The sequence below is a fragment of the Nannobrachium achirus genome (genome assembly GCF_963921795.1).
Source record: "Nannobrachium achirus genome assembly, chromosome: 16".
Lineage (NCBI taxonomy): Eukaryota > Metazoa > Chordata > Actinopteri > Myctophiformes > Myctophidae > Nannobrachium > Nannobrachium achirus.
Genome location: NC_137823.1, coordinates 3,558,330 through 3,630,418, shown reverse-complemented (window position 1 = coordinate 3,630,418; position 72,089 = coordinate 3,558,330). Strand labels below are relative to the sequence as shown.

The 72,089-nt window shown below is 42.7% G+C and overlaps 1 protein-coding gene across 1 annotated transcript; it reads left to right on the top strand.

Moving 5' to 3' along the window:
* The first annotated feature begins 34,488 nt into the window (after positions 1–34,488).
* Positions 34,489–71,376, top strand: slc22a16 (solute carrier family 22 member 16). The gene is made up of 9 exons (XM_080744573.1): positions 34,489–34,614; positions 36,668–37,147; positions 43,633–43,750; positions 49,089–49,396; positions 51,914–52,173; positions 53,145–53,272; positions 64,884–64,993; positions 66,691–66,790; positions 68,541–71,376. Exons 1-9 carry the CDS (start codon positions 34,571–34,573, stop codon positions 68,733–68,735), a joined length of 1,743 nt encoding a protein of 580 aa, XP_080600699.1. The 5' UTR covers positions 34,489–34,570; the 3' UTR covers positions 68,736–71,376.
* Positions 71,377–72,089: the final 713 nt, after the last annotated feature.

The window sequence follows — 72,089 nt, the reverse complement described above, 5'->3', positions numbered from 1 at the left end:
GCGATAGTTTTGTTTATATAAAAAGTGTTTAATCTTATGTTTACAACCACAAATATGTACATTTATGTTTCGTGATACAGTTGTTGCTATGTCTGTGACATTAAGATTGTATTTTGTTTCTGTTTTGTCCTGTACAGTCGATTACCTACTACATCTGTTACTGCTACAACTGACTGGGTGGCTAACGGTTACTGTACAAAAGTATAGGTTTAGGTAGCATACTGTGTGTGAGTGTGAATAAACCCTATTTAAGATACAGTAACGTTGCTTTGTCAGTGAGTATCAAAGGCAAAGTTGAGTAAAGACACTGTTATCACCAGCAATGATACCCCGTGCGGTGGGAGTTTATTAAATTATATGTAGATAGTTTAGTAAAAACCGTACACCCACTGACTGAGCAAAGGACCGAACATGGGGAAAACAGCCCCATATAGAACCTCACCCTCCGCTGCATACCGATGTGCTCCTCGAGATGAGGTCCTATGTGGATATCCCTGGGCTGCAGTAGAATGCCTCCACGCCGAGGTAGAGGTTTTATCCAAAAAGTAAAGGTAGTTCCATGCTCCCAGAGTATGATTTTCCATCCCGCGGTGCATAACAGTATGCAGCAGAGGTTCTATATGGGCGAGGGGAAAACATGTTTAATGTGCCATTATAGCTAATTTAATCTTCTCTGTCTCCAATCTTAAGGTACAGTACCGAAGCTGGATGGAAGGCAGTATCGGTGGAAACATCAAGACTGGTTGGACAACGCTGAGGTGATTCACCGCAAGGGGAAGAGCAGGCTGTTCTTCCTGAGAAGACTGGGATCGTTTAGCCACCAAACTGTTATGGCAGTTTTTTTTTTTTATTAATGTGGAATAACGTGCTGGGGAGGAACTGAGCGAGTGACACCTTCAACTCAACAGACTGGTGAGGAAGGCGAGCTCCGTTGTTGGGTTCTCCTTGTAGGGGTGGAGGATTGACCAGGGTGCAAATGGCTAGAAAGCTGGATACAAACTTGAAGAAATCCTCCCACCCCCTCCACCTTCCTTGGATAGACAGAGGATCCGATAGATTCATCTACCCAGGACTGAGATGTGAGAGACTGGGAAAGTCCTTTGTGAATGTTATACAATGAGAGACACTGCGGTCGTTTGGACAACTGTAACTTAACTGGAATAATTGTTACTGACTGTTCCGCGGCTTTGCTGAGAGTCCAGCCCATGTCACTTCTGCTTTTTTGCACTGACCAATGGACATTTTGCATTCTCTGTAAGTATGTGCCTGTATGTTAATTACTGCCCACACAAAATGCCACACACACACACACACACACACACACACACACACACACACACACACACACACACACACACACACACACACACACGCCACATGTGTGGCCATTAATGTGCCAGGCTACAGCAGTCGATATGTCGTCATTTCAGTTTTCAAATGGAACATACAGTATCAGTGTCAGTTGAGTTCTGCTTGTATGTGAATAAATGCTAATAATGACTTCAAGATTGTGTGTTTTATTTTGTATTCCTGTAGGTATATATAGAGAGTATGGTATGTGTATCATTTAACACATATATGTACATGTATGCCACACATATATGTGCATGTAGCGTCACATATATGTGTGGCATACACGCATGTATATGAGCGGCATATATGCCCATATATGGGCTGCTTACATGTACATATATGTGTGGCATATATGTGATATATATGGCCATATATGTGCTGGACATATATGAACATATATGTATATATATGCACATGTATGTACATATAGGCGCCAATTTTGGGTTATGTGCATATATGTTTATACATATATGTGGCATACATAAAAAAAAATATATGTACATATATTTTCTTTCCGTGTGGGACATTTGACATCTACAAGTTTGACACCAGTACAATGGTCTGGTCTTTAATTGACACCACAGGCACTACATCACCTGTTTCTTTATGTCACTCTGCCACCATCATCGGGACAAAGATGTTTTTATTTGGGGGCTGGGGGGTCCAGGCCTACTTCTACAACGACATGAGAGTGTTTGACACAGAGACCAATTGCTTACTGAGTGCGCCTTCTGCACAGCCTCTCCCAGAACAACACTGGGGTCATTCAACCTTTGCCTACAATCGAGAGCTGTACATATAGGGTTTGGCGAGAGAGACAAGTGGAACAACTTAAATGATGTGTGGATATAGGGTTAGAAATAGGGATTGAACCCAAGGGAAACGGCCCTTCTCAGAGGTATAGGAGGTGCTGTTGCATGGTGGGAGGTCGTATTATCCTCTTTGGAGGATACAAAGGAGACAACAGACTCGCTGATGACCTGTACATCTTAGATTGAATTCCAACACTGAAGACGCTATTCACGTTAATCCTGGCCCCGCCCCGGCTTCCTGTTCATATCCTGAAAGAGGCGGAGGCTGAAAAGGCTGGCCTGAAAAACATCATTGGTTTCCTGTTGTCCTTGCATTAAAGTGTCAGTAGTTGGCGTTCTGGGCTCTTTGTATGTACCTGGGTTGCCATGTCTGCTTATAATAAGCAATTAGAGTCTTTTAAAAAAAAATAGTATAGTTGCTTATTGGGCTTACTTCCTAATATTTTTTTTAAACCAGTGGTTCCCAAATCTTTTCATATCAAGGACCCCAGATTAACATATTTGTCCACAGTCGCAGACCCCCATCTGAAAATAAGTGGTGCCAGGGACCTCCACACAGCAAACACTAGCAAATATACAAGCTCACAATGTGAGCTTGCTGATCTGCTATTTTCAAATGTAAATGTAAAGTAGTATAGCCTAGTTGCTTCTGTTGGGCTTATTTCTTTGGCAAAATCTGGCAACAGGGGTGAAAATGCAGGGCAAAGGTTTATCTTTGGCTGTGGTCTGATAATATCAAATATCTAAATATTGAATCCAGCAAAAAAAAAAAAAAAAAAAAGACATCTATATTTGTACAATTTATTTCTCAATGTGAAAACCAATAAAGACATGTTTAAAAAAAAAAAAAAATTTGAATCCAGCAACTTAAAAACTGTCTGGGATGTTCTCAAAATCCTGAGTAGACTTCCTACTCAGGATTAAGACCTAACGTCTTAAGTGAAATATCCCTTCAAATACATTGTTATAACTAAGCTGTCATGCATGATTAAAAACACACTGTATATGTGTATTATAACTTCCTTAATATGTTTTAATGCATTATAGACATGATCATCATCATCATCATCATCATCATAATACATTGTATTTCACATTTCATATAAAACATGCAGCTCTGTGTTTTACATTAAATAGATAAGAAATAAAAGCAGATTAAAAGGAATCAAACAATAATAATAAAGATAATGAAGAGAATAAATTGTCATTTAAAGTCTAGTGTATATTGGCCAGAATTGCGAGGCAGACAAACCAAAGCAATCACACAAACTACCATATGTTACATTATAGTCAGGGACCCACAAGCCCAAAAGCTCAAGGAATACGTTTGAACCTGTGATGTTCTGCTGTACTTTTTATTTCTGTTTTATCTATTAGTTTAGTCATTAAGGTCCACAGAGGTCTGCTCTGCCGGGAATATCGCAAAAAAAGGTTATGGCCTATATTCACTGTCCCATTGACTCCACTACACAGGAAAAGAAAAATATAAAAAAAGGAAAGAATCTGCTTTAAGTAGCATGTGAGGGGTCAAACTGGGGGGTTTTCATGATTCTGAATCCATTGCAAGTATTTTTTTTGCATGAAAAACATTCCTTGGGCTAGAAAACGGACCAAGAAAACTGTGAAAAGTGAGTCATTTTAGTGATGACTCATCACTTTTCACAGTTTTCTTGGTCCGAATGTTTTTCATGCAAAACAAATGCTTGCAATGGATTCAGAATCATGAAAACCCCCCAGTATGACCCCTCACATGCTACTTAAAGCAGATTTTTTCATATAATTTTCTGTTCCTGTATAGTGGAGTCAATGGGACAGTGAATATACAAATGGTCATAACTTTTTTTCGCGATATTTCCGGCAGAGCAGACCTCTCATTCTGTGGACCTTAATGACCAAACTAATAGATAAAACAGAAATAAAAAGTACGGCAGAACATCACAGGTCCTCTCCCATTTTGAGGGACTGGGTCCCCGACTATTATGGTAGTTTGATATTTAAAAACAGCCACCAGCTATAACTGATACATTGTGAACATGATGATTTCAGCACAGAACTCTTTCACAGATCCAGTAGGAGACTTTGCCGCAAAATTGGTCGTCCCATCCTCTGACAGAAGTCCAGGAATCCTCAGACCCATCATAATACTGTACACAGTTTTGTTCCTCGCCGGTACTGTAGCGCGCGTTATTAGGCTCACCAGGCATCCAGTACCTGAACAAGTATTATCATTTGGTTCATTGTTATTGGGCTGACCAGTCATTAACATAAAGTGAAGTCAATTTAAAGTAAAAGTATTGAAATGAACTAAATGTTAATTGCGACCGTCAGGTCGCAAGTTACTATGAAAAGCTCCACCGGCTGTCTGTCAGTATGTTAGTCTGTCAGTCTGTCCGTCACACGTCACGTCACACTTTTTCTTATCTCCGGCACCGTTGCTCCTATCCATGCCAAACTTTGCACACACACTCCTTGGATGGCACCATCAGGCCTATTTTTGCAAAACATTTTTGGACCCTGCTCCTACAGAGTTTGGCCTAGTCATGTCATCAACATGGATCTGTCCCATTTCCCATATTCCCTTCTGATTGGCTACCATTGCCTTCTAAAGTTTGTGTATGCAACCTGACGGTCACTAATCTCCCGATTAGGGAGTCTTACTGGTTAACATTGAGTTAATTTCAATACTTTTACAAGGATGGTGTTTCGCTCGAATTCGTTTCTTTTAATCATGACTTCATTTTATGGAGTCAAGGAACACCGGGGCTGTTCTACATATTAGATGTACAGTAGATTAACTACTACACTGTTAAATATGCAACAGACATAATTAGTGACAGTGTAGTAGGTTTGTATTCTATAATAACATGAAATACCATTTATTAGAATGATGGAAAATTAAGATGATAAGTCTTACGTTGGTGTGGTCAGTGTCAGTGGTGTTCCATCCCAGAGCCACACTCTCTTGTTTAAACCTTCAACAAAGTCCTGGACACAAAAGCTGATGGTTAAACAAAGGGTCAAACTCATTCTTCTGCTATAAAACCAAAATGTGGAAAGCCCTACCGAAGGCCTTAAAGGAGTGTGGTTCCCTAGCATCCTTTAAAATAGCCCTGAAAAACTACAGGCGGCAGCCATTCGCAACTGGCAATAACAAACCTAGCCCAGCCTCCCCTGACCCTTCTCTGTATTTACCTACTGTATATTGTTTTTTCACTGTTTATTTTATTTTTATTTACTTTTTTTTTACTATTATCTACTGCATAGTACTGTGTTCTATCCGTCTGTCATTCAATGTTATATGAGATACTTCAATGGTTTCCTATGGAAATAAGCTCAGTCTTTTCTAGGACCTCCATTTAGTTGACCTTGTACCAGTGAACTGTACCGTCATGAAACTGTACCTTTTTCTATGCAAACTTCTAATAAAGTCTTCAATCAATCAATCAAAAAACTGATGTACAAAGTGTAAGGGAGTTGTTTCTCCAAAGTGGAATAGGATACACACGCATGCACGTATGCATGCATGCACAAACACATACTACACACGCACGCACGCACGCACGCACGCATGCGCACGCATGCGCACACGCGCACACACAAACGAACGCACACATACCTCCCTCCCCCCTTTCCCTTGTCTCTCCCTCTCTCCCCTTCTAACTCCCCCTCTCCTCTCTCTCACGGCTCTTTAGCCTTTGTAAAGTGTCTTGAGATAACTTGTTATGATTTGACACTTTAATAAAATTGAAAATTGAATTGAATTGAATACCTGTTTTTCTTTGCTCTTTATGACAATCAGGTCTGATTCCCTGTCTCTACACCGCTGTCTGCTCACGTCCCAGCTTTTCTTCTCAGTAGAGATGTAATAACAACCTCTATCAAATCTCTGCCATCCTGTTTCTACGATAAAAACGATAAAGTTAGCAATTTTGGTTTTGGTTTTTCTTTGCTCAAATGAATGAACAAAATGATATAACAATGAATAAAAAACAGTGATGTCTCACTGACCACAGCTCTTCATGTCATCTCGTTCTTTAGTCAGGTTGTTGATCCTGGTTTGTAATTGCTCTCGCTCTTCAGTCAGAAGGTCATACCTGGTGGTCTCTAACTTATCATACCTGGCCTCTAACTTGCCATACTTGGCCTCTAACTTGTCCAAACTGCTCAGTAACCTGTCTTTCTGTTCAATCAGGTTGTTATGTCTGTTCTGTAACTCATCAAAACTGCTCAGTAGCCGTTGTCTCTCCATCATGTTGGACTGATCTGTAAAATTATAGATCCACTATTTAAAAACTCTTAATCTCAACTTATGTTGCTTCAACTAAAAATATTTCTACAACCACTAATACATTTTATGAGGTATCATAGTGCATCAAAAATATATATATCACAGAATATCACAGATATACTGTATAAAACATATATACACACCAGTAAGACTCCCTAATCGGGAGATAAGCGACCGTCAGCATGATTTTAGGGCAAAATGTGTAGGAGCAGTGTCCAAAAAATGTGTTTGAAATAATCGTCCTGAAGGTTGCGCTAAATGGGACAGATCCATGTTGATGACATAAGTGTAGGCAAGTGTGTACCGATTTGTGTGATTTTAGGTCAAAATTTGTAGGAGCAGTGTCCAAAAATGTGTTTTGCAAAAATCGGCCTCATGGTGGCGCTAGAAGAGGGCCATGTGAGAATTGAGTGTGTGTGCAAAATTTGGCATGGATCGGGGCAACGGTTGCGGAGATATGAGCAGGGCAAAAGTGTAACGTGTGCTGGTCGAGGTTTTGATAGTAACTGCGACCTGATGGTCGCAATAATAAACCAGTAAGACTCCCTAATTGGGAGATAAGCGACCGCTTATCTATTTGAATACACAAATAGGCCAAAAGTGTGTTTTTCAAAAATCGTCCAGATGGTGGTGCTAGATGGGACAGATGCGTTTTGATTACATGACTGTAGAGATACTGTGTACCGGTTTGTGTGATATTAGGGCAAAATCTGTAGGTCGCAATAAGTAACTGCGACCTAACGGTCGCAAAAAGATAACTTACAGAGTTGGAGTGGGACAGCAACGTTGAGGAGAGCTAGAACAGCACAAAACAAACCCAAACTGGCTCCAACCCGCTTGTACCGTCTTGTGTCTGGGGAGCACACACACACACACACACACACACACACACACACACACACACACACACACACACACACACACACACACACACACACACACACACACACACACACAGAGTGAGAGAAAGGTTTAGCCTGCTTCCAGACCATAGACCCCGCCCACTCTCAGAGTGGCTGTTTCTCTGGTCTGGAGCTGAGTACATGAATCAGCATTTATTTTCGGCTGCTCCAATGAGCGCGGGGGGTGGGGGTGGGTCTAACGAATAACCAATCCGTGCAGCAGTTGAAACAATTCAAACGAAGTTCACACACACGGGCAGGCTGAGGAAGGCACACACACACACACACACACACACACACACACACACACACACACACACACACACACACACACGTGCGTGCTGATTTCACCAAGCTGTTAATGTTGATTACATGTTTCTGGTCGCATTTCTGTGTGGAAGCAGTTACTGGCACAGACAGAGACACACACACAATCACACACACTCCGCGACCGTGCGTCGCGTCCACCGTGCGTCTCGATCACTCGCGCGCGGACGTGCATCGTCCAGATGGTGGCGCTAGATGGGACAGATGCGTTTTGATTACATGACTGTAGAGATACTGTGTACCGGTTTGCGTGATTTTAGGGCGAAATCTGTAGGAGCAGTGTCCAAAAATGTGTCTTGCAAGAATTGGCCTCATGGTGGCGCTAGAAAAGGGCCATGTGAAAAAATGAGGGGTGGGTGTTGTGCTTTGGTAGCCGAGGAGTGTGTGTGCTAAGTTTGGCATGGATCGGGGCAACGGTGGCGGAGATATTAGTCAGGTCCACTATGTATTTTTGTTGGATTTTTGTGGAGATTAGTAAAACTATACATTTCTGGAATCTTCAGAGCATGGGGAATCCAAAAATCTTTGTTTGCATTTGCACAGACACATTTAAAGCCGCCGTTTTGGACGTTCAAAATGGCTGACATAAACCTAATTAAACATGCCAATCCTATGTTTTCTGGGTCAAGGAATCGACTGAGTAAATGATGGGTGTAAAATGTTCCGGACCCCCACCCCCTTTCTGGGGGTTATCTATTTTGGGACCTCCCAGAACAGTACGCCAGCCAGTTAATGCCTGATTTTCATAATATTAGAGTTTTGTAGGTTTTAAAACATCCTGAGTTCATTTATTAGACTTTTAAAGCAGCCAGAATAACCGTTCTGACTTTTGGTTGGGGTCTTTCCTCACCTGGGACCCCCTAGACAGACTATCTCAGTAATCTCTCTGCTCCTGCTCCAGAACAATGTTAAATTAGATCATAATTGAAGCATAAAAGTTGTTGTAGCTGGGCTCTGAAAACAAAAATGAGTAAGCAAAATACCAGGGGTCTTCCTCAGGGGGTCCGGGACACTTGGGGGGTCCTCAGAGTTACTACAGGGGGCCCACCAAATCTTGATGGGAAAGGATTTCTTTTTTACATTTGAAACTTTATGTTTTATGTATCCTGGGTTTATGTATTGTACTTCGATGATTTATTAGTATTCTCAGTATTATTTATACCATTTTTGTGTTAGAAAGTTCTGGTTGACAGGTGTTACTGCAGGGATTAAGGTATTGCAACTTCTCACTTTGGGTGTGCAGACGAACGTGTCCATTTATTGCACTGCACTCATACTGACCACACACACACACACACACACACACACACACACACACACACACACACACACACACACACACACACACACACACACACACACACACCTCTTTGTTAATCGTCACCCCAAAACCCTCACCCTATCCTCTTCAAGAGCTCATGGTCAATTATGCCCAAAGAGATTCACTACAATACTGTACATGTCCTCCCTAATTGTGCTGACAGTCTCCACCATAGCATTTGCAGGGAGGAGTGCAATGGGCTCAAGTACTGCCTTTGGAGCAGGGAGGGCAAGACACCTGACTGGAACATTCCCTCCACTCTCTAAATGCCATCTATTTTCTTCGATTGATCGAAGCTTGGGGCAATTTGTCAGGTATGACAAAGTAGTAATAATACGATACCTTCATCAAGGGACATGATTTTGTGGAAGTGCACACACATGAAGAGGCTGATACCCTGATTCCTCATCAAGTCATTGCCTCTGCTGCTTATGGTGCTTTGCAAGTCATATGTGTTTGGTCACCCGACACCAATGTCCTCCACCGATGGAAATAGATATATTCAAGCAAGTTCAAGTTATTGGATGTCACAAATGTCAAGGGTTCCTTAGCCTACACGATTTTTCTGGTGCTGGCTGGGGAAGAGCATTTGTTGGAATCTCCAAAAACTACTGAAGCCTGATGATGATGATGATGACCAAGTCATTAACCACTTCAAGGACCTTGGCAAGGGTTCCATTCCTCCTGAGCTTATTATTGGTGAGCTTCCATCAACATTGCAGTCATAGGAGCATTTTGCATGCCATGTTTACAGTTCAAAAGGTCCAACAACCCTGCGATTACTCAGATGGGAACTATTTCTGTCAAAGAACTGAGGGAGAGATGCTACCTCCAACTTCTGCTGCACTGCTACCACATATCCTCCGTGCCAACTACGTCACAAAGAAGGATAAATCATACCTGACAAATTGCCCTGAGCTTCCACCAATCAAAGAAAATAGATGGAATTCAGAGAGTGGAGGGTATGTTCCAGTCAGGTGACTTGCCCTCCCTGCTCCAAAGGCAGTACTTGAGCTCATCAAATATGACTGCAAAGCAGGTTGCAAGGGACGGTGCAGCTGCTCAAGTAACCTGCCTTTCACTCCATGGTGGAGACTGTGTCAACACTATTAGGTTGGACATTGAAGATGACAATGATGAAGACAATAGATCCTGCATGTCTGAAATGACTGCATTGTAGTGAATCTATTTGGGCATAACTGACCATGGGCTCTTTAAGAGGATAGGGTGAGGGTTTTGGGGTGACAATAACAAAGAGGTGTGTGTGTGTGTGTGTGTGTGTGTGTGTGTGTGTGTGTGTGTGTGTGTGTGTGTGTGTGTGTGTGTGTGTGTGTGTGTGTGTGTGTGTGTGTGTTGTCAGTGTGAGTGCAGTGCAATAAATGGACACGTTGTTCTGCACAAGTGAGAAGTTGAAATACCTTCATTATGTCAAATTCTGGGTCTGGCCCTTGCCCTTCCCCTGTTCTACAACACTTTGCTCGCGCCCTCCCCTCCTGTGAACCTGATTATCAATCTGAACTCCTCCTGGCTTCACAGCTGTGAGCTGTTGCCAGATGACTACCTAGTTGTCCATAAAAGGGACTTGGTTCCCCTGGCATCACAGGGATCTCCATATATGGGCATAAAGGGGATCACAGTGATGTCAGAGTGGGATGTCAGAGTGTGAGAGTCAATCAACAAAAATGTGTTACCCGTCCAGACAGACAGATAGATACGGTCAAGATGTGACAGTTCTGATAGTAAACTGTGACCTATGGTCGCAAACTGCGACCTATGGTCACAATAAACCCAGGATGCATAAAAACATTCAAAGTTTCAAATGTGAAAAAAAGATCCCATCAAGATTTGGCAGGCCCCCTGTAGTAACTCTGAGGACCCAGCAGGGGTCCCGGACCCCCTGTGGAAGACCCCTGGTATTTGCTACTACTCATTTTTGCCCAGCTACAACAACTTTTATGCTTCAATTATGATCTAATTTAACATTGTTCTGGAGCAGTAGCAGAGCGATTACTGAGATAGGCTCAGGGGTCTGTCTAGGCCGGGGGTCCCAGGTGAGGAAAGACTCCAACCAAAAGTCAGAATGGTTATTCTGGCTGCTTTAATCTGCTAAGTCTAATAAATGAACTCAGGATATTTTAAAACCTACAAAACAACTCTAATATTATGAAAATCGGACATTAACTGGCTGGCGTACAGTTCTGGGAGGTCCCAAAATAGATAACCCCCAGAAAGGGGGTGGGGGTCCAGAACATTTTACATCCTTCATTCATTCATTCGATTCCTTGACCCAGAAAACATAGGATTAGCATGTTTAATTAAGTTTCTAGGTTGTCTAGGAGCCAAGATAGCACAAATTATGTATTTTATGTCGGCCATTTTGAACATCCAAAATGGCGGCAATGCAAACAAAGATTTTTGGATTCCCCATGCTCTAAAGATTCCAGAAATGTATAGTTTTACAAATCTCCAAAAAAATCCAACGAATAAACCTTTATTAACATAGTGAACCTGACTATATGAGTAGGGGAAAAGTGTGACGTGTGACGAGTGACGTGACAGAGGGAGGGAAGGACGGAGGGACTGACAGCCGGTGGAGGTTTGGATAGTATAAGAGTATAAGTAACTGCGACCTAACGGTCGCAACCAGTAAGACTCCCTAATCGGGAGTCTTACTGGTTTTCAAAAATTGTCCAGATGGTGGCGCTAGATGGGACAGATGCGTTTTGATTACATGACTGTAGAGATATGGTGTACCGGTTTGCATGATTTTCAGGCAAATTCTGTAAGAGCACTGTCCAAAAATGTGTTTTTCTGTCCCATGGTGGTGCTAGATGGGACAGATGCATTTTGATGACATGACTGTAGAGATACTGTGTACCGGTTTGTGTGATATTAGGGCAAAATCTGTAGGAGCAGTGTCCAAAAATGTGTCTTGCAAGAATCGTTCTCATGGTGGCGCTAGAAGAGGGCCATGTGAGAAATGAGGGGTGGGGTCTCCGCACCGCCGAGGCGGACGAATGGGTACCGGCCCCGGCTCTCCCGGTCACTCCTAGCCCAAGTTACGGCATTTTATGTGCGCTGCAGTGGCGGGGGTCCTCCACTGGGGGCACAACCACTTTTGCATCCGTTCTGGAGCACCAGGCATCGGTGGTCCCCGGGAATTGTCTGTGAGCAGTCCCGTTGGGGTGGTCATTTGGTCATTTTTGCACATTTGGTCATTTTTACACCTGGGGGTCCCCCAGGGACCCTGGAGCTCCGGGGGTCCTTGGAGGTTGTAGTTTGGCAGGCAAGGAGTTTGTGTGGAAATTTTGGCATGGATCGGGGCAACGGTGCCGGATATATGAGTAGGGGAAAAGTGTGACGTGTGACGTGTGACGAGTGACGTGACGGAGGGAGGGAAGGAAGGACAGACGGACTGACGGCTGGTGGAGGTTTGGATAGTATGAGAGTGTAAGTAAACTGCGACCTAACGGTCGCAATAAATGTATAGTATTTGTACATTAGTTTTACATCTCTTACCCGCTCGCAGTATCTTCATCAGCTCTTTCTCCCTCTTGGAAGTGGTCCGAAGATCTTCATAAATCGTGTCGTCGATGTTTTGGAGCTCAAGGTTTTCATAACGTCCATCTACCTCCATTTCTACCGCCATTTCACAACACATCTGTTCCTGTCTTAAACGTCCACTGTTACATCTATATGTATGACAGATCACACTCTGTGCACCAATAAAAACAAACCACCTCAAACACTCATAGTCACATGCATGCACGCACGCACGCGCACGCATGCATGTACACACACACGCACGCACACCCACACACACACACACACACACACACACACACACACACACACACACACATTAGTGGGAAGGAGGGGATTTCCTGCACCCCCGGAAATATATTTCTAATCAGTGTTTTCTAATTGGAAAAAAAAGTGCTGAAAATGATGAGCTTGAGCTATGATAAAAGGTTGTCAAAATGTCCCATCTACCCGAAAACCCCTTTTTAGGTATACGCTCTGGTGAAATTGTGTAAACTAAAGACAAATATTAATTCACTAAAATGACATACCGTAAATAGACTATACTGTCTACTTGACAAAGAACAACAAAGATGATTAATTTCCAGCACTTCATGGTGAATATCACTGCCTCAATTTGAGCCAAAGATGACCTTTGTATCTTGAAAAGTACTCTTTCTGTAGCCAACTTGCTGCACTATACCTAAAATCTGAGAAAATAGGATATTCAGTCAGTATCTTTACAGAAGCCCTATGGAAGGTATAGCATAAAGTGAATGGCAAATCGAGTGGCAAAGTGAGTTTAACATTGTTTAACGCTGTTTAATGCAATCAGACAGGACTTTTCTGTTTGGATGTATGGGCTGTCAAGGCCAGAAAGTATTTTTTTTTGCCACTCAGAAGGTGTTCCCACGAAACTTCCAGGTATGATGATGATGTCACGCATACCCATTACCCTCTATAGGTATCGTGCGCGTTCTATGAGCCATGTTCCCATAAGCTTATTCGAAAATAGGAAGCGAATTATCAGAAATTCGCATTAAGACAAAGCGAATTCAGCCTGTTTCCATTCGCGGGTGTCATTCGAATTAGCGAGGGTTGCATGAGTTGATCGGGCAGATTTTTTCAGACCGAACCGAGACGTGAGCACTGCACGACTGCTGTGACTCGATCGCTGCACAGTGCACACTCATCCTGCAAGTTTCAGCGTCCCCTAAAAGGTGGCCGATCTGCAAGCTCACAATGTGGCGTGGAGACGCGGATGCGAGCTGCTGTGAGCTTGTAGATCGTCCACTTTTGGCACGCAAAACTGTGTGATGAGGAAGGGTTAGCCACGGATGGCTTGACTCCGGGAGGTGAAAACGTGAGGAATTTACACCCGTTAAGTGGCAAGGGAAAGTGTTAAGTTGGAGGACGATATGGACCCAGAACGTCATCGTTTATTCGCATTTATTGTCTGACCCGTTTCCATTCACAAATGCGCATTTAGTTTATTCGATAAAGCCTCAAAATCCACCTCCTCCAAGCGGATAAAAGGTTTTGCGGATAATGAAAGTTTATTCGAATTTTGAAGTGTTTCCATAAAAATATTTAAGCGCAAAAGGCTTAATGCGCATTAAGAGGCTTTATGGAAACGCCACTATAGTGTATATTACATTATACACTATAGCATACCCTGCACTATGCAGAACAAAATACACACAGCATACCAATAACATTTAGTTGGGGATCACATTAGTGGTCTACAGATGCACTACAGTGGTCTACAGATGTTGATATCTGTATACCAATTTAGTGCATCTGTAGACCACTGTAGTGCATCTGTAGACCACTGTAGTGCATCTGTACAGCCCCTGTACTCCATCTATAGACTACTCTAGTGCATCTAGACCACTGTTCTGATCTGTAGACTGGTTGGAATAACGTCTTCCTTCCATGCGCTACGTCCAACCAGGGAAGTTCCCCCTATCAGGTGATAAGAAGCGGCCTGCTCACTCCTCATGCACTGAAGGAAGCATGAGCTCAGTTCGGGGCTCTCCTCAGGTTGGCAGAGGGAGAGCAGAGCCCAGGATTACAGCTTAGGCAATTGGCACTGGGAGAAAAATGGGTTACAAAATCGTGGGATAAAAATGTAAGATGAAAAATACAATAGTAGCAAGTCCCAAATTCTTATTTTGCTACTTACCCTTATTTGTCAGGATACTCAATTTCAGACTTCAATATCTATTTATGTAATTTTAGTGAATTAATATTTGCCTTTACACAATTTCGACAGAGCCATATGCTAAAAAAGGGCTTTAGGGGTAGATGGGACATTTTGACAACTTTTTAACATAGCTCATCATTTTCTACATTTTTTTTCCAATAAGAAAACACTGATTAGAACTATATTTCCGGTGAGTGCAGGAAACCCCCTCCTTCCCACTAGACTACACCATAGCAACACACACTCCTCTGCTAGGCTCTGTGGTTTAACATCTGATCTTATGATTTAAGTCCACTAATTTCTCAACCATTTCCTTAATCATAATTATCAACCGCATGCGTAGGTTGCACTGACAGCGGCTACAAGTGACCACAGTTTTCCTGTAGCTTCATGATCTTTCAAGCAGTTACACTTGAACACACACACAACTGTCCATCTTTAAGAACCCACACCAAAAGGTTAACAAATGAAATATAAAAGAATAAATAAAAAGGGCCTGTGTGTGTGTGTGTGTGTGTGTGTGTGTGTGTGTGTGTGTGTGTGCGTGTGCGTGTGCGTGTGCGTGCGCGTGCGCGCGTGCGTGCGTGCGCATGTGCGTGCGTGTGTGTCTAGAACCGGAGGATTGATTTTGGGGTTTGTATTGCAAATTACAACTTGATGACATCACACATTGTACTTTACAATACAAACCCCAAAATCAATCCTCCAGTTCTAGGCAACACAGAAGGTACTTTTTATTTCCACACAACTCCTCTAAGGTATATTAATGACATAGTTCAATATTGAAAATGGGTGGTCTTCCCTTTTAAACCACCTGTCCTTGATCTGTTCTGATCTGTTCTGTTCTGTTCTGTTCTGTTCTGTTCTGATCTGTTCTGTTTCAGGCGTCAAAGCATAAGTTCTAAGACTGAAACACAGTCACAGGTAAAAGGAACATAACAATTAAATATATAGATAACAGCCTTAAAGTTGTTTTTCTTCTTCTTCGTATTATTATATCTTACATGTAGTCTACTTTTTAACTTCTTATTTATCTTGTTTTTTTACTCCTTTATTGTTTTGCAGTAGCCTACATAAAGTATTTTTATCATCTTGTTGTATTGTATTGTGTTAGCACTTTGCACAGTCCATAGATACCATAAAACAAGGTTCTGGCTGACTTACATTGCCTTCTTTAGATCACCTTCCTCTTCAAACAGGGATAAACATAGTGATGAATAAGTTGCAGTTGGCTGGAATTAGGTCTAAAGCACAGTCACAATGTACATAAATGGACAATGATCCACTGTTGTAGCTTGATTTCTCAAAAAAGCTTAATTATCAAGAAAGGTAACTGTCATTGTTCAATTTACAGAAGCTGTGCTTTCATTCAGACACATCTTTGTGTTAAGGATGTTTATACACAGTCAATGAATGGACGAAACACCTTCTTTCAGTCAAGAACAGTGTAATCTGAGTCCTCAGAAGCTCTTCTTTTTTTCGCCACTCGGGTTCAAAACTGCTGTGGAACATTTTCGCGCTACATCTAAACTCTAAAGCAGGGGTCTTCAACGTTTTCAGGCCAAGGACCCCTTTGCTGAGAGAGTGATAAAGCAGGGACCCCCACTACGTATTGTATAAAATTGTGTTGGAGATTAAAAAGACTTGTTTGACAGCACTATCATCAGTGTAGGTTGTTGGTCTAATCTGTGTATTAGACATTTAACCACTTAATGGTTCAAGTGGTTCCCTCTACACCAAACCTCTTTGCCAAGAATAGCAGATCTACAAGCTCACAACGCCTCGCACTGCAAGGCGTTGTGAGCTTGTAGATCGGCTATTCTTGTAGATTAGTTATTCTTCCACACATAACAGGGATACTAGGGTTCAAGTGGCAGTGTAGAAAAAAACTGTTCTTATCACACAAAGATTTGGAGGACCCCCTGTAGTAACTAGGGGGTCCCGGACCCCCTGTTGAAGACCCCTGCTCTAAAATCATCAACACTCTAAAAGGTTAAGTATTTCATTCACACTTGCATTTTACATGCCAGGAGTGGCTCAAGAAATAAGGTCAGGGGTTTGTAAATCAACGGTTCTAAGTTAAAATCTCAGAAACAACTCATTAAACAACTTAATCAACTATGAAATCGAACTAGTAGTATGGCTTCCTATGGCGCAGTGAGTAAAATCTTACAGCAGGGGTCAGCACTTTGCTGACTTGTGGTGGTTAACACAACGCATTCTGCAGATCCCCATCTGAAAATATTATCTGTCTGGTGAGATGTTCAAGATTTTTCAAAATGTTTCAAAAATATCGATATTTAAGCTCAAAATTGCTTGTAGATCGGCTATTTTCAAACAAAGTATAAAATAGGGTTAAAGTGGTAAAGCTGTTCATCGTTTTGCTTTGGACCCCTGGAACTTCCTAAAGGACCCCAGGGGGGGTCCCCAGACCACACTTTGAGAACCACTGCTCTAAAGACATGATAAAACATATTATTGTCATTTAAATCCTATATTATACAACTGTAGAACTGAAGAACCCTCAAGAATAAATAGTTTTTGCATGCACAAGCATGTACTTAAAGAAAGACTTGTTCATAATAAAAAAAAACTTTTTTTTCCCTACTCAGTCTGTGTCTCATAGGAGGGCTGTGGACAGTTCAGAAATCTGTCTACCAGTGACATCATCGATGGGGAATCCAAGCTAATAGAAACTGCAGGCTTTCTATTCCTGAAAAGCTGCAATGTTATAATGGAAGCCAGGAAATACCTCCTATATCTCAATGCTGGAGTACTTTGATATTTTCAAGGCTAAAATATAAAACAGACAGGCATTTGCAGGTTCACGTCCCATTCCATCAAGGTACTGGAGGACCATCAGACAACCACGTCCTTCCCCTGTTTCCTGACAGATAATGGTGGTGAATTCATTCTTAAAGAACTCCGTCCAGCTATCCTTAATACAGAAAGAAATTAAAACGTGCTGGAGTATTTCAATTTAATCTCCAAATTACTGCTTCATTAATGTTCAATACTAAATACTGACATACTGTCATTCTGGATATCATTTCATTTTAGTACCATTTCCTTTCTTATGTTGCAACAAACACTGTCCTATATTACAACATGACAATAAACCATGACATCTAACAACAATGCTATCTCATTTCCATCAACAACACTCCATATGCATTTATACCCAATTGTCCACATGCATCATTCATACTCATTGCTCAAACCAACACCTTCCTAACTCACTACATGTACATAACTACACAGTACAATGCAACTGAGAGGGCTGCATAGCGGCCCGACCTCCAGACGTGAGGGCCGCGAAGCGGACGCCATCCATGCGACATCCATACAACGTGTGGTGACTGCTCTCCATTCCGACATGTCGCCACTCTGATATTGACTTCTTATTGTCGGAGTGGCGACACTTCCATAGAGGTTAAGTTTAGGGTAAGGGTTAGAGATAGGGTTAGTGTCAGACATGTCAAAAGGAGACATGTCGGAATGGAGACATGTAACCATGACGTGCATACAACGTCGAAGTCAGACCTCTGTATCATCACCACCTACCGTATGTCAAAGTGGGATTCCAGGGCATCGACGTGTTAACAGCTCAGTCAGTGTATGCTTATACAATGTAAACAGATTAAGATAAATAATCAACTTAGGTGTTCTTTATAATCTGCAGTTGATTTCATTATCAGGGCTGGATTTAGTCACCACTCAGTTACCTTATTTCACATAGAGAAGACAATATCCCCGGTGTTAATGAGTTATTTGGGGAGGGTTGGGGAAAATCCATAATTAAACATTGCATGTTAGTTAGTTGATAAGTCTTTTCATCAGACCAGTGGGCATACAACCAACGGACGTCCGTACAACGTCCCTACGACGTTCAAGTAATACACCCTGGAAACGTCGCAATACGATGTCGCAAGCAGATGTCCATACAACGTCCATACAACGTCAACCCTGTGTGAGCTGCGCCTTGAGCTGTATTGCAAAAAGACGTTGAAACGACGCCCCTGCGATGTCGAGTCACCACCACACGCATGTTGCTGCCTTGCGACCAACAGACCAGTGAAATACAACGTCACCGCAACATAATAGTACAACAACATGAATAGGTCTATTCTATACCTACATAGCCAATTGTAGGTGTACAGAAATTGATTTGATGACTGAAGCAAAGTAAGACACATCTATAATAGTAGATAATGCATTCATTGAGTGAATATCTGTTTTTTTTTTACATAGTAGATGTCATTTCCTGTGTTCTGGTGAATTTTGGGGGTTTGATACCAAATCCAGGAGAAATGACAATTCAGGAGCACCACAGGAGATGATGTCGAAATTCAGGAAACTCCTGCTGGATTCAGGAGGGTTGGCAACCCTGAGAAATACTAAAGAGGGTTTTAAAGGAACAGTATATAACAATTTTTCATTAGCATATGATCTGTGTCTGTTTTCGCATTGTCTGCTTCGTTTCACCTTTGTTCTGGGCAACTTGAAATTTCCTCATCTGATCTATAATTAGATATTATTAGTATTAATGCAAAAAAAAGGAAAACATTTGGGTAACCCTTTATCATGAAATATTGTGAAATTCATGTTCAAAAATGTACTTCTTAACTTTTGTAAGTGAACTATTGTCTGTCATATCTGTTGTATTGTATACTGTATGTTGTTGTACATGATTTGTACTGTATGTGGTGACAGACCCCAGGAAGAATAGCCATGCTTAGGCAAGTGCTAATGGGGATCCATAATGAAGTGAAGTAAAGTAAAGAGAGTTGCAGTCTTTTTTTCTAGTCTTGTCTAGTTTGTTAGTCAAAATACAAGTTGGTTCATCATGTGCAGGGTTTAGAATTTTGCTTTCATTTAGTCAACAAAATCATCCCCAGAACTGAGGATGATTTATGTTTATGTGCCGACCCTTTCATATTAAACAGTGAGGGATAGTTTTTTTCAGTGAATTGGTGAGATCCAATTTGCATGGATTTAGTTGTGTTTGCAGGCAGGCCGGTCAACAGGTTAGACTGGGGTTTGTAGAGCACAGGTCATGTAGACATGGCCTGTTAGTTCTCAGAAAGCCCTCTTCACTCAGCCCTGCAGAGTATAAATCAATGAGAGTCCACATAGGGGCACAGCAACCACGTGCCCCTATGTGAGAATGACAACACATGACACAAAAGTATAGCCTATAGCCTTAACTGAAACTGTATGGTACCTCAGTAATTCAATCAATCAATCAAAATGGGGAAGATAATGAAGTCTGTTAGGAAATCGTGTATGCATCTTAACCCAGACTTGCGTACATGCATACTTTGTTGCATGCCTAAAAAAGCCGGTCACCTATTTTTGGCATGTGACACCGTTGCACGACAGAGTGCGAGTTGTGCATAAGATAAGCATCAGATAAGACAGGGCTGCAGAGTGTGCACTGCCACAGAATTAGCAGACGCTGTCGGAGAGAAGAGATGACACGGTCATGATGTTAAAAACACATTTGTTGATGTCATATTTAGGTACATCCCCAGAGTCCCACTGGGGACAAGGCTGGATTTAGACTGCAGTCAAATCTAGCCTGAATCTGTTCTCAAATCGTTCTCAAATCTGATCTTTTGGCCCGACTGTTCACATTGCATTTGCAAGTGACACAGATGTGTTTAGACTGATTTTCAAATCCAGCCTGAATCAGATCTATGTCACATCAAGATTGGAATCCGATTTGCTTAAATTAATCTAAATGCAGACAGGTCACATGCAGGTCACATGAAATCTGATTTTAGAAGTTTCATATTATGTGACTTGGATCGTTAGATGAGGTTAGTGCATTCAGACTGAGACACATCTTTAGAAATCAGATTTGAATCAGATTTGAAACCACCTTTGGATGTGGTTTCTAGAAATCAGATTTCATGTGACCTGCATGTGACCTGTCTGCATTTAGACTATTTAAAAAAAAATCGGATTCCACTTTTGATGTGACACAGATTAGATCTGATTCTAGATTTAAAGTGTCTCTTCACTGTCTGTTTGGTACCGACAGAACAGAACACTCAGTCTGGGTGGTTTGGTTTGAAAAAGCCAATGTGTGAGGCTGAAGGCATAGAATAAATACGTCGAGCCTCCTAGGGATAAAAAAAAATCAAACCAAGTTTGAAGTGAGCGGTGGATGTGAGCAGTTCATTGTGTTAAGCTATACCCTGTGTGTGTGTGTGTGTGTGTGTGTGTGTGTGTGTGTGTGTGGGGGGGGGGGGGGGGGGGGGGGGTGCGTGCGTTACAAACATATACACACGCAGTCACGAGACGGTGTGACCACCACTCAACAAACGGGTGGTGGGGGCGAAGAGAGCGGACCCAACAACAATGAGCACCATTCTGAAAAATCAAGGAGAGTTCAGAACTGCTATTGGCTCTTGGAAAGGGTGTGAGCATGGGCGGGCGTGCACGTGTGTAAAAATGGTAAATGGTGCATTTATATAGCGCTTTTATCCAAAGCGCTTTACAATGTGCATTACATTCACCCATTCACACACACATTCATACACCGGTGGTGGTGGAAACCATGCAAGGCACCAACCAGCTCACCGGGAGCAACTTGGGGTTCAGTGTCTTGCCCAAGGACACTTCGACATGTAGACAGGAGAAGCTGGGATTTGAACCGCTGACCCATGGATCATTGGCCAACCCACTCTACCTCCTGAGCTACAGCCGCCCGTGCGTGACGTGTGTGTGTGTGTGTGTGTATGTGTGTTAGTGAGTGTTAGTGTGAGAGAGGTGTTGCAACATAGACTAAATGTGTTTCAGGAGTTTTCACTGGAACTCCACGCACCCCTTGACACACACTTACTCAATGACTGACTCAATGCATCCCCCCCCCCCACACACACACACACACACACACACACATTTTAATTCCTTTATTGGATTACGATTAGAGACATAAATCATCAAAATCCAATAGTAATAAGAGGCAATGCATTACAGTGCAAAAGATCATGTTCACAAATAATGTCCTTAATTCCAAAAATAGCCGATCTACAAGCTCAAAACGCGTTGCAGTGCGACACTTTTTGAGCTTGTAGATCGGCTATTTTTGCTTATTTTTAGCTGTATATGTAGTGTGGCCCTCTAGAGTGAGTGTGAAAATAAAGTGGCCCTCTCCATCATCAAAGTTGCCCACCCCTGCACTAAGGCGATGTGTGCTGCTTCCCGTGATGTCTTCTGAAATATACATGGTTGGGTTGACCGCATTTGCTTGACCTGACTGAACTCCTGTCTAGAGAGCTGTACACACAGGGGCGTCACAAGGGGTAGGAAAGTGGGACTGAGTTACTAGGGCCTTAATTATTTTATACTTTAGCTATTGAAAAATAGCAGATATACAAGCTGCGAGCTTGTAGATCTGCTATTTTTGAAAAGTCGTGAAAATGTGTGCAAATCTTTGAATATATGTATTTTTTAAGCGAACATTTGCAACTCAAATTTTGCTTCTGGGGGGTCCCTGGAACTAAATATTTTGAGATGCGGGTCTGTGGCCAAATACATACCATTTTGGGGGTCCTTCACATGAAAAGGTTTGAGCTCCACTGACATCGAAACATAGATTTTTCAAAAAACCTTAGAAGGATTTGAAATATTCAAAGATTTTCATGATTTTTCAAAAATAGCAGATCTACAAGCTTGCAGCGCGGCACTCGGTGCCGCGCTGTGAGCTTGTATATCTGCAATTTTTCAACAGTTAAAGCACAGGGAGAGACAGCCGCTGGCCGCCGCGTCCACGTCCATGGACGCGACCGTGGACGCGTCCATGGACGCGGCCGCGAAAAAAACGTCCGTGGACGCGAGGCCGCGTCCACGGACGCAAACGGCCGGCCGTCCCGGCCGTGGACGCGACCGTGGACGCGGCCGTGGACGCAGATGGCCGGGGACGCGGCCGTGGACGCGGCCGTGGACGAGGCCGCGGCCGTGGACGCAAACGGCCGGCCGTGGACGCAAACGGCCGGCCGTGGACGGGTCCATGGACGAGGTCGCGAAAAAAAGGCAGCGAAAAAGAAAAAAAAAGGTGTCTATTGTATGTATTTTTTGATGGAGAATTCAAATATGACCTTCTTTTTTGCATAGGACAACTCTAACCTGCATCAATTGGTATTTTATAATTGCCAATTGTACCCTATCCATCTAAAAAACAAATTGGATGTCTATTGTATGTATTTTTTGATGGAGAATTCAAATATTACCTTCTTTTTGGGATAGGACAACTCTAACCTGCATCAATTGGTATTTTATAATTGCCAATTGTACCCTATCCATCTCAAAAACAAATTGGATGTCTATTGTATGTATTTTTTGATGGGGAATTCAAATGTTACCTTCTTTTTTAGATATGACAACTCTGACCTGCATCAATTGGTGCATCAACCTACTTACTATCTATCTATCTATCTATCTATCTATCTATCTATCTATCTATCTATCCATCTATCCATCTATCTATCCATCTATTTATTTATACTTCACCTTTAGTCCAGAAGAGAGTTCAGCCTCAGGAACTTGCACACATGGAACTGTGTCATGACTGTGTCATGGAGCTAAAACAGAGCCATGTTAAATACTCACAATGACTCTGATGGACCAATCAGGGTGGTGGTGGGGGGAGGGATCAACAATAGACAGAAACTGGATAATGCTTTGTTAACTGTCCCACCTAAGTCCCTGCTAGTCTGAACAAACATCACCTTCCCTCTCATAACACTACTACTACTACATTTATATAAAGCTGCTCTTGCATTTGAATTCAAGTCTGACACAAGTTAAGGTTAACTTAGGTAGTATTTCATTTTGCTGGCTTTTAGGGTCTGTGTGAGTGTGTAGGCTCACAAATTATTATAATTGTCATTAAGTGACTCTGAGATCCATCCATCCATCCATCCATCCATCCATCCATCCATCCATCCATCCATTTATTTATACTTACTGTTTACATTTTCTATAAATATTTATTTCTATATAAAACTCAGTTGTGTGGAGTTATTGTGTGCCTTTTCTTGTTGCTAAAGAGTCCATTTGTTCACTAGACATTAAGTCAAGGTTACTATTTTGAGTTGAAGCTAAGTGTTTTATTGCTTTGTGGTTTAACATGATTTAAAAGGCAAATTCATTGTTATGGTTACTTTAGAAGACTGCTTTTGCATTCATGAGTTAAGAGAGCCAAGCTAATTCAAAGAGTTAGGTTAAAGGAACACAAAACATGACCTAACTCACAGCTGCCATTGGACAGACAGTTACAACATACTCTTATCTTTCACAGAACAGACAATTATCATTTATTTGATCTATTTGAGACTATGTAGCTGCTCTAGGGGAAATAGAGCATTATATCAGCCTATTCAATTGATAATGACCAATGGGTGCCAGTTTCTAAGTAGTTAAAGCATATTAACATAACAATATATGTGGCCTAGACATGGACATTGCCCAATCAACTCGTAATCTACAGAAATGTCCACCACATCACACAGTATAAAACCTAGTAGGTTTAGTGGATTACCTATGTTAAATCATGTCAGGTTAGTTTGGTTCAAGATTCAAGTATAATAATTTATGAGACAAAAATGTAAACAGCACAAATGTACAATCACATCTAGGCTAGAATGATAACATAAAGTCCTGACTACTCCTTGTTATTGTGGTCCTAAATACTACAATGATTAGTTTGGATGCATTGCTTCTATCATGTCCAATTAAAAATAAATACATTACATACATACAGAAATCTGCCTTCTCCTGTATTGTATTAGTGACATTCATTATAAATAGTAAAATAACAGGACAGAGCAAAAAAGGCCTCTGTTGTGTCTTTATCTGATCACATGCAATCAGACACTCACACTGCACAGCAATACTTTATTACAGGCTCGAGGCCCACAGGGTAAGAAGACCATACATTACAAAGATAATAATTAAAAAAACAACAACAGAGTACATTCACCAAGCCCCAACAGAGCTAAAAAGGCACTCATGCCAGTGGCCTCTAACGGTAGACATGTACCTGACAGAGTTTTCCCCACATTGGTTACAGATATAAGGTTTCTCTCCGGTGTGAATTTGTTGGTGTATTTTGATATGTTCCAGTCTAGGAAAGTTCTTTCCACACTGGTCACAGCAATAAGGTTTCTTTCCAGTGTGATTTTTCTGGTGTGCTTTGAGATGATGAATATCACTGAACCTTTTCTCACACTGGACACAGCAGTATATGGCTTCTCACCAGTGTGGATTTTCAGGTGTCTTTTCAGAGCCGTCTTCAGAGTGAACCTTTTCCCACATTGGTGACAGCAGTAAGGTCTCTCTCAAGTGTGAATCTTCTTGTGTTGTACGAGGCTAGATTTTACAGTGAAACGTTTGCCACAGTGTTCACAGCAGTAAGGCTTTTCTTCGGTGTGAAATCTCTGGTGTACTTTCAGAGCAGCCGTTAAACTGAACTTTTCCCCACATTGGACACAGCTGTACGGTTTCTCTCCTGTGTGAATTCGTTCATGTATTTTGAGATAAGACAATCGAGTAAAGCTTTTCCCACACTGGTCACAGCAATAGGGCTTCTCTCTAGTGTGAATTCTCTGGTGTTCTTTTAAAATCCCCTTTTGAACAAATCTTTTCCCACACTGGTCACAACAATAAGGTTTCTCTCCAGTATGTGAACGCTTATGATCTTTTAATTGTCCAGACGAGCAAAATACTTCCCACATTGTTCACAGCTGAATGGCTTCACTCCGGTATGAATTCTCTGGTCTACTTTGAGATAATAAATTGAGCTGAAGGCTTTTTCCACATTGGTCACAACAGTACTGTCTTGGTTTAACTGAGGACAGCACAGGACAGGGAGAGAAAACACACACCTGATAAGAGCCAGATTCACACATTGATCAGCATTTAAGTAACATCATCATTATTATTGTTGAGTCTGAAAAGAACAATACAATGTGATAGATCTTTACACATCTGACCCATAACATTATTAGCAATTCACATGGTTACTATAATAGGTGAGTCTTCTAGCTTTTAAAAACAATATATGTCATTAATTCTTTCTCTTACTAAGTGGAACATCCCACTTCTTAATTGTATATTATTTGGAAAGGGTTGAGTAGCAAAATGTTTGCCATAAATTCAATGCTGAGTTGCATTTGTTTTCCTACATTTCCCCTTCAATGTATTATTACAATGTATTTACTATTTCTTACTTAGGTCTACTTAACTTTGTATTTTTACATTATTATATTGATCAACATTAACACATAGTGTGTGTTAGGTTAGGTTAGTTGCAGAGGCCTTTTTTGCAGAGGCCTTTTTTGCTCTGTCCTGTTATTTTACTATTTATAATGAATGTCACTAATACAATACAGGAGAAGGCAGATTTCTGTATATGTAATGTATTTATTTTTAATTGGACATGATAGAAGCAATGCATCCAAACTAATCATTGTAGTATTTAGGACCACAATAACAAGGAGTAGTCAGGACTTTATGTTATCATTCTAGCCTAGATGTGATTGTACATTTGTGCACATTTTTGGCTCATAAATTATTATACTTGAACCTTGAACCAAACTAACCTGACATGATTTAACATAGGTAATCCACTAAGCCTACTAGGTTTTATACTGTGTGATGTGGTGGACATTTCTGTAGATTACGAGTTGATTGGGCAATATCCATGTCTAGGCCACATATATTGTTATGTTAATATGCTTTAACTACTTAGAAACTGGCACCCATTGGTCATTATCAATTGAATAGGCTGATATAATCCCCTAGAGCAGCTACATAGTCTCAAATAGATAAAATAAATGATAATTGTCTGTTCTGTGAAAGATAAGAGTATGTTGTAACTGTCTGTCCAATGGCAGCTGTGAGTTAGGTCATGTTTTGTGTTCCTTTAACCTAACTCTTTGAATTAGCTTGGCTCTCTTAACTCATGAATGCAAAAGCAGTCTTCTAAAGTAACCATAACAATGAATTTGCCTTTTAAATCATGTTAAACCACAAAGCAATAAAACACTTAGCTTCAACTCAAAATAGTAACCTTGACTTAATGTCTAGTGAACAAATGGACTCTTTAGCAACAAGAAAGGGCACACAATAACTCCACACAACTGAGTTTTATATAGAAATAAATATTTATAGAAAATGTAAACAGTAAGTATAAATAAATAGATGGATGGATGGATGGATGGATGGATAGATCTCAGAGTCACTTAATGACAATTATAATAATTTGTGAGCCTACACACTCACACAGACCCTAAAAGCCAGCGAAATGAAATACTACCTAAGTTAACCTTAACTTGTGTCAGACTTGAATTCAAATGCAAGAGCAGCTTTATATAAATGTAGTAGTAGTAGTGTTATGAGAGGGAAGGTGATGTTTGTTCAGACTAGCAGGGACTTAGGTGGGACAGTTAACAAAGCATTATCCAGTTTCTGTCTATTGTTGATCCATCCCCCCACCACCACCCTGATTGGTCCATCAGAGTCATTGTGAGTATTTAACATAGCTCTGTTTTAGCTCCATGACACAGTCATGACACAGTTCCATGTGTGCAAGTTCCTGAGGCTGAACTCTCTTCTGGACTAAAGGTGAAGTATAGATAGATAGATAGATAGATAGATAGATAGATAGATAGATAGATAGATAGATAGATAGATAGATAGATAGACAGATAGATAGATAGATAGATAGTAAGTAGGTTGATGCACCAATTGATTTAGGTTAGAGTTGTCATATCTAAAAAAGAAGGTAACATTTGAATTCCCCATCAAAAAATACATACAATAGACATCCAATTTGTTTTTGAGATGGATAGGGTACAATTGGCAATTATAAAATACCAATTGATGCAGGTTAGAGTTGTCCTATCCCAAAAAGAAATTAATATTTGAATTCTCCATCAAAAAATACATACAATAGACATCCAATTTGTTTTTTAGATGGATGGGGTACAATTGGCAATTATAAAATACCAATTGATGCAGGTTAGAGTTGTCCTATGCAAAAAAGAAGGTCATATTTGAAATCTCCATCAAAAAATACATACAATAGCCACCTTTTTTTTTCTTTTTCGCTGCCTTTTTTTCGCGGCCTCGTCCATGGACCCGTCCACGGCCGGCCGTTTGCGTCCACGGCCGGCCGTTTGCGTCCACGGCCGGCCGTTTGCGTCCACGGCCGGCCGTTTGCGTCCACGGCCGCGGCCTCGTCCACGGCCGCGTCCATGGACGCGTCCACGGCCGCGTCCATGGACGTGGACGCGGCGGCCAACGGCTCTTGCTGAGCACAGGGGCCCCACAGTGAATCCTTGTACCCGGGGCCCAGAATTTGGTGCGACACCCCTGTGTACACACACAGGCCTACATAACACCCCCTCCCAGCCTCTCCTGGTGCCACTGCTGTGGGAAGCAACCAGTTGTTGCTGGCAGGAACAGGTAGGACTGTATTTGCTTTGGGTCGGGGCGCTCCCCCACTCACACACACACACACACACACACACACACACACACACACACACACACAGAGAGAGAAAACAAATAGTGAAGCTGAAGATGACCTAGTTTATGTCGCACATGGCCACCTGTAGCCTACTGCAGGAGGGACAATAACTTAAAAAATCACACTCGTGTGAACTGAGCGGTGGTGTGTGTGTGTGTGTGTGTGTGCGTGTGTGTGTGTGTGTGTGTGTGTGTGTGTGTGTGTGTGTGTGTGTGTGTGTGTGTGTGTGTGCAACAGCGCCCCTCCCTTAACATGTGTGGTCAGAAAAGGTTACTGCAGGCTACAGACAGACAGACACGGAGACAGACAGACAGACAGACAGACCCACACACACGGCCACGTATAGGAGCGTTGTGACCACCGCTCAAAAATAATTTATACTTTTAAATATAAATCCATGAATGTCTCTTTGTCTATCTGTGCTGGTTATTATGTTGTTAAATTACAGTAAAATAACTACAAATGCAACATTTTACAAAATGGTCACTTTAACAAGGTATTATAATTGTATTCTCCCCATCTTGACAACATGGTATATTCCCAGGTTCCGCAGGTCAGCTGCACAGGTGCAATTCATTATTGTTAATTGTGGCACGTTTACTAACATGCCAAGTTTAGCTGCACACAACCATTCCAGGCTGCCATATCCAGCCCAAGAAACCGTAGAAACTGGGAAAAAAATAGAATGTACTTCTTAAAATGTATGTATCATATCATGCCTGTTGCTAAGGTATGGCAACATGACTGGTGTCTGCAAGACACCAGTCATGTTGCCACACCTTAGCCAGGGGTTAAAGTCAAAATAAATTCCAAGACTGAAATTTATTTTCAGACCAGGACCAATTTGTGATTTTAAAAACATGGCTTGCACACCAATATTTGGGGTGTTTCCCTGATCTTCCTCTGATCTGCCTTCACAGAATGTGTGTGTGCGCCAGCCAATCCATGCTTCATTTTATAGAAGTATCTTCTGAAGTTCTGTTGGACTATGCTAGTCTGGCCAATTCAAATACAGTACCCATATCTTGAAATTATAACTGCTTTTTAGTTTGGAGATCACTTGACAAGCGTTTTGACGACTTTGTCATTCACGCCATGGACTGATCCATAGCCCCTATGGAATCCTCAAGACTGAAATCAGTCCCCAGGACTGAGAACTTTAACCCCTGACCTTAGCTTTTTGAGCGGTGGTCACAACGCTCCTATACGTGGCCGTGTGTGTGGGTCTGTCTGTCTGTCTGTCTGTCTGTCTGTCTGTCTGTCTGTCTGTCTGTATGCGTGTCTGTATGTAGCCTACAGTACCTTTTGTGACCACACATGTTAAGGGAGGGGCGCTGTTGTTCAGGCCAGGCCAGACACCCACACACACACACACACACACACACACACACACACACACACACACACACACACACACACAAAATATATATATATTTGTTTTGCTGTTGCGCAGCCTCCACGACCACCGCTCAGTTCACACGGGTGTGATTTTACTGAACTGATGCCACTGGCCTACTGTGCTCAAAAGGTTTGTAAAGTTAACAACAAAGCAACGGAGAAGATTACAGGAATGCAGGTTCTGTTCTGTTTTCACCGGTGAAAAGGCCTCCATTTCAATCCAGGTGGAATATGAGTCTGCGTCCACGGCAGTGACAGTGACATGCAGAACAAGCTGTCCGTACCATAGTATGGTTTACAACAGTGGTTCCCAAACCTTTTTGGCTCAGGGCAACCCTATCCACAACTTTCCAACGTCCCGTCGTGCATTGCGCAGAAAGTGTACGGCAGCTTCCGGCGCCGCAGCAGAGTGTGATCTACAAACTCACAACGGTTGCATCTGCGACGCGACGTGAGCCTGTATGTCAGCTGTTAACCGGAAGTGTCCCACAGCTATACAGTAAATTCACTGGAAAACAGGTGTATAAATATTGATTAAATATTTTTTCATCCGAGGCACCCCTACATTATATTAATAATTTTCACTCCTATCACCTGATATTTATGCCATATTTGAGTGATTATGTTGCGAGGAAAACATTGAGATAGCCATCTTGGTTAGAACTGACTGAAAATAACTTTGTACTTCAAGTTTAAAATGATGCAAATTTTTCTTTTTTAAGTGTCCAAATAAATTCCAAATATTATCAAATAATCTCGTGGCACCCCGGGACTGCCGTCACGGCACCCCAGGGTGCCCCGGCGCCCACTTTGAAAACCCCTGACGTTTACAACATAGAAGTCAGTATTTTTGGCATGTGACACCATTGCACGACAGCGTATCAGTTGTGCATAAGATAAGCATCAGATAAGACAAAGCTGCAGTGTGCAATGCCACAGAATTAGCAGACACAATCTTTCACATATTTATATCTATATCTATATATATCTATATATATCTATATATATATATATATATATCTATATATATATATATATATATATATATAGTATTTATTTATTCCATAAACATTTTTCATCACAATGGAGTTTGTGGTGAGGGGGGGCTAATCCTTCACCAGGGGGGACTAAAGCCCACCTAGCCCCTCACCTGGAGCCGCCCCTGATCCACGGTAATTAAACATTCCAAACAGGAGAAAACGACTACAGAATCCGCAATGTTACTTTAATTTAACTCTGAGAGAAAGAATGGGTCCATTACAGGGTGTCCAAGCTCCTTAGAATGCTAATTGCAACAAATGGTATCAGCTAATCAGTATCTAATCCCTATTATTACCCGGCTTGAATGCTTGATTCTGATTGGTCAGTTGCTGAAATCAGCGGTCTGTTATTTCTGGATAACAGACCGCTGCCTAATCAAAGACTCAGAGCACCTGCTGCAGTCAAGCTGCACTGCGTGAATCTTGTGCTGTATCCAACATGTCAGCCATGTAAACAAACACACAGCGACATTTACAACTAAACGTTGCTCTCAAGAATGTTTTTTGAAATATTTTAAGCGAGAAATAGACAACGTAGTATCAGAAAATGGATTCTACTGTATCTAATCAGCACTTCCTTGTTTTCCAAGGCGACCGTGTCGCGCTAGGGGGACGGCCAGCGCAACACTTGTGGAACACTTCCAGCCATCTGGAAGTTTTGAGTCAATTTTGAGTTAATTTTATTTAGTAAGCCGGGTAATAATGTTTGTGTGAAGTCATAATCTCACAAACTTCTAGGCACAAACTCTGCTTTTCAAATCGTTCAATGACAAAAATGCCCTCGAGGCTTTGGAGAAGAGCAAGCCAGTGTTGTCCTCTATATTGGACTATATTCATAGTGCTGTCAGAATGTATAATGAGAATATAGCCTATTATATATAGTAGACTCATTGTACCTCACATATGCATTATAGTGAAAAGTACTAGCGTACTGGATACAATCAATGGCCATCAACCAAGCACATTGTGCTGGCAGACAGATGAGAAGGTAGCCTCGTAATCCACCAACTGCCAGAAATCTCAATGCGATTTCCAGAAGTTGGTGGTTTACGAGGCTAGATGAGCAGTGAATCCGGGGAAAATAATATGTCGCTCCTTCAGGTCGGGTGATGCCAACCTCCTGGACATCCCCAGGACAAAGAGACCAAGCTGGGGTGACAGGGCCTTCTTCGTGGCCGCCCCCTCTCAATGGAACTCTTTATATTTTATTTTATATTTATTTAGTTGTTTTTATTTTGTCTCTGTTTTTGTAAAGGACGTTCATGTATTAATTCCAGGTTTGAGGAGGAACAAAATAAAACATTCTAGAATGCCTTACATGTACGCACATATACATGCATATGAATACGGTATACTGTATCAACTCAAGTGCAATAATTGCATGACGTCCTTGTCGGGTGGAAACCTTGTATGTCCAAAACCGTTTGTTTTGTATTTATCATTTTTAAAATGATTTAGTGAAAACAGCCGATCTACAAGCACACAACGCCTCGCGCCGCGAGGCGTTGTGTGCTTGTAGCTCTGCTGTTTTCACTACTTTTGTGCGACGGCCTTGTATGATGAAGCAGGGCTTTGCTTTGCGAAAAAATATACGAGGTTTCTGCCCGACAGTGACGATGAGATCATTGTATGATCTGTATTACAGTAGCATGGTAGATGGAACGTTCAAATACAGCAAAGAAAGTCAAATAAAACATGCACGTTGACTAATAGCCTGCTGTGACAGCGACTGACCTGAATGAACTTATTTACCAAAGCCCAAACTAATGTAGCCTTCTGGAATGTGTGATAGCAATACAATGTGTAACTCCTGCTTTACCACAGTGGAACGCCACACCTTGACACACACACACGCACGCACGCGCGTGCGCGCGCGCGCACACACACACACACACACACACACACACACACACACACACACTCCACTGTTGGTCATTTCTACAATCAACAAAAATGTACAACATCTCTTCTCCCTTTATCAGCACTAGTTCATTAAAATCACACCCGTGTGAACTGAGCGGTGGTTCTCCCCCCCCCCGCGTGTGTGTGTGTGTGTGTGTGTGTGTGTGTGTGTGTGTGTTTGTGTGTGTGTGGGGCCTGGACAACAGCGCCCCTCCCTTAACATGTGTGGTCAGAAAAGGTACTACACAGGCTTGAGGCTACATACAGACCCACCCACATACAAACAAACTAACAAACAAACATACCTACACACACGGCCACGCTAAGGAGACGGTGTGACCACCGCTCAAAAACACCACTACTACCCTGAAAGTACAACTTTTGAGTTTTTTACTCTGGAGGTGTAAGCTAACTCTTGAGAATGAATTACAAAGGTCATATTTGTTTGGACATACATTATTAACACTGAGTGGTAATATCATATAGGTCATCAGCATACACACACAACTGGATTCTGCACAGGGCATAAACAAACATACCCCAAAACAAACAATGCTTTTTTATTGATGCCCCACAGTGACCTAACCAAAGTGATGACTCATCACTGTGATGACTGTGAAAAGTGATGACTCGTCACTTTTCACAGTTTTGTTGGTCCGTTTTCTAGCCCAAGGAATGTTTTTTATTCAAAACAAATATATATATATTTCTTTTTTTGTGTAGTGGAGTCAATGGGACAGTGAATATACAAATGGCCATAACTGTTTTTCACGATGTTTCCGGCAGAGCAGACCTCTCATTCTGTGGACCTCAATGACCAAACTAATAGATAAAACAGAAATAAAAAGTACAGCAGAACATCACAGGTCCTCTCCCATTTTGAGGGACTGGGTCTGCATCTGGGTCCCCATCCAGAATCAAATTTACTACATTTTTTTTTCTTAGGAATGCGACAAATACAAAAAAATATTATTGAACTCAAGTCTCCACGGTGTGACTAATCAATAGAAAAAAAGTAATTTTGGGGGTGAACTACTCCTTTAATGTCATGTTTGCCAACCTGTCAGTCTGAAGGCTGGACAGACTGTCTCACGAAGGGGAAGCGCCATCGTGTGGCGGAAACTGGAACATATTTATTTTCCTCAAACTGTAAAATCACTGCTTACAAACCAGCAGCGTCAGTTCAGAAAAAGCTAAGGTATGGCAACATGACTGTTGTCTTGCACGCGCGCCCACGTTGCCATACCTAGCAACAGGCACGATTACAGTCCATTTTATTATTTCCCCCTGTAGCCAAGATATGGCAGCTGCCATAGCTTGCCATACCCAATTGACGCCTCTGTTACAAACATGGCTCACACACTCACAGTCACATAGGCCTACATACAATTATAACACAGTAAACAAACAAAACACGCGTCGCACCTGAACCTTCTCAAGTCGTTATTATGGCATTTAAACTATCTTTTTAAATACTAACTTTCTAATTAAATAAACTCTGTTGTAGAAATGAGACCAAATGTACCGGTAAAAGGGTCCATTTGGTTCCATTTCTGCACTCTCAAGAGTTAAATGGTTTCCTGTGCAAACAAGCAGAAACGCTAGGATCTCCTTTTAGTTGACCTTGTACCAGTGAACTGTAAGTGTAAAGTCATGAAACTGTAACCTTTTCCTATATGCAACCTTTCTCATAAAGTCTTCAATCAATCAAACATTATAGAAATATTTAACAACGGCCCTGCTCTTGTGGCATGACTTCAGTTCAGGGTGGACAGTTTCGTGTGAGTGTGACAGTGTGTGTGTGTGTGTGTGTGTGTGTGTGTGTGTGTGTGTGTGTGTGTGTGTGCGCGCGCGCGCCCCTCCTCCCAGAGAAAGCCAACAAACTGGACAGTATCCGTTGCGTTCAGAAACCGCTATCCGAGCGAGACGCGCGCTGTGCCCCCACCAGCGACCACCATGACCGTAGAGCGAATATTCGATGAGCTTGGACATTTTAAAAGGTACTCAAATATACTTTATTTCTGTCTAGAAGAGTTGCATTAGCGAACATTGATGAGTGTCTATCTGATATCCTCCACAATGTATCCGCCACATGTTTTTCCATTCCCACTTCTTCCACTGAACCCCCCTTTCCAAGAATTATAAGTATTTTTAGATATTCACGTAAAAAGAATAATATTAATGTACTGCTGTTGTAATCGTTTGTGTAAAATCAACTCTAGCAACTTTGGAATAGTAAGTAGACTACATGTCTTTTAGTTTACCATAGAGTTATAGTCGGTGAAGTTTGTCCCCCCTACACATTGTAACTTGATTTCCAAAGTACGCACGACTCCACGAGTACGAGGCTCGCCCCTTTTCTACTATTTGTGTACGGAGATAAGCTTGTTTGAACTTGGAACGCTGTCTGTGTCACTGGATTCACTGCATCAGATACAGCATGATGTCTGATGTGTGGAGAGGGAAGAAAATGTTTGATTTTGTATGAAAGAATGTTTACAGTTAACACAGCCATGCTGGCTTGCTGCAAAGCTGCTGTAGTCCTTCCTACATGTCTGCTACTCGCAGGGTAGCAACTGTTCTGAGCTACACAGTCTGTTTTCCATCAACTGCTTGATTGATTGCAAGCAGGGGTTCTCAACCTGTGGGTCGGGACCCCCAGAGGGGACCCAAATACCTTTTGGGGGGTCTCCAGATGAGTACCGTAACTTAATCTGCAACATTGCTTTCTCACTCAACAGTAAACAAACCAACATAACGTTTAAGTGTATAGAGGATATCTGCACGTGTCTAAGGTGACAAATTAAGGACTTGTAATACCTCTAAAATGACAAATTAAACATTGGTTAAATTGTCAAATATTAGAGGCAGACATTGTTGCGAGGCGTTGTAACTTAGTTGGGAGCATGTAGATCTGCTATTTTCACAATAGAACCGTGTTGTACAAAATGCCTCAACTCTTAGTGCTTGTCAGGGTGGGGGGAGGGGGCCTGAAAGAGAACCACATTTACATTTACTCAAGTACTGTACTTAAAGTAGGACTATCATCTAAAGGGGTAATGTCACTTTAAAAAGTCATCTTAAAATATTAGTTTATATGTTTATGATGTCATTGTGAGAATGCTCAATTATAAGCCGATGAAATGAATTGACTGTACTTAGACTACTTACTGTACTGGTCAGCTGTTGTTGGGGGGCGAGGGGCAGATTACACTGACATGAGTTTCAGACTGTTTCAAACTGTTTTCAGAGAGACCATGTGACCTACTGTATCATACTATTATAATTTAATTAATTTCTTCTACTCCACTACATCTCGGATCCAGATATTGTAGGCCTACTTTTACTCCGCTGCATTTATTTTGCAGACTTTAGTTACTAGTTAGTCTTCTTTTTGTAGATTTTGATTTGGCCTGTTATTACAAAACATAGACCTACATTAAATTTGACATTTCGTCCATTTGGCTGATCTACAAGCTCACAATGCGTCGCTGTTTTCAATAGATTTAATACATATGAACTGGGACATTCTGCATAATGAATACTTACTACTTTTGTACTTTAAGTACATTTTGATATTGGCCTACCAATACTTTTGTACTTTACTGAAGTATGAATTCCGGGCTTGTAGCTAGGCTACTTGTAAAAGAGTATTTCTACATTGCAGTATATTGACACTTTTACTTAAAGGGGAACACCACCCATTTTCAATATTGAACTATGTCATTAATATACCTTAGAGGAGTTGTGTGGAAATAGAAAAAAAGTTCCCCCCCTTCTGTGTTGCCTAGAAATGGAGGATTGATTTGTTTGTATTGTAAAGTACAATGTGTGATGTCATCACGTTGTACTTTGCAATACAAACCCCAAAATCAATCCTCCAGTTCTAAGCAACACTGAAGGGGGGAACTATTTTTCTATTTCCACACAACTCCTCTAAGGTATGTTAATGACATAGTTCAATATTGAAAATGGGTGGTCTACCCCTTTAAGTAAAATGTGAGTAGGCTACTTTTTCCACCACTGATGAAATGTTATTTTCCGCTCCTCCAGGTTCCAGGCGTGCTTGTACTTTGCGTGCGTCTTCCAAGCGGTGGCCTGCGGGATCCATTACCTGGCGTCCGTCTTTCTCGTGGAGACCCCAAACTTTGTGTGCGGCGCGCCAGAGAACATCACCGACGTTCTGTATGGAAACATCACAGGCTCCAGCCTAACGGAGGTCCTGCCCGCGTACAAGGACCCTAAACGCCCCGTCGTGGTGAGGACGGCCAACGGCGACCAGTGGGAGCTGAGTCGCTGCCGACGCGCTCTGCGCATCGCGCCGTCGGAGGACTTCACGTACGACTTTGACGGCAACAGAACCGTGGAGGCCTGCGACAAGGACTTCACCTTCGACCACAGCGAGGTGTACCAGAGCATCGTGACGGACTGGGACTTGGTGTGCGAGAGGGAATGGCTGGCCAAGTTGACCCAGCCCACCTTCATGCTGGGCGTGCTGATCGGCGCACTGGTGTTCGGGGACATCGCTGACAGGTAGGGTTAAGGTTAACTAATCAACTACAACAGGGGTCTTCAACGTTTTCAGGCCAAGGACCCCTTGGTTGAGAGAGAGATGAAGCAGGGACCCCCATAACCTTTTTTTCATAGATTCCATATAGTTTCATTGTTTGACAGCACAATCATCATTGCATTTTGGATTCATGTCAATTTGTGTTTTGTTTTCAGATATTTAACCACTTGAACCGTCATTACTTAATAATAAACTTGACCTTTCACTCTGTGCTTGGTCTGCTCTTTTTACCCTCTACAAAACCTCTTTGTCAAAAATAACTGATCTACAGGCTCACAACGCCGTGGCACCGTGTAATGGTTGGCTGAGTCATGTGATCCAGTCCCAGAAAGCATGGTTGAGTGTAACACAGACCAGGGTGTCCAGTTAAAAAGTGGAACACGATACTCTGTCTGGCACCTGGCCTGGCCTTGGATAAGAGCAGCCTACTGGCACTGGCAGTGGTGGGAAAAGTACTCAAATGTTTTACTAGCCCTGAAACATGACGGTCGTTGATGATGTGACGTACGACCGCCATGGGTCAGGATTTACCTGCGTTGGTGGAGGCGAATTGATTTGCCCATACAAACTACACCAACAGTCGAAGTTCACAAACAAAGTGCTTTATAAAGTCACAACCAGTTATAAACCTTGGCCGGCATTGTATAATTACTGGCTGGCATTGTGTTCTTTAATAAGAAGCCTTTTTATCCGATCGTTTTATGTTTTCCCATGCATTTCCGGACCCATTTTTGCAAGGCCACGCCCACATCTCAGTGTTCAATAGATAGGGGCTGGTGCGCATGTGGAACGCCAGGTACTAGTAATAGTAACTAAAGTTTTCAGATAATTTTAGAGGAGTAAAAGTACAATATTTGCCTCTGAGATGTAGGCCTAGTGGGGACTGGGGAGTGGAGTAAAAGTAAAAGTACTGGAAATAAATGGTAAATTTAAATTACATTCACCCATTCACACACACACCGATGGAGGAGGAAACCATGCAAGGCACCAACATGCTCACTGGGAGGACTCTTCGACACCAAACTCTGGGGAGCCCGGATTCGAACTGGCAACCCTCCGTGTTCTAATGACGGTTTCTCTACCGCTGAGACAATGCCGCCCACCCCATACTCAAGTAAAGCACAAATACCTCAAAATGTTACTTAAGTACAGTGGCACACCGTGGGATGGATGGATGGGTCCATAGAGCCTGGCTTGGCCAGACTATATACTAATGCAGCTAACTAACTGCAGTATAGTATCCCCACCTTGTTTTAACATGGGTGGATTGTTTAGCTGTGCTAGGCTAGGGTCCATATGCTCCTATGTACTCACTTCCTCCCACCCTCTCTTGCTCTCCTGAGGGAAACAGGTCAGGTGGGCACTAGGGACATCTGGGCACTTCTATAAAATAAATAAATATTTGAACAATGGTCTTAGTAAAAGAAAGTGTGCACGATCATTACACGCAGGTCTAATATTTCTACAATTGCTACAAATTGCTACAAAACATGTATATTGAGTCATTTTGGGGCATAAACAAGAAGTTCAAGGATTGAATTAAATGGATGTACCACGCATGTTCACATCATGTATAGCCTACCTGTATCCCCTGAGTGACTCTTGCTGATTACACAGATTGAAGTTGGGTGGAGCAGCGCATCATGTGCTGACAATTTAAAGAGGTCTCAAAAAGCTTTACCTCAGTAACCCTAAATAAATTCGGACTAATGAACCTTCGGACTAATGGGCAGTCCCCGCAGCAGCGCCTTAAGGAGAACTCCGCCCTAAATCACTTCTAGGCTCATTTTCCTACTTATATTGATCCAAAAAGACTGTCCATGGGGTCTATTAGGCACAAATGCCCATGTTGTCCAGTTTCCCCAGCAGAACCCTGCAGCTCTCATAGCATAGAGTGAAGCCTATAAGCCTATCGCTTTTACACTATTTGTCGTGGTTAAAAGTTTTTATTTTTCATGTATGTGTTACTACTTGTCATTACAAACACATCCATGTCATCGTTGTCCCACAAAAGCCATCACACTCTGCTAAACAGATGTTATGCTTTCTTGTGTTTTGCCAAGTCCCGGAAAAGACACGCTGTGATTGGCCAGTAGAGTCACTTTGATTGGCAGTTGTGCCGAATGCTCACCCCAAAACATGATTTTTGCAATTGTGGTGGCTTGTGTGGTACAATCAAGGCATTGATTTGTTTGTAATGACAACTAGTAACACACTCATGAAAAGATAAATCACTTTTGACCCCAACAAATAGTGTAAAAGCGATAGGCTTATAAACTCCACTCTATGCAATGAGAGCTGCTGGGTTCTGCTGGGGAAACTGGACAACAGGGGCATTTGTGCCTAATAGACCCCATGGACAGTAGTTTTGGATCAATATAAGTAGGAAAATTAGCCTAGAAGTGATTTAGGGTGGAGTTGTCCTTTAACTTCTAAGTGCTGTATGTACAACAGGGTGCGTTCGGGAATGCGCACCGGGAGCACACTCACGTATTAGTTTGTATTGGCCAGTGCGCTCAGTGCTGGATATCCGAACGCTCCCTATGTTTCAGTTAAAAGCAGTACGTAGGCAAGGTAGTCTAAATGTTGGTCTACACTACACATTGAGTAGGCTACTGTATATCTGCCACATTATTTATGTTTACATCATGCGTCATGCTTTAGTAAAGTACAGTATGTTGTAATCACACATGTTCGTTGCTACATGGATTTTGAATTGCATAGGCATTTTTTAATTCTTGGTCCTACATAAAATACACGCGTATCTGATGTCAATGTTATTGTATCTGTCCATGGCCATGAGTTAACACGATTAAACTGGTGTGAATGGATATTGCATTACAAACGTTCCATGACCGATCAAGAACAATGGCATCACTTCAGCAATGTCACTCCGAGTTGGAGACTGACAAAGAAAGGAGCCTTTTCACAGCAACCATTTTACAGCTGAAAGTTGTGTTTTAGGTGTTACTGCCTGTCAGCATGGGCAGCTCCTGTACTTGTAACCCTAACCTTTAGGCCTAGAATTATAGAATGCTTTAACCAGTGAAAAATAGCAGATATACAAGCTCGCTGCAAGCTTGTAGATCTTCTATTTTTGAAAAAGTCGTGAAAATGTGTGCAAATCTTTGAATATATGTATTTTCAAAGCGAACGTTTTTAACTCAAATTTTGCTTCTGGGTGGTCCCTGGAACTAAATATTTGTAGATGCGGGTCCGTGGCCAAATAACTATAATTTTGGGGGTCCTTCACATGAAAAGGTTTGAGAACCACTGACATAGGAGTCTCTCAAGAACAGACTAACTGAGCTCCAGTTAAGTGAAAAGGACCTTTTCTTTGACGATGGCTGGCCAGATTGCTGACATAGAAATATAGGTTTTTCAAAAAGTCTTAGAAGGATTCAAAAGACACTTATAGAATCGGGTCAAAATTATAATTTTCACAATTTTTCAAAAATAGCAGATCTACAAGCTCCCAGCGCCGCGCTGTGAGCTTGTATATCTGCTATTTCTCAATAGTTAAAGCATAAAATAATGATACACAATAATTTGTACCCGTTCTAAATGGGTTAAATTAATGTCATGCTGGCACACACAAACACCTGGAATAATACAGAGTCTTGGACTGAACTCTGTGATCTCCAAACATTTGAATTGGAACATGTGGGCTGTGACTGATGATATTTGATAAGTTCACAAGAACTTATCAAAGAATAAGTACAGTTATTGAGAAAAGGCCAGTGCTTGGTAATACGGAGCAACCTTTCCTAGCTCATACGTTGGACACATTTCAAAGCATAAAGCAAGTGGCGACACAGTCAAGAGGGAATGGCACATTTATTGAGATTGTGCATTACATTCACCCATTCACGCACACATTCATACACCGATGGCGTTGGAAACCATGCAAGGCACCAACCGGCTCACGGAGAGCAACTAGGGGTTCAGAGTCTTGCTCAAGGACTCTTCGACATTAACTCAGGGGGAGCCCGGATTCGATCTGGGAACACTTCGGGAACCTTTTGTGCTCTAATGTCGGTTTCTCTACCCCTGAGCTATGCCGCCCCTGATGGATAAATACAACACAATATGACTCAGTTTCTAGCATTTCTTTTGTCTTTGTGACCACACAGTCAGTGCTCTGTTACTGTCCTGAGAGGCAACTCCTTTCTCTGTCCTCCTAAATGCTTCATCTCCGTGTGAGTCACGTGGCAAAGCAAAGAAATCCATCGCCAATTCATTTTCATCTGGGTTGCCGATTTCATCCAATCGGTACAGAGAACCTATTCATCAGCTTCAATTTCATCCAATCGGTACAGAGAACCTATTCATCAGCTTCAGTTTAATAGTGTTCCAGTTCCAATTTAGTCTTCTCATGTATTTGTTTCATCACTTCCAATTTCCCTTGTGTTTCCTCAATGAGTCCTTTCTTCTGATTTGATGCAATTAGTATCGGAAAATATAGACAATCTATAATACTATCATTGCTATAGAGCAGGGTTCCCCAATAGGAGGCCCGCAGGCCATTTGCGGCCCGCGGGGGGCTACTGTCTGGCCCCCAGCACCCCAGTAATAATGGTGGTATAAGAGCAGCAACAAAACTAGTATATCGTCATTGTCGGGTGGAAAACCCGTATCTCAAAATGTGTATGTTCTTTCGCAAGGTAAAGCTCTGCTTCATCAAACAAGGCGGTGTGAGGCGTTATGTGCTTGTAGATCGGCTGTTTTCACTAGTTTAAATCATTTTTAAAATGATAAATGTAAAACGAACGGTTTTGGACATACAAGATTTTCACGCGACAACGACGATATCTGAACGCACCCTGCAATGTTGTGGCCCTCGGCTTTGTACCCTAGACATAATTTGGCCCTTGGGGAAAACTAATTGGGTAACCCTGCTATAGAGGGTATGACATCATCATCATACCCGAAAGTTATGCGGGAACGCCTACTGAGTGGCAAAAAACTACTTTCTGGCCTTGACGGCCCATACATCCAAACAGAAAAGTCCCATCTGATTGCATTAAATGACGTTAAACTCACTTTGCCACTCATTTTGCCACTCGATTTGCCATTCACTTTATGCATGCACATACCCTCTATAGAGCAGTGGTTCTCAACCTGCGGGTCGGGACCCCTAGGGGGGTCGCCAAATAATTTTGGGGGGTCCCCGGATGATTAGCTTGATGTGCAACATTGTTTTCTCACTCAACAGAAAACAAACCAGCATAAGGTTTAAGTGTGTGGAGGGTATCTGCACATTTCTAAAGTGACAATTTAAGGACTTTTTGAATACCTCTAATGTGACAAATTAAACATTGTCCAAATTGTCAAATATTTGAGGCAGAAATTGTGAAAATAGCCGATCTACAAGCTCACAACGCCTCGCAGCGGCAAAGAGTGTAGAGGGGGAAAAAGAGCAGACCAAGCACAGAAAGTATTGGCGGTTCAAGTGGTTAAATATCTGAAAACACAAATTGACATGAATCCAAAATACGCTGACGATTGTGCTGTCAAACAAAACTATCTGTTGTGGGGGTCCCTGCTTCATCTCTCTCTCGACTAAGGGGTCCTTGGCCTGAAAGACCCCTGTTCTGTGTGATATTGCACTTCTGCAGAACATTGCTTCACCTCACTGGCAGGAAGTAAAGGATTTCCTTTGGTTTGCCATCGGCGCTCAAACGTCCCACTCCAAATGAGTCGGAGGCCTTAGGGAGATAGAATGGTAATTATGTGCTAATCAGTCTAAAAGCGCCAAATCTTGCACAGATGTATCCCAGGGCTTGCTCTAATGATTTAGCTAGGGCGCCCGAGTCGGTGACCTTCGGGGTCGCCACAGCGGCCAAATCAAGTTGGGCTCCCATTGACTTTCTATACACTATACTACAGGAAGAAAAATAAATCTGCTTTAAGTAGGATGTGAGGGGTCAAACTAGGGGTTTGTCATGATTCTGAATCCATTGCAAGCATTTGTTTTGCACAAAAAACCTTCCTTGGGCTATAAATGGCCCCACAAAACACTAACCCTAACCATCGTTTTGTGGGCGTTTTGTGGGGCCATTTATAGCCCAGGGAATGTTTTTTTGTGCAAAACAAATGCTTGCAATGGATTCAGAATCATGACAAACCCTTTGTGTTAGACCTATATCTGTGTATTTTCCTCCTGTATAGAAAGTCGATGGGAGCCCAACTTGATTTGGCCGGAACTTGTGACGACCCCGAAGGTCGCAGACTCGGGCGCCCTAGCTAAATCATTAGAGCATGCCCTGGGCTACATCTGTGTAAAATGTGGCGCTTTTAGACTGATTAGCACGAAAACATCCTAAGGCCCCCGACTAAATCCAATAATGTAGCACAAAACAGTGACTTGTTCAATGGATTGAAAACATGTCAGCCTAGAAATATGTTAACTGTACTCACTCTGTCTGTTTGTCTGTGTGTCTCTCAGGGTCGGTCGTGTGAGGATTCTTAATATCACCAGTCTGTGTCAGTTTGCCTTTGGGGTGTGCGTGGCTTTCAGCGGAAACTACTACTTGTTTGTAGTGCTCCGTTTCCTCCTTGCCATGGTGAGTAGTGTTTATGAGTGTGTAAATGTGTGTGATGAGACGAGGTTGACACCAGGAGAGAACATGACAAATTGACAACACGTGGTGGAGAGGTATGAGGGTTAGACATTATAGGCAGAGCCATGTAAAGAGAGAGTTGTGACAACAACGTAATGGCTCTCCGCGTCATTAACTTGAACTCAGATAGCTGTGGGCTCGCCTGAAAGGCGAGAACACTATGTTATCCTCATTATTTGTTTACCAAGTTCCGCCACGACAGTACAAATCCAGGGCCCTTAGCCAATGAGGTGTAATTGGAAATTGGCAGTCAAATATTAGAGGCAGAAATTGTGAAAATAGCCGATCTACACGCTCACAACATGTAGAGCATGTGAGCATGTAGATCTGCTATGTTCACAATAGAACTGTGTTATACAAAATGTAATGCCTCAACTATTAGTGCTCGTCAGGGTTAAAATATGATTATTTTGGGGGTCGCGGCTTGAAAAGGTTGAGAACCACTGGAGTAGAACAATGAAACCAACGGGAATCTTAATTTGCACTGTGGCAACGTTGGTCATTAATCCACCAACATGATGCACAAAAGTCATGGATATGTCCTTCAGATGTCCAGTTGTTTCATTGCTTCACTTTATCTCTGTTTCCAATGCTCCCCCCCCCCCCCCCCCCCTCTTTAGTCACAGTGACCTACAGCTGTTGTTTTTCACATGGACTAACCCCCTGGGCTTAACTAACACACACCACACACACACACACACACACACACACACACACACACACACACACACACACACACACACACACACACACCACCAGGTGTGTGTGTGTGTGTGTGTGTGTGTGTGTGTGTGTGTGTGTGTGTGTGTGTGTGTGTGTGTGTGTGTGTGTGTGTGTGTGTGTGTGTGTGTGTGTGTGTGTGCACCACCAGGGTTTAATTTGTTGGGGGATTGTGGGGATTCCATGCCTCTGCTTTTGATGGACCCCATAAATAAATCTTTATAGCAATCTTCTGGTCAGACTGAATTTAAATGCATGCATTTCCTTTTGGGGAAAGTTTCCACATTAACCCTGGCTATACTGATAAGTGGGATGGAAAAGTTCAGAATATTAAAAAAAAAAAAAGTATTTTGACTAGCCTATTTGTTAATGCCACTATGTACTACACATTTTAAATTGATAGTATTTCTGCGTTCATTAAATCGGTGTCCTACTTATTCTGAAGCAAGGCAAGTCAGCCATTTTATTCTGGGCGGCCAGCAGGGATTATCTTTGATTTGATTTTGGTAAAAGATACACAAGTAAAATCACAACATAACTTAAACCCAGGCCAGGATACTCCTGTACGACAAAGGGAAATGTAATTGATGTGTATGTCTTTTATTTTTGTTTTGCATTTGTGTATTCACGTTGCTTGTCTTGCTTGTATGATATTGCCTGTACATGTTCTGTCCAAGAGGTTTCTTTACGCCTGTCTAACGTTCTGTAACAAGTCTGTAACTTAAGAGCAAAATGAAACGCTTAAGATCTGGTTTTGTCAGTTTTTTACCCGGGTTTCTACAGTTTCTTGGGCTGGATATGGCAGCCTGGAACGGTTGTTCAAGTGCAGCTAAACTTGGCATGTTAGTAAACGTGCCACAATTAACAATAATGCATTGGGACCTGGGAATATACCAGTTTGTCAAGATGGGGAGAATAAAAGTGTGGAGAATATAATTATAATACCTTGTTAACACATTGACCGCCTCCCCCGATAGTCCCGAGAAAATTCCAATGTCGCTCCCCGCCAGGCCCGATAGTCCCGAGAATTTGCTTTTATATAATGTAATGTTTAATTACATTCTTCTGCAGCCCGTGAAAAAGTTTTAGCTTTCTGTCATATAAGGAACCAAAGATATCACTCATCAAAGTAAGTGTGTTTGAAAACAAGAGTGTAATAACGTATAAATCTCAATAGAAATGAATAAAACTCCCAATAAACCACAGTGAATGCATTTAGCGTGGCAGAGCGCAGCCCGCAGAGTGCAATCAGCGACACACTGGGCACACGCATGTAGAAGGATGTGGGGCAGGGATGTGCAGAGAATATTTAGAGAGGCAGGGGCTGACATTTCTAAAGGGGCCTTTTGGTGGACAATTCTATTGAATGCAGCCCCCAGGGGCAGGGGCTCAAGCCCCCTTTGATGTCTATGTGTGTACATGCCTGGTGAAGGGGCTGGCAGAAGCGACAACGGAGCAGCTGGATCTGAGACCATTTTGCACAAATCAAACAAAATCCAGTAAAATGTTCACTTGGAAAGCCATGACCTGCCTCATTGGCCAACAACACACAGCTTCATCATAACCCCCAAAGTCTCGACAACAAAATATTATGTCCCAGGCAGCCACACAACAACGAAGATCAGAAGATCAGATCAGCAGGAGCGTCACAAGGGAAAAGTGGGACTGAGTCTGATTTACTAGGGCCCAAGGTGGAAGGGGCTTCATTATTTTATACTTTTGCTATTGAAAAATAGCAGATCTACAAGCTTGCAGCGCGACACTCGGTGCCATGCTGTGAGCTTGTATATATCTATTTTTGAAATCCCCCTATGAAGAAAATTCATGGGGGGCCCGCAGTGAATCCTTGTACCCAGTGGGTACAAGGATTCACTGCGGCGAATTGTCTTCATAGGGGGATTTCAAAAATAGATATATACAAGCTCACAGCATGGCAACGAGTGTCGCGCTGCAAGCTTGTAGATCTGCTATTTTTCAATAGCAAAAGTATAAAATAATGAAGCATTTGAACAGATCCTCAGCCTCTGAGCCAAACAACCCACTACAGTACAAACACATAGAATCACCTGATGCAGCGCCGGTCCATTCGACTACCAATCCGATCTTCAAGCCCTGCTCGCGGGAGAGGAGAGGAGAAAATACCCCCCGGCGAAGTCCTCGGTCAGGCTTTTCTGGTCTGAAGAAAAGCGACGCGTCGCGCCCATATAACTCCAACAAAAGTAGTGAAAATAGCAGATTTACAAGCACACAACGCCTCATCCCAAGCGCGATGATCGTTTCACGAGTGTCCTCCAACGAGTAAGAAAAGTAAACGCGACGATCATCATTTGGCAGCTCTGTTTCCATCCTAAACGTACTGTTGTTTTGGTGGATAATATTCCAGTCTGATGAAAGGGTCGCGTCCAAGGTCCATATAACTCCATGTAACAAAAGTACTGAAAATAGCAGATCTACAAGCACACAACGCCTCGTCGCATCAGCCGCATCACAAGCACGATAATCGTTTCAACGAGTAAGAAAAAGCAAACGCGACGATCATCATTTGGCAGCTGTTTCCAAAGTAGGCCTACTGTTTAGCTTCGCTAGGTTTTCCCTGCTGTGCACGCGCGATGCGCGCGCGCATGCAGGCATGTGCATTTGAGGCGCGCCGTGCACGAGCGCGCAGCCTGAGAAGAGAACGTGCAGCGCTCCTGGAACCATCTAGCGTGATCGCACATCGCAGCAGTGTGCTCATAGACTATAATGAGTGTGCTCTGTTCTAAAGCCTGCCTACTGTATCCGGTTATGTAACACTCAGATACATGCAAGACACGTTTCCGCATCTGGTATAGACCCAGAACGGATCAGCAACAAGCAGGGCAAATTGTCCCAATCAGTTCTCTACAGGCCACTGAGGCCATGCAGCCAGCAGTTTGCGCACATCAATCAACAGAGCATGAGAGCGATTCAATTCAAAGGAACGTTATTGGCATGAGAAAACATAGGCTACGTTTACATCGCCAAAGCAAGTGCCACAAATAAATAAAAACAATTGAATATGGGGAACATATTTACAGTTATACACATAGGCCTTGCCTTATATAAAGTTATAAGTTATAAGTGTGTGTGTGTGTGTGTGTGTGTGTGTGTGTGTGTGTGTGTGTGTGTGTGTGTGTGTGTGTGTGTGTGTGTGTGTGTGTGTGTGTGTGTGTGTGTGTGTGTGTGTGTGTGTGTGTGTGTGTGTGTGTGTGTGTGTGTGTGTGTGTGTGTGTGTGTGCGTGCGTGCGTGCGTGCGTGCGTGCGTGCGTGCGTGCGTGCGTGCGTGCGTGCGTGCGTGCGTGCGTGCGTGCGTGCGTGCGTGCGTGCGTGCGTGCGTGCGTGCGTGCGTGCGTGCGTGCGTGCGTGCGTGCGTGCGTGCGTGCGTGCGTGCGTGCGTGCGTGCGTGCGTGCGTGCGTGCGTGTCAAAATGTGATCTGTGCAAAATAAAACACTTGAATGTTGAATAAAAGGTAAAAAGCTTATTTCTATTTCTGTGAAGTCAGTATGACGCCCTAAGGGCAAGAGGTGACCTATTACAGCCCTATTACACTATTCCAGTTATTGCCCTATTACACAATTACACTTATTACACTAGTACACTTATCTGATAAGTGCCTGACGCCATAAATTCAAATATCAACTGAATTATCCACTTGAAAAGCGATCGATCACAAAAAGGTCAATATCTCCAGTTATTTCAATTATAGCTGGATTTTGGTCAAAAATTGCTATTTTGAGATGGCTGCAACTATAGAAAAAAAGCTTTTTATTTATTTATTTTATTTTTTGGTGAGACTAGAGGTTGTCTTGTTTCATTTCAGGTACTGTAGGACATTGTCAAAAGAATACAGAATTTAGGAAAAATGTCAATATAAAAAAAAATTATAAATTTTTTCATTAAACAAAATGGCAGGAGAGCCAAACAGTCAATGTTAAAATGGCGGCCAATGTGTTAAAGTGACCATTTTGTAAAAAATTGCATTTGTAGTTATTTTACTGTAATTTAACAACATAATAACCAGCGCAGATAGACAAAGAGACATTCATGGATTTATTTAAAAGTAACTTTTATTTTCCCCCCTAGACCCAGGGTATGGCAGCTGCATACCCCTGCCGCGTTATTTGGAATCGCACATGAGTTCTGGGCAAACCCCGCCCATGGAAGCTTTTGATTGGCTGAACTGGAGCTAGGGATACCACCTAAACCGCGACCACCTAACCCTAACCCTAACTCTAACCTCAGTGAAACTATGCCTAAACCTAACCCTAACCTCAGTAAAACTATGCCTAACCCTAACCTCAGTAAAACTATGCCTAAACTTAACCCTAACCTAACCCTAACCTCAGTAAAACTATGCCTAACCCTAACCCTAACCTCACTGAAACTAACGCTGGTGAGTAACTAACCTGCCGACGGACGTGAAAACAAACTGCTCCGCCCAGAACTCATGTGCGATTCCAAATCAGGCACCCCTTCCATACCCAATTGACGCCCCTGCTCTCTCTCTCTCTCTCTCTCTCTCCCTCCCTCCCTATGGTGAAGGTCTCCAGCGGCTACCTGGTGGTGGTGTTCGTCTACGTGACGGAGTTCACCGGCATCAAGGTGCGCACGTGGACCTCCATGCACGTGCACGCCGCCTTCGCGGTGGGCATCATGGTGGTGGCGCTGACGGGCTACCTGGTGCGCGTGTGGTGGGTCTACCAGATCATCCTGTCCATCTGCACCTCGCCCTTCCTGCTCTTCTGCTGGAAGTTCCCCGAGACGCCCTTCTACCTCATGACCAAGGGCCGCGTGAGGGAGACCCAGGAGCTGCTGGACGACATCGCCCGCTGCAACGGCCTGGAGTGCAGGTGACCAGGGAACTAGGACATTCACGAATAGTGATTTTTAGTATTTGAATTATTCAACCTCAAAGTATTCGAATAGTCAAATATTCGACAGGACTGGCCAAACTGTCAAATGTTAAGTAAGCAAGAGGCGAATCTAGCCGATCTACATGCTCACAACGCCTCGCAACGCGAGGCGTTGTGAGTATGTAGATCTGCTATTTTCACAATATTTATCTGCGGAACCGAGTCACATTAAATGTAATAACTACATTACGAAAGTTGATTTAGTTTAATCATAGTCCTTTGAATAAAATGACATTTAGTTTTTGTCATGATTTAGTCACCTGAAAAGTATTCGTTTTAGTCTAATTTTAGGTGACTAAATCAAATCTACAGTTGATTTAGTCAACTGAAATGTATTTTGGCAGGCCTTGATGGCACCATAATTTTACGCTTGGTTGTGTGCTGAAAATAGCAGATCTACAAGGCGACGCGTTGTGAACTTGTAGATCTGCTAGTTTCAGCATGCAACAGCTGAGAGCAACCAAACATAAAATTACTCTCTTTTCCACTAGTCCAACCCTAACGTTTTATTTTGTTTTGTTTGTTGACGAAATTGTCAATATATTTAAGGGGAACACACACCAGACGCGGAAGCGGCGCATCAAAACATGCAGCCCCATTATTTTCAATGAACAAACCCACACCGACGGTGTCGGATGCGCGCAGCCGCGGGTCTGCCGCCTCGCCTGCCACGCCGATACGCTGCTGTTCTATTTTTCCAGCGTTGCCAAGCGGTGAAAATGTTCTCCCCGACGGGGGAAATGGATGGTGATCGTCAGCTAACCGTATCACCCTTTTGATCGCGTGCCGCATCCAGTTGGTGTTACCGCACGGCACTTCACCAACCTCAATACTGCGACACGACGCTGCGCAGCCGCCCGCGTCTGGTGTGTGTTCCCCTTTAGTCTTAGTTTTAGTCTTCACAGCTTAGTTTTTATTTAGTTTTCGTCAGTGAAAAAAAACACAGTCGACAAACATTTTTCGCCCTAGTTTTAGTCGTCTAAATCAACACCGTCATGGAAGCTCACAAAGATTGGAATTCTGTTTCCTTAGGGGAATCTGTGATAGCTGCTGAAAGTTGGGGTACCATTAAAGGAGCTATAGTCAACTTTTTCATTGTAGGGCCGACACTTTGGCCGACACTTTGTTTACATCCTGTATGAGGACCTCAGCGGAAATAAGTCTCGCGACTTTTCTGCGTAATCCTCGATTTGCTGTATTGGTAAATGGTAAATGGTGCATTTATATAGCGCTTTTAATCCAAAGCGCTTTACATAGATTGTGCATTACATTCACCCATTCACACACACATTCATACACCGGTGGCGGAGGAAGCCATGCAAGGCACCAACCTACTCACCGGAGGCAATTAGGGGTTCAGAGTCTTGCCCAAGGACCCTTCGACATTAACTCAGGGGGAGCCCGGATTCGAACTGGGAACCCTTCGGGATTTATACCCTTCGTGCTCTAATACCAGTTTCTCTACCCCTGAGCTATGCCGCCCCAGGTATTGCTGTATTGTATTTACTGCTTTTCAAATAAAATCAATCAATCAATCAATCCTAGTCTATAGACTAGAATGTAAACAAAGTGTCGGTCTGACAATGGCCAAAATGATTATTTTATCATTATTTTACGCTTTTTGTGGTCATTTTTGAATAGAAACACATATATGAAGCTTATTTTTTTATAAAATATTTTCGAAACATTATTTTTATTTTAGCATCCGTTTTTCAAGAAAAAGTTGACTATAGCTCCTTTAACTTTATTCAACATGAAAGAAATGCCAAGTAGCATGTTAGGAGTCAATCTAGGGGTTTTCAGGATTCTGAATCCATTGCAAGTATTTGTTTGCATGAAAAACACTCCTTTGGGAAAACCATTGTTTTGTGTTTGGGCCGGTTTTAGCCAAAGGAGTGTTGTTTTTCGTGCAAAACGAATGCTTGCGATGGATTCAGAATCATTACAAAAAAAAACTACTTTGACCCCTAACATGCTACTTAAAGCAGCAGCTGTCACAGATGTGGCCCCCACCTTCACTTAATGCGGCCCTCAGGTTAATATCAGAATACTGATATTAACTTATATTATTGATTTCAGTTGTTATAATTCCAAAAATTCAAACCGACTTTAATGACTAGTAGTATTACATTTTTTTACGCCCCATGTATTTGTAATTAAGTTCATAAAGTTTACATAAGTATAACTAAATGCATGTGAAATTAAGCAAACATGATAGATTTCAGGATTCCAATTAAAAAATAACAAAAGATAATTCAGGATTCCAACTCAAAAGTAGCAAAAATAGCCAATCTACAAGCTCAAAACGCGTCGCAGTGTGGAAATATAGTGGCCCTTTCCATCATCAAGTTGCCCACCCCTGCTCTAGGGAGATCTTTTACTACACACCTTTTACAAACACATTTCTCGGTAAGGAATTAATTCCCAGATTTGATCTGATATCCCCTGATCAAGGCTGAAGGCCGAGGAGCTCCTGGAGCCGGAGGAGCGGGATGCCAAGGCCCTGCTGGAGAAGGAGAAGGCAGCGGGTGGCGGCGGCGCGGCGAAGCCCGAGAAGAAGCTGACCATCCTGGACCTGTTTGGCAGCTGGAGGATGGCGGGCCGCACCTGCACCGTCTGGGCCATCTGGTTCATCGGCAGCCTGGGATACTACGTGTTCTCCCTGGGCTCCGTCAACCTGGGAGGGAACCAGTACATCAACCTCTTCCTGGCCGGTGGGTTTAGATAGATAGATACCTTTATTATCCCAAAGGGGGAAATTCAGTCACCCAGAGTCACACAGCAGTTAAGGTTACAAGTTACAGGACAGTAAGAAAAGTTGTGTACAGCCGAGCGACAACAAAACAAACAAGAAAGAAGAACCAACAATACAGGAGAATCAACCATACAGAGCAACTATAAGTTAATAAATATACCTGTTTTTGCTGTAAACAATTGGTCCTTTTGTTAACTTGGCCTGTTTACGGAGTTGAACTGTTTAAAGCTATGTATAACTGGACAGCCTCAGCTTAAATATATATATACGCCCTGTTCACAATGGTACTGCTGTTGCTTATGAAATATTGAAGTAATTTAGGCCAGCTGCCAAAGGTTCCCAGCTGTCCCCCCCCCCCCCAGATAGAATGTCACTGTGTTCCTCTACCATGGGCGTCAATTGGGTATGGCAGGGGTATGCAGCTGCCATAGGGGGGAAGATAAAAGTTACTTTTAAATATAAATCCATGAATGTCTCTTTGTCTATCTGTTCTGGTTATTATGTTGTTAAATTACAGTGAAATAACTACAAATGCTCCCCAGCTTGACAACATGGTAAATTCCCAGGTTCTGTAGGTCAGCTGCACAGGTGCATTTCATGTGGCACGTTTACTAACATGCTAAGTTTAGCTGCACTTGAACAACAATTCCAGGCTGCCATATTCAGCCCAAGGAACCGTAGAAACCTGTGTAAAAAACTGACGCTACCCCTTTTTTTCAGACATTGTGAAAATAGCCGATCTACATGCGTTGTGAGCATGTAGATCTGCTATTTTCACAATGGAACCGTGTTATACAAAATGTAATGCCTCTTTTCCACGAGGACTCCCATCTTTGCCATACCCTAGCTTTTGCTGAACTGACGCCACTGTCCTCTAGCACTGCCATGGTAACCTCTGACCGCCGGCTCCCTGTAATTGGCTGTTTCCAGGTGCAGTGGAGATTCCCGCGTATCTGGTTGGCTGCTACTTAATGGACCGAGTGGGCAGGAAGAAGACTTGTGCCCCTGCACTCCTGCTGGCGGGGGTTGCGTGTATGCTCATCATCGTGGTGCCTGATGTAAGTATACTGTGTATGTGTGTGTGTGCGCACGCATGTGTGTTTTTTTTGCGACCGTCAGGTCGCAGTTACTATCAAAACCTCCACCGCTTGTCAGTCTGTCCGTCAGTTAGTCCGTCAGTCAGTCAGTCTGTCTGTCTGTCAGTCTGTCCGTCACGTCACACTTTTGCCCTACTCTTATATCCGCCACCGTTGCCCCTATCCATGCCAAACTTTTCACACACACACTCCTTGGCTGCCAAACCACAACCTCCACCCCACATTTCTCACATGGCCCTCTTCTAGCACCACCATGAGGCCGATGTTCGAAACACATTTTTGGACACTGCTCCTAAAGATTTTGGCCTAAAATGACACAAAGTGGTACACAGTATCTCTAAAGTCATGTCATCAACATGGATCTGTCCCATTTCCCATATTCCCTCCTGATTGGCTACGATTGCCTTCTAATGTTTGTGTATGCGACGTGGCGGTCGCTTATCTCCCGATTAGGGAGTCTTACTGGTTTGTGTACTGTATGTTTGTGTAGGGCTGGACAAAATCGATTGAAACCAGTATCATGACTATTACAAACATTTGCCTTGGATTAATGATTAGCGAGCAATCATTAAAGAAAATGGAAAGATCTACAAGCTCTCAATGCGTCGCAATGCAATGGGTTGTGAGCTGTAGATCAGCCATTGACAATATTTTTGTATGACGTTGTCGTTCAATAATACAGGGTTACGTGGTTTATCAGACTAGATTTAGTGGAAAGATTTTTTGTTTCAAAGTGTGTGTGTGTAGGGGGCACGGTGGCGCAGTGGTTAGCGCTTCGCCTCACAGCTAGAAGGTCCTGGGTTCGATTCCCGCCGGGGGACGCTGTGGGCGCTGGCGGCGTGTTCCTCCTCCACGTCATCAGCGCCCACACCCTAGGTGGGGTTGGCGATAGGGCCTTTCTGTGTGGAGTTTGCATGTTCTCCCCGTGTCTCCTAGGGTTGATACCCTCACAAAAACATGCACGTAATCCTGGTCTCAATAATGCCTCCCCCTGGCCAGCCGGGGCGCCTGATGGAGGGGAAAGGAACTGGTTGGAATAATGTGTTCCTTCCACGCGCTACGTCCAAACCAGGGAAATCTCCACTGTCAGGTGAAAAGAAGCAACTTGGACTCCTCATGCATAGAAGGAAGCATGAGGTCAGTCCGTTGTCTCCCCAGGCGTGGCAGAGGGAGAGCAGAGCCCAGGATTACATAGGCAATTAGCACTGGGTGAAAAAATGGGTTACAAAATTGTGGGATAAAAAAAATTAAGAAGAAAAAAAAAAAAGTGTGTGTGTGTGTGTGTGTGTGTGTGTGTGTGTGTGTGTGTGTGTGTGTGTGTGTGTGTGTGTGTGTGTGTGTGTGTGTGTGTGTGTGTGTGTGTGTGTGTGTGTGTGTGTGTGTGTGTGTGTGTGTGTGTGTGTCAATGGTTCTCAACCTTTTCAGGCCGTGACCCCTCAAATAAGGGTTTTTGGGGTTTTGAGTGAGAAAACACTGTTCCACACTAAGCTAATCATCTGGGGACACCCACAACATAATTTGGGGACCCCCCTGGGGTTCCCGACCCACAGGTTGAGAAACACTGACCTATATTATTACCACTCGGTGTGTTGGCAAAGAGCCAATAGTGAATGTCCAAACAAATGTGACCCTTGACGACCTCAGAGTTAAAGGCCCATGTGTCGTTAGGGGGTGGTGGTGTTTAGTGGACGGTCTAGTGGTGATAAAGGGAGAAGGGATGTTGTAAAATGTCAGCTATTTGCACCCCTGCCCCCCTTCCCTGCTGTAAATGTCCATAACCCAGGGGTCTTCAACAGGGGGTCCAGGACCCCTAGAGGGTCCTCAGAGTTACTACAGGGGGTCCTCCAAATCTTCCAATCCTTTTTATATTAACCACTTGAACCCGATATTCTGAGAACCATAGCCAAAATAGCAGATCTACAAGCTCGCGAGGCGTTGTTGGCAAAGAGGTTTGGTGTAGACGGGAAAAAGAGCAGACTGAGTACAGAGTGAAAGGTCAAGTTTATTAGGTAATGGCAGCTCAAGTGGTTAAATATCCCAGTCCCCAGTTATCAGTCCCCAGTTATAATATCATTATTTTGGGGGTCGCAGCCTGAAAAGAACCTTGAGAAGCTTTGCTTCACAGTACTGACACCTATACACCTGTACAATGACCACAGCATCTCACTTACAGTAAGTGCATGCATACATTGGATGGATATAAAGTCAGACGCAGACCAGTTTAACTCACTTAGTGCCGAGCGAGCCAGATTTCAATATGAATCTGCGCTTATAACGCCAGGAAATAGCTATATTGAATCCCCAAAATCACATTACATAAACAGGTACACGTGCCTGCGAATGCCACAAGATGACCACTAGAGTGAGCCATAGCTCATAGACTTTCCATGGTCCCATGTTAAGTCAGAATAAAAAACAAGGTTCATGACATAACAGGATGGTACAATGACATGCTCTCCATTGACATTCAATGGACAGGCCGCGGGCCGCCATTTGAGCTCAATACTGCTCAATTCGTGCTTGATCGTCTCAAACCACCATTGGTATGGGCATCGGAACGTATATAGATGCCACACAGAAAGTTTCCGAATCAAAATCCGACCTAGTGAAGCTACGTGAGGGTCGGATGGTTTGCATTGAGCCTAGCGGCTAACAGAGGCCTATGTAAACAGGAAGCTATGGCTTAAAGGTGACGTCATAATCGTATCCTTTTTTTTCACGGTTTTCATCTGTATGCTAGTCGAAGGTAAGCTAACCGTTCCGCTCCGTCTATCAACCCAAATTAAAAGCTTAAACAATGCTTTTATATAAAAGTCGCTCCGAGTCGCTCGGCACTAAACGCCATCATTAGTTAGTCGCCCCGAAAGTCGCTCGGCGCTAAGTGAGTTAAAAGAAATGCACTCATCACATGTGAGCTTGTCATCTTTCCATTCCTCCACCCAACCACCCGACCGCTCCAAGCTCCTGATAGTTCTGATCCGCTGTGGGCGTAGCGAGGCTCCAGCTAGGGGTATTTTTAGCCTGCTATTGCGTCAGCCTATCTTGAGTGCTTTCAGCTGTGTCTAAATCGGCGTCCACATGCTTTATGTGTCCCCCCCCCTCCTCTGTATATTCACTATGTTTGCTTTTCAGCGTGTGTGTGATAAGGCTAGGCTGTAATGAGCACAATGTAATGTGCACGTGACGAAAGACAAGGCGATCCCATTCTTGGCCGAGCCACAAGTAAACTCATGCTTGAAATAGAAAAATTACACCCAGTGTGAAGTGAGCAGCGGTGGAAAAAGTACTCACATGTTGTACTTAAAGGCCCGCTGACACGCCCCAAAATTATAATAGTATGATACAGTAGGTCACGTGGTCTCTCTGAAAACGGTCTGAAATAGTCTGAAACTCATATCACAGTGTAATCTGCCCCTCGCCCCCCAACAACAGCTGACCAGTACAGTAAGTAGTCTAAGTACAGTCAATTCATTTGATTGGCTTATAATTGCGCATTCCCACAATGACATCATAAACATATTAACTAATATTTTAAGATTACTTTTTAAAGTGACAGTACCCCTTTAGGTGACAGTACCCCTTTAAGTACAATTTTGAAGTATTTTTACTTTATTTCCAATACTTTTACTTCTACTCCACTACATCTTGGATCCACATATTGTACTTTTTACTCCACTACATTTTTTTGAAAACGTTAGTTACTAGTTAATTTGCAGATATAAATTATATTGTTATATTATAAAACTTTAGCCCTACTTTAAACCTTGGCGCCTATGCTATTTTCAAACATTTTTTACTTTTACTTTTGGTACTTAAAGTACATTTTGATGCCAACAACGCTTTCATACTTTTACTCAAGTACATTTTAAATTCCCGGACTTTGACTTGCAACTGAGTATTTCTATGTTGCAGTATTGACACTATTTACTTAAAGGGTTACTGTCACTTTAAGAATCATCGTAATAATTTTAATATCTTTATGATGTCATTGTGGGGATGCGAAATTATAAGCCAATCAAATTAATTGTCCTTATAGCCTGACTGTATGACTACTTACTGTACTGGTCAGCTGTTGTTGGGGGGCGAGGGGCAGATTACACTGTGACATGAGCTTCAGACTGTTTCAGACCGTTTTCAGAGAAGCTCATGTCACAGTGTAATCTGCCCCTCAACCCCTTTAGGTGACAGTACCCCTTAGAATGGATACACACTATTGTGTATTATTATTTTATGCTTTAACTATTGAAAAATAGCGCGGCACCGAGTGCCGCGCTGCGAGCTTGTAGATCTGCCATTTTTGAAAAATCTTGAAAATTAGAATTAGAATTAGAATAGAAGACACTTGTCTTTTGAATCCTTCTAAGGTTTTTTGGAGAAAAAAAACAATGTTTCTATGTCAGCAATCTGGCCAGCCATCGTCAAAGAAAAGGTCCTTTTCACTTGAACTGGAGCTCAGTCTGTTCTTGAGAGACTACTATGTCAGTGGTTCTCAAACCTTTTCATGTGAAGGACCCCCAAAATGATATTTATTTGGCCACGGACCACCATCTCAAAGTATTTAGTTCCAGGGACCACCCAGAAGCAAAATTTGAGTTACAAACGTTCGCTTTAAAAATACAATAAAGATTTGCACACATTTTCACAACTTTTTCAAAAATAGCAGATCTACAAGCTCGCAGCGCGGCACTCGGTGCCGCGCTGTGAGCTTGTATATCTGCTATTTTTCACTGGTTAAAGCATTCAATAATTCTGTACTGAGTATTTTTTCCACCAGCGAGAGACAGACAAACTAAAGCAGGCCTCCAGGACCCTGCAGTGAACACCACAAACACGCTAAAAGCACACATTTAGTTTCGCCAGCGTTCTAAAAATACACGCGGCGGGTTGGACTGCAGCAGGAGTGGGCACCGTTTTGACATTTAAGCGCCGTGTGCTGACCGAGCCACGCTGGCACGGTCTACAGGGCTGTATCTGCTGCGTCATGACAACACTCTGTGAGTTATGGCCCTGCAGGTATGTGTGGGAAGAGTTGGAGGAGCAACACTCACACTCGCGTCTTCACAACTGTGAGGCCCGAGAGGCGTAACCTCCCAAAGAAATAGGGGGTGGCAAAAAATAAGTTACACTTATTACATAATCGGTCTAATCGCAATTATTTGACATAATCGTGATTATTTTTCATAATCGTCATAATCGTTTCCATGTTTTTTTCATATATATTTTTTAAAGTAAAAAAATGTATCGCTATTTCCACTATCAATGTTCTTTTTTTAAAGTTGTACCATGTAACTTTTTTTATAAAACAAATCTTAAAATTGTCCTAACTGTTAAATCGCTAAAGTTTTAGAACACCCACTCCGTTATTTTCAGCTTCTGAAGCCTTCTCTTTATACGTTTTCTATGATCCTGGCCGTGGACCGGATTTCGCGCCAAAATGACATAATCTGCATCATCTGTATACGTTGTGTATACGTTGCCCAATCACATCGCCGATCATGCACACATGGTACACTACCGGCCAATCACAGCGCATCTTGAAGTGGGGTCGCCATATTTGTAGTCGCCCGTGTGTCTCTTTACTCAAAAGGTAATCTCGCCTACCAGGCAGGGTGAAGTAGTCCGTTTCTCCGGAATGCCTGAACGCACAGGAACCAGGGACCCCTCTAAAGATAGCTCTCGGCGTTGTGGAGGCAGACGCGGGGGTGTGAAGGTACGAAAAACGGGCGAAAGACGCGAACGCGACCGCGGTTTGCTATAGGGCTACTGACCACTAGTTGAGCATCTTACACAGTATAGCTTTAAGTATAAAGTTGGCAAATATGTCAGTAGTTTCTTTGTATATTTAGGTTATGTGTCATATCTGCCATGTGCAACTTCAAAGCCTACAAGCCAAACAGAAATGTAATTGCAATTAAATCATTAATCGCAATTATTCGTGTGACATTTAATCGTCATGTAAAATGTCATAATCGTGACAGCCCTAACCACCTAAGCTCCATTTCTAAATTAGAAAAAATTGTAGGTCTACAAGATCTAAACACGTCGCTTGGTGACTATTTTTGTTATTTGTTTGGGGGGTGAAAAGAGAAAATGTTTGAAATCACATTAATCTGCCAAAGAACTATTCAGAGTTGGGGACAAATACATTATGCATAAAATAACAGAATTTGAGGTTAAATGTGACCACATAGGCTCTGATGCCTGATATCTAAATGTAACAGCAAGCGGGCAAGTCCCGGAAAAGACGCGCTGGGATTGGCCAGGCGTCACTTGAATGGCAGCCTTGCGAGGCCCCTCCCCTACGCGAGGCTTTTCATCCCCTACTATACAGACTGAATGCCGTTCCCAGCACCTGCCTCCGTGGCTTAGTGGATTGGTCTCTATGATTCATTCCATGGACCCCGGGTTCGTATCCCGGTAGTGCCACTTTTTCTCGCTACACCCCACAGAGGTTAGGTTTAGGGTTAGGGGTAGAGTTGGGTTGTCGAAAAGATAACATGTAGACATAGTCACATAGCGACATTGCGGCTCAAAGGGACTATTGTGCCTTGGACTGCTGCAGGCCAATCACACGCTGGCAGGGTGGGGCCAATCGCACGCTTGCCGTTACGAAATAAAATCATGCGGCTCTGATGCCTGACAGCATGTCACTCCCCATCTCTCCCCCCAATTCCTGTCAGTCTACTGTCCTATCAATAAGTCATAAAAGCCCCCAAACTAAGGTTTTTTTTTATACCAGGACGCTTGAAAGTGCTGCCGGTCTCGTTTTGGATTTGTGGATCTCGTTGTTGGTTCGTTTTTCTGTGTTTACACGACAAGTTGACGACGCATGAATTCAAGCAAAATGTGTCATGTTCCCAGCCTACATATAGGCCTACTGTGTATTTCCTACAAGTTTCAGCGTCTGAAAAATAGCCGATCTGCAAGCTCACAACGGAGGAGAGGGAGAGAGCGATAGGAGGAAGTTTTTTTGTGTTATGAGCTGTGATGTGGTCTCTGACTGGACAGTAACAGTGGACAGGTTTCTTTTTATTCTGTCTGTAGTAGCCAGCTGCGACCCATGCACTAAATTGATCTGACCTACTTTTTTTATGTCTTTTGCTGGCAGTTGTAATTGATTGTTTTGGAGAAGGATTCCAATAGTATAAACATTTTTAAAAGGCTTTCGTATACTCCTGATATTTTCCAAATGAGGTTTGGGCTAATAGATCGCTATGTGTTCAGTTTTGGCTATTTTCTTGGTTTTAATTACAACAAAAAAATAATAATACATTTTCGGTTAGTCTGACAGACTGACACTGACACACACCGCTCCTCTCCCGTGCATTTGGGGGGAGGCGGGGGGAGGGAGATGGGGTTATATCATTGTATTCTCCCGTATTTGGTTGTTTTCTTTGGTTACACAGCTGCGAAACCGCACTAATCCACTTCCAGACCCGAATACAGGATTGGGTCATGAAAACGCGTCTCTGTGTGTCAAAATGGCCGAATCACTAGTAAAAACAATCGTCTTAAGGGCCATTTATAGTTACGTATGGTTGATTTTGTGTACGTTTTTGGGTGAGACAGTACGTACGTCTCTCCGTTATTTAAGTGCCGACCCGCTCTCCGCTCCAATTCTGCTCCCGTTTGGGTCGCGCGCCACATGGAGGTGTTTTTTTTAGCCAAAATATGTAGAACCACAGAATGTATTGACCCGACCACCAACGTGATGTTTGCTGTCGGCAACATTATCGCGGTAAATGCAACTCCGCGAGGGACCGAGGTACAGATTAACCACCCGGACTGAGTAATTATAACAAAACACAGAGCACTGCACCCGTCTCTCTGTTTAGTTGGAGGACAGGCGGTGTGAGTGTGTGCGCGCGCGCGTTTGTGTGTATGTTTTCTCATGTCAATAAAGCAGTTTGAGGCTGTGACTGTGAGGAGTCCAGATGTCCTCTTCAGTGATTGCAATGACGTTCCTTTTTTCACGTTTCTTGCTAAATTATATTTCTTGTTGGGACACATAGTTTCAGAACCGCTGTCATAAGTAATTGTCCTCACTACTGCCACGGTTGACAAAAGTTCACCACGGGTAGTTCAAGCGTACGTACGTCTTTATCGGTTTTAATCCGTCGGGTTGAGTGCTGTCCGTAAGGTTGTACTCCGTACATAATTACAGTCAATTATGTACGGAGCTACGGAGCAACCGGATTAAATGACTCTCCCCTTCCGTTTCTTGTGTATTCCTGCGGTCCTTATGTACTACTATGCATGGTACTTTAGATATAATTCGTCCTCATGTAAAGACCACCTAATTGCCATTGCCATCCCCTGTTGCCCCAAATGACGCCCCTGGGAGGCCCCGTATACCAGGAATGCTCTTGTACAGGTGTGGTAGTGGTTTTATTGTTTGTGGGGATTTCACGTGTAAGAAGCACACACTTACAGTTAGACGTAGACCAAGCATGCTTGCCAAGTGAATTTAACAGCACAGCCTGGCAAGGCAACCAGAGGGGCACAGGAGGGGAAAGTCAACATGAATCCACGTGGAGCTGTCCTTAGCAACCAGCAGGGCTTTATGTTGTCAGGGTCAAAGAGATTGAAGCTACCGACACTGAAATAAACATGGCGTCACTTTATTCTGCTGCCAGGGGCTTTTCAAAGGGGGGAGGGGGGGGGGGGGGAGTGAGACTGAGTTACCGTACTAGGGTCCAAGGTGGAGGGGCCTTAATTATTTTATACCTTAGGTATTGAAATTGAAAAATAGCATATACAAGCTCACAGCGTGGCACCGAGTGCCGCGCTGCGAGCTTGTAGATCTGCTATTTTTGAAAAAGTCGTGAAAATTTGTGCAAATCTTTGAATTATGTATTTTTAAAGCGAACATTTGTAACTCAAATTTTGCTTCTCGGGGTGGGGTCCCTGGAACTAAATATTTTGAGATGGGTGTCCGTGGCCAAATACATGTAATTTTGAGGGTCCTTCACATGATTTTTTTTTTAGCACCACTGAAATAGAAACATAGGTTTTTCAAAAAACCTTCAAAGACTTGCACACATTTTCAAGATTTTTCAAAAATAGCAGATCTGTAGATCTGCTATTTTTCAATAGTTAAAGCACAAAATAATTGAAGTGAATCCTTGTACCCAGGGCCCAGAATTTGGTGTGACAGCCCTGTCTGCTGCTACAGGGAGAGAGAGTTCTCTCCCTTGTTTTCAGGTTGACTGAATGATTCAGGGGGCCACAGCTGGACCGGGGGCCCAGGGTCATGCCAGAGATTCCTGGCTAAAATAATCCTGCTCGGCATCCGCAAAGCTCACCGGTGGCAATTGCTTCCGCCAGTCATTTGTGTCCAAAATCTCCAAATGAAAATGTTGCAGATCATAATTAGTAGTGTTAATACCAGTAAGACTCCCTAATCGGGAGATAAGCGACCGTTGGTCGCTTATCTCCTGTCACACTGCTGACATCAGTATGACATCACACCGTACACAAATGATCCTTATATAAGACCGGCATTATCTACCGACAGATTAGTAACAAGATGTCAAAATCGTTGAAGGTTGAATCTCCAGATATGGAGATAACCAACACATCACTCCATATATGGAGATAACCGACGAATCTCACTAAGTCTGACCTCACAAGCCCCATATTTGGACATGAACAACATATAACTCCATATATAGAGACATAGCTGCTGACATCAGTATGACATCACACTGCTGACATCAGTATGACATCAGACCGTACACAAATGACCCTTATATAAGACCAGCATTATCTACCGACAGATTAGATGCAAGCAGGATCTTGACTCTGACACAACTCATCGGCTCATAAGCTGGTTCTCCCTCCATATATGGAGATAACCGACGAATCTCACTAAGTCTGACCTCACAAGCCCCATATTTGGACACGAACAACATATAACTCCATATAGAGACATAGCTGCTGACATCAGTATGACATCACACTGCTGACATCAGTATGACATCACACCGTACACAAATGACCCTGACGGCACACACCAAGCAGTGTGATGTCATACTGATGCGGAGATATGAGCAGGGCAAAGGTGTGACGTGTGACGTGTGACCGACGGACGGACGGACGGACGGCCGGTGGAGGTTTTGATACCAGGAAAGAAGCATTTCTTCGACTCAGACCTTAGCAGCTGTCGGTAGGACCATATATGGATTCTGTTAGTGTGGATCTCCTAACAGGGCATCATCTGGGATACAATCCCTTTTATGCCCATATATGGAGATCCCTAACATAATCCCTTTCATGCCCATATATGGAGATCCCTAACAGAATCCCTTTTATGCCCATATATGGAGATCCCTAACAGCATCCCTTTTATGCCCATATATGGAGATCACTAACAGCTAACAGAATCCCTTTTATGCCCATATATGGAGATCCCTAACAGAATCCCTTTTATGCCCATATATGGAGATCCCTAACAGAATCCCTTTTATGCCCATATATGGAGATCCCTAACAGAATCCCTTTTATGCCCAGTTGGTTGCTAGAGTAAAAAAACATGGTTGCTATGGTAAACAGTTGGTTGCTAGGGTAAACAGTTGGTTGCTAGGGTAAAACCATGGTTGCTAAGGTGGTTGCTAACGTACACTAACAGACCAGCAACAACAGACTGTTGCCACAGCAACGTACACAAAGGTTTGTGTACACATGTGGTGTGATGTAATACTGAAGATATATGACATCACACCGTACACAAACAAAGGTGTGACGTGTGACGTGTGACCGACGGACGGACAGCCGGTGGAGGTTTTGGTAGTAAACTGCTCCCTAACGGTCGCAATTATGACATGTTATGAGCTTGTACAACCTGAAACATAATGGAGGACTTCAAGTTTTGTTTACCAAATCCAATCCAACCTCATGTTATTGCGACTGTAGAGAGCAAGATTACTACCAGTAAGACTCCCTAATCGGGAGATAAGCGACCAGCAATGAGAACCGTCACAGCTTTACCGTATGTATACGTGTAACACCTGACACTGTGATTCCCCTGACGCATCACTGTGACATCACAGGTGACATCGCAGTGATGTCAGATACTCAGAGCAGGGATCTCCATATATAGGCATAAACAGGTGACATCACAGTGATGTCAGATAGTCAGTGCAGGGATCTCCATATATGGGCATAAAAGGGATTCTGTTAGGAATCTCCATATATGGGCATATAAAGGGATTAGTGATGTCAGATACTCAGAGGAGGGATCTCCCTATATATGGGCATAAAAGGGAGTCTTACTGTTTTAACTACTTTTTGGTTGGTGGTTCTGAAACATTTTTATGTCAAGGATCCCCATGTATTCATCTGCGTTTGATTTTGTAACAGTAGGGACCCGCATAAGATAAGATTTGTCAATATTTTCCCGATGGTTTTGGAAAATAGCCCAAAAATAAACTACGGCTCAAGTGTTTAAACTAACACTGCGTAACAAGTACTCCTCGCAGCCCTATCAAGGACCCCTGGGGGTCCCTGCGCCCCACTTTTACCAACCAAGTGCTTCTAAAGGCTGATTGTTTGTGGTCATTGTGTGTTGCAGGACATTGAGGTGCTGGCTGTCGTCCTGTGCATGACAGGGAAGTTTTCCGTGGCCATCGCTTTTGGTCTCATCTACCTGTACAGCTGTGAACTTTACCCGACCATCATCAGGTGAGACGCAGATGAGACGCAGCTTCTTTTCTCTTTAGGACGGCGTTTCCCATGCCTTATACCCCTTTAAATATTGTGGCGTACGGGAGGCAAGAGACCAGTCAAAGTTCAAAGGTTAAACCGTTTTATACGGCATTTATTTAGAAAAGAAGGGAGAACAGCATAAATCAACTTAAATGTACTTCAAATAACAAAGGTCACAAGGTAGGCAACAGTCTCTGGGCTGGGCGGTGCCAGGAGGCACAGAAGGGGGGTGAGTACTTGGGGCCGGCTACTCGGATACCTAGGGGATACTTGGATACTCAGGTAGGTCGCCCGTCCTCCAGGAGGGGCGGTAGGAGCTGCACAAGGTGAGTAATCAGATACTTTGGGGCAGGTGAGTACAGCAGGTAGGTATCAGGCACTTTAGCAGGTAGGGAAATACATTTTTTTTCCTTCCAAATATAGTGAAAATGACAGATGAGATGTGTTGTGAACTTGTCGGCTATTTTCACATTTATGATTTCTTTTTTTAATGAGGCTCAAGTGATTCATTCATAATATAGTTTTGTAAGTTTGGGTCCCGGACACACGCGCACCAAAAACATTTATTGGGTCTAAAGCTGAAAAGGTTTGAGGACCCTTATTATATTAGTCTCGGGAACCCAGGCGTTTTTTTTATTACATACACCTAAAATCCGAACACTTTCTTGTGTCCAAACCAGGCCTGGATTGTCACCACTTATGGCCTATGGTGTTGTCTATTTTTTGAGGGCACAAAAGCCAAATGTCAGGGCAGGAAGGCCATCAAATAAAACAAGATTTAAGTCCATTGAAAGAATTTGTTGAATTTAAGGGTTGGGGATGATAACCTAATCTGCAGAGAAATAGATAAATGATGGTATTTACAATCTGATCCATGCTCAGCCCTGCACCAATCAAAGTCACTGGATTGGTTTATTGATTGATTGAAGACTTAATTAGAAGTTTGCATAAAGGGGACTTTAAACCAATGGGGACTTTAACCAGTGGGGACTCGGGGGACACTGGTGTCTACATGATGAGAAAGAGACACCGGTGTCTACTGTCTACATTTTGACAAGAAAGAGACAGAGGGGAAGTGGTACAGTCAGCAACCCATTTAGGCCTAGAATTATTGAATGCTTTAACTATTGAAAAATAGCAGATATACAAGCTCAGCTGCGAGCTTGTAGATCTGCTATTTTTGAAAAAGTTGTGAAAATGTGTGCAAATCATTGAATATATGTATTTTGAGTTACATTTGTAACTCAAATTTTGCTTCTGGGGGGTCCCTGGAACTAGATATTTTGAGATGGGGGTCCGTGGCCAAACACATATCATTTTGGGGGTCCTCCACATGAAAAGGTTTGAGAACCACTGACATAGTAGTCTCTCAAGAACAGACTAACTGAGCTTGATTTAAGTGAAAAGGACCTTTTCTTTGACTATGGCTGGCCAGATTGCTGACATAGAAACATAGGGTTTTTCAAAAAATGGATTCAAAAGACAAAAAGCATAAAATAATGATACACAATAACCGTTCTAAATGGGTTAAGGACTGTGGCCTCGGGTCATGCCATTGGTTTGAGGGCATGGCCTTCATGCCCTCCATGAAATTCCTGCCCTGGTCCAAACCCTTACTTTGCTTGCATTCTATTGTAAACTCTCTGGCTGTAATCTCTCTTCTATGTCCTCAGGTCTCTGGCGGTGGGCAGTGGCAGCATGATGTGTCGTGTGGGCAGTGTGGTCGCTCCCTTCTGTGTTTACCTGTCTGAAGTGTGGAAGTACCTTCCTCAGGTATACGCTCGCCCACTCATCCATTTAGGCACATGCACACATAAGCCCCATTTCCACTGTAGGGCCAACCCAGAACCAGAACCAAGAACTTTCAAGAACCTGTGAAGTTCTGGAACCAAGTTCTGCTTACGTTTCCATATAACCAGAACTAACCGGGTTCCGAGCAACAGCGCTGCTGGCCCCGCCCATAGGTTCCAAGAACTCAAGTTTTATTTCTACATCTGGAGCAGGACCTAAAAAGGTTCCAGGAACCTCGTCTGGAACCGGGCCGTACGCAACGGAAACAAAACCAGAACCAAAAGAAAAATAGGTTCAGGTTCCTGAAAGTTCTGGTTCCACCTTGCAGTGGAAAAGGGGCTTATAGACATCAAAGGGGGCTTGAGCCCCTGCCCTTTTATCTGTCCATAAAAACTGCCCTTTCCACACCATAAATGCAATTTTTACTATGGTGAAAGAAATGCAAATGCCCTCTTTCCATGCCATACCTGAAGGCAGCATTCAATATAATTGCCTTGTCCAAACTCTCCTGAACTTGAATGCAGCATCTTATGTTGAAAGAATTGCCCTCTCTGTGTAGAAATCCATGCCGTTACGCCACATCTCCAGTATTGTCCTTGGTTATGCTTAGTTCAGTGTGGTTTCATAGCCAATCTACAAGCTCACAGCGCCTCGCAGCGCGAGGCGTTGTGAGCTTGTAGATCGGCTATTTTTGGCTAAAAGTTCTCAGAATATGGACACTAGGGTTCAAGTGGTTAATATAAAAAAGGAGAAAAAAAGTCACTCAACGATTTGAAGGACCCCTTGTAGTAACTCTCAGGAGCCCCTGTTGAAGACCCCTGGTATAGACTATAGATAGATGAATAACAAGTAACCACTAGAGGTCAGCAGCACATACACTATACCACCAGTTCCTAGTTGACAGAGGATCCCCCTGCTTATGCCATCTCTTTGCCAAGAATAGCTGATCTACATGCTTAAAATGTCATGTCACTTTGTGAGCTTTTCCTATTATCAGGGTTCCCACGGTCATGAAATTCCTGGAAATATTTTGAAATTAGAAAAATATTTTTCCAGTACTGGAAACGTTTTGGAATTGATCAAGGGTCCTGGAAAAATAGCTATGCATTGTCTTTGGTTATTGATTTTGTTAATACCTCTGAAATGACAAATTAAACATTGGCCAAATTGTAAAATAGAGGCAGAAATTGTGAAAATAGCCGATATACATGCTCACAGCGCCTCGCAACGCGAGGCGTTGTGAGCATGTAGATCTGCTATTTTCACAATAGAAACGTGTTATACAAAATTCCTCAACTCTTAGTGCTCGTCAGGGTGCCGGGTCCCCAGTTAAAACATGATTATTTCGGGGGTCACGGCCTGAAAAGGTTGAGAACCACTGGCATACACTACCTGTATTTGGGCATATTGCACATAGGTGTAAGCGACTCGCTATTGAGCTAAATTATTGTTATATAGTCCTGGAAATCGGGTTAAATATTCTGGAAAAGTTTTGGAAATTAATTGGTAAAGATGTGTGGGAACCCTGTATTATGACATGCCCAGAATAGGGCCCTTAGGGTTCACTTGGTTAATAATTAATTCGTCTCTCGAGAACAGACTTCTAAGCTCTGCAGAAGTGAAAAGGACCGACCTTTTCTTTGACGATGGCTAGCCAGACTGATAATTAATACACATTTAAATGATGAAACCTTTTAACTGCAACTCCTCTCTTGTGACCCCCCGTCTATAGCTGATTGTGGGAATCCTGGCGTTCATCATCGGAGTCCTGACCCTCATGCTGCCTGAGACCCTGGGCAAGCCCCTGACCAACACCCTGGAGGAGGCCGAGGCTCTCGGCAAGGAGCCCAAAAAGAAGAGCTCGGCCCCGGACCACAAAGACGCCGAGGATGGGTTAGCGTTGAACCAGCAAGACGCCAAGGCCTGAGATCTGCTACAACCAGGGGCGTCACAAGGGGGGGAAAAGTAGGACTGAGTTACTAGGGCCCAATGTGGAGGAGGGGCCTTCATTATTTTATGCTTTAGCTATTGAAAAATAGCAGATATACAAGCTCACAGCGCGGCACCGAGTGCCTTGTAGATCTGCTATTTTTTGAAAAGTCGCGGAAATCTGTGCAAATCTTTGAATATATGTATTTTTGTAAGCTTTGCTTCTGGGGGGTCCCTGGAACTAATTTTGAGATGGGGGGTCGGTGGCCAAATACTTCACTTGAAAAAGTTTGAGCACCACTGACGTAGAAACATAGGTTTTTCAAAAAAACCTTAGAAGGATTTGAAATATTGAAGTGGCACAAATGTTCACGATTTTTCAAAAATAGAAGATCTACAAGCTCGCAGCGTGGCACTCGGTGCCGCGCTGTGAGCTTGTATATCTGCTATTTTTCAATAGTTAAAAGCACAAAAGAACGCGTAATAATGCGTTCATGGGGGGCCCGCAGTGAAACCTTGTACCCAGGGCCCAGAATTTGGTGTGACACCCCTGCCAGCAAGAAGCCAAGGCCTGAGATCTGCTACAACAACAGGAGTACAGAGAGAGAGAGAGAAACTGAGAAACGGAACGGAAGGAAATGTACGGAAAATGAAGATGGCAACAAAACAAACAAAAAAGGTGCTGAAAAGAACTGCAGCAATGCTGACGTTAACAGATTGTTGGGACGAATAGATCTGAAATTCAGATGGTCTTTTTGTTGTGGTTTGGACATTTTGCATTGGGCAAAGTGACCTAATAGTTGAGGGCTGAAAAGCGGCGTCCGGCGTGGTAACACAGGAGCCCTTGTGTTTACGCACTGCGCGGGCAACCAAACAAAATCAACAAATGTAATTTATGAGATGGACAATCCCTGGTTTGTGTGTCTTATCTGTGTGTCAAAGGCCTGAGAGAGGCGTATATCATACAGTGTTTAGGGGATGACGTGAGAGATGCCATAGCCAAAGTTATCCACAATTTAATTTACCTACCGGCTTGAAGCATTTGGCTTCTTTAGCTTTTTTTAGTACATAGGCTATTTGTATTTAATTATTCTTCTCAAAGGTGTTATTCAACAACCATTTTGTCGTTGTCGAGTGGAAACCTCGTATCTCCTAAGTTTCAAATTTGTACGTTCTTTCGCAAAGTAAAGCCCTGCTTCATCATACCAGGCCGTTGCACAAAAGTAGTGAAAACAGCAGATCTACAGGCACACTATGCCTGCTTGTCGCGTTGTGTGCTTGTAGATCGGCTGTTTTCACTAGTTTAAATCATTTTTAAAATGATAAATACAAAACAAACGGTTTTGGACATACAAGGTTTCCACCCGACAACGACGATATGCAAATATACAGAATGAAATGCATATATGCTATTTCCATTTCCAGTTTATCTAAAGGCGTTTCATTTTTGAGATTTTTTTTTATCTCAGGGCATCTACCGTACCTTTGTATTTCACTGTGAAACTATATTATCTGTCGTACTTTTTGTATTAAAGTGCTTTGGACGTTTTGCATTCTGCAAAGTGACCAATAGTTTAGGGCTGAAAAGCTCTCCATATGTACCTCTCTTTCACTCAGAGATGCATCATTTTTAATTCCATCTTGAAAAGATAACTTGCCATTTCTGAGTGTTTGTGTGTGTGCGGTTGTGCGTGCGTGCGTGCGTGCGTGCGCGTGTGTGTGTGTTTGTGTGTGAGTGTGAGCTTCATTATTTATGAATGAAGCAAGCTGGATTTCTAGTATACATATGTGTATGGAATATAGGTGGTGCTCAATAAGAAGTAAAGTGTATCATGAAATAAAGTAAATCATAAATTAAGCCACGCATTTAGCCAAAGTTTCAAGGGTCTCCTGTGCATTCAGGATGCTTTGGACCAAAGACAAGAATACAAACTAAATATGGATATATTGAACTGCTTTGCTATAAAACAATATGTTACCATTACCATTTCTTATCTAGCTAATGATAGTACTTGTATCTAATGCAGGTCTGAAGACAAGCAACTGTATTGAAAACAAACCATGAAATTCAGCATTCAATTAGTGTGTTTAAAGGTTTATTAGTCATTAAAGGACTGTGGAGATTATTGCAACGTTTTAGTTTGGACATTTTCTTTCAAAAGTATTTTATTCCCTTGTGGAGAGACTGCTGTTCACTTCACACACAGATCAAACACAGTGGAGAAAGCACTTATCGTATGACTTAAGTCATTATTAAAGATTTCTTACTTTACTTCAGCCATCAAATCTGTACACCTAAATTTGGCATTTTAAGGCTGAAATTGTACCCATGCTATAGTAAAGCAAGCCTGGTAAAAGTATCAAACATGCAAAAAAAAGAAGGAAAAAAATCTACAGAAAACAGGGAAATATTTATCTTTTAAGAAGTTTTGGGGGAAGGACCCCAAGACCCCCGTTGTGGAGTTCCACACACCTCCCCAAAAAGAAATCTCATGAATTTCAAAAATTGCTATTCCTATGCATTTGTTGTATTGTTGTTGATGTACTTGACATATTATATTATCTTGCTTATTATATTGATGTATTAACTGCCTATTGTAAATCGCTTTGGATTAAAAGAGTCTGCTAAATGCTTACATTGTAAATTGTAATCTTGTATTATATTTTTTTATTTAATAAGTAGGTCTATTACCTACTCAAGCAAAACGAGAATAGACTTTTACATAAACAGAGTAGGCTAAACTATTTTTATATTGGCTACTTTTACTTGAATAAAAGGTATTTTTTTTTAAATAGTAACAATACAAAATTAAATTTTATATGGGTAGAACTTCATATGCTTTATATACTAGCTTAAAATACTTCCACCACGTGAGGGCGCCAGGACGCAAGCACACACAGGTGTAAGTGGTTCAGTGTTGATGGTCAGCATATATATGTATATATGTGTCATGTATTTGGTGGATGTGCCCTCATATTCATCGAACACGACAACTGCCTCTCCATAGTGTTTTGTGACATACTCGCCTGCCATCAGTATTTAAATATGAGCTGTGTAGTCATCCTCCAGCACTGTTTGACACCTCCCTGATGCTTCGACAGCCACAGCTGAGGCCATCTGGGCACTCCATACACCTGACCTTTCAGAAGTCACAGTCCCTGTTCAGCATGTGTTGGATGGTGGAGCACTTATTCAGACTGGAGGACTGGAGCAACCGTGACCACATATGAGTAGGCCTACTTGCCTGTTACAATGGAAAAAGACGAGTTCCTTGCAAACAACACAAACGAACAGCAGTTCATCAACATGCTCAGTGGTCACCTACAGACACAGAACTGTCAGACACACCAT

What these genes read in the sequence shown, in the direction of transcription:
- slc22a16 (XM_080744573.1), top strand. Translation starts at nt 34,571, where the DNA reads ATGACCGTAGAGCGAATATTCGATGAGCTTGGACATTTTAAAAG. An exon ending in TTCGGGGACATCGCTGACAG is followed by an intron (nt 37,148 to 43,632) that starts GTAGGGTTAAGG and finishes TGTGTCTCTCAG; the next exon opens with GGTCGGTCGTGTGAGGATTC. An exon ending in TCCGTTTCCTCCTTGCCATG is followed by an intron (nt 43,751 to 49,088) that starts GTGAGTAGTGTT and finishes CCTATGGTGAAG; the next exon opens with GTCTCCAGCGGCTACCTGGT.